The sequence below is a fragment of the Pinus tabuliformis genome, chromosome 1_2 (genome assembly GCF_031772625.1).
Source record: "Pinus tabuliformis cultivar Carrire ecotype Pingquan chromosome 1_2, CPIR1, whole genome shotgun sequence".
NCBI classification, from domain to species: Eukaryota; Viridiplantae; Streptophyta; class Pinopsida; order Pinales; family Pinaceae; genus Pinus; species Pinus tabuliformis.
In genome coordinates this window covers 152523004-152591332 of record NC_142298.1, presented here as the reverse complement: position 1 = coordinate 152591332, position 68329 = coordinate 152523004, and the positions used below count along the sequence as shown (strand labels likewise).

The 68329-nt window shown below is 37.7% G+C and overlaps 2 pseudogenes; one reads left to right on the top strand and one right to left on the bottom strand.

Moving 5' to 3' along the window:
* Window positions 1-25755: 25755 nt before the first annotated feature.
* On the bottom strand, window positions 25756-47666 carry LOC149204966 (uncharacterized; annotated as a pseudogene).
* Window positions 47667-47745: 79 nt separating this feature from the next.
* On the top strand, window positions 47746-62109 carry LOC149204965 (uncharacterized; annotated as a pseudogene).
* The last annotated feature ends 6220 nt before the right edge of the window (window positions 62110-68329 follow it).

Here is a 68329-nt window from a genome sequence, read left to right as displayed (position 1 = left end):
ACAGCAAGAAAGGTTATTGCAGCTGAATGGACTGGATGAGCACCGCATGCAGGCCCTCCTTCACTCAGAAGTGGTTCAACTTCAGAGAAAGGTGTGGCATGACCAACATCTCCATGACAAGCAATTCCAGCCGGGAGATTGGGCTTTGTTGTATGACTCCAGATTCAAAGATTTCAAGGGGAAGTTGAGAACCAGATGGCTAGGACCATATGTAGTGGAGCAGTGCCATGACAATGGATCTGTCCTCATTCGAACCATTGATGAGGAAGCCATTCCCATGCTTGTCAATGGGCACCGATTGAAGATCTACAAAAGACCTCTCTCAAGACAAGAGTTTATCAGCACTATGGAGAAATCTGTTTTGGTCATAGAGAAGGGTTCTGCCTCCACTTTGGGCATACCCTGAAGAGGAAAAACAAAAAAAAAAAAAAAAAAAAAAAACAAAAAAAAGAGAAAAAAAGAGAGAAAAAATAAAGATCCTTGGGTGAAAACCTCTCTGAGGCGCCCAAGGCAGGCAGTAGGGGTGAAAACCTCATTGAGGCGCTCCTATTGTCTTTCAAAAAAAAAAAAAAAAGAAAGTTTAAAAAAGATCCTTGAGTGAAAACCTCTTTGAGGCGCTCAGGGCAGGTAGCAAGGGTGAAAACCTCTTTGGGGCGCCCCTGCTATCTTTTCAAAAAAAAAAAAAAAAAAGAGAGAAAAAAAGAAAAAAACAATAAGCACAATAAAAGTTTTGCATGCAGATGTTCTATGGAGGAGAAGAAGCCTCTCCACTCCAAGCCAGGGGCCTTCATCATGCTATCAAAGGATGTCATCAACACCTCCTCCAAGAATAACAATGTTTTTCAAGGTATGTGTAATTTTTATCATGATTTGGATCTTCTACAGGAAGATACAGTTTTCTACAGGAACAGACAGTCTTCCTACAGGAAGACGCGGATCTTCTACAGGAAAGTGCAAAATTTCTACAGGAAGCTCTGTGTTCTACAGGAAACTTCCTGTAGAAGGTTGCGACGGCCGAAATGTGTTTCAAATGAAGATCTAGCGACTGAGGAGTGGATTGAATGCATGCATGCCACTGATGGCACCCCTGAACATTGCTATTATCTTGCTCCACCATCCTCGTCGCCATGCAACCAAGATCCCTGCAGCAGCACAACAAAGCAATGAGTTCTCGTGAAAAAACATCTGTCAAAGAAAAACCAAGCACCGAGAGCCATACCACATCCACGTTATGCATCAGAAGCGCTGGGATCGTGATCGAGAAGCCAGAACCGCCAGCATGCAGCATGCACCCAAGGAGAAAGGACTGTGACAAGACCCCTCGCGGGGATCCTGTAACAGTTCAACCTGCTCGAGTGAATACCGTCCACAGCACCGCCATCCGAGATAAAACACGGGCGCATGAACGCAAAACCATCCACTCCAGCGTCAGCAACCGGTAGCCATGTGCCTCCGGGTCTGTGTAAGCCGCGTGCAGCAGGTAAATCCATCGTGCACAAACTGGAAATCATGTGCAGCCGTGCGCAGGTAAGTGTTCTAATCCTTCTCTCCATCAAATCGCATGGATATTACTTTGATTTGTTTTGCATGGCATAAAGGTGAATGGTTGAGCGGCCGTAAGGCCAGTTGACTGGCCACATCGGCTAGTGAAGGGATAGTCAGATGATGAGGTGGCAGCCACGACGAAAGACACACGTAGCACGCACGTGAAGATTAGTCCCGTCAACCGTGAAACGAGTTTAACCGAAAAGGGCGGCGGCAGATCTGTGGGAATGAATGCGGCAGCAAGCGAATGTGCAGGCGGATGATGGGTGACGTCACCCAACGGTCCGGCGGGGACAGCTCACCCCCCGCGCCACGAGCTGCGCCGATTCAAAATCTAATCGGCTCGATTAAGCATGTATATCCATCAACCTCACTTCAAAACTCGAGTAGCTCCTCTGATTACCTCTGCATGTTGATACGCCAAGCTCTCGGCTACCTGAACGCTGGTAAGGCACCTCTCGACCGCTGTCCAACTATAGCTCCCCCCGAAGTCTGCGCACTGCTCCTACAGGAACAGTTTCTACAGGAACGCAGTCCTACAGGAAGCAGTATCTACAGGAAAGCAGTCTCTACAGGAAGGTGAAGTCTTCACATAAAAAAAAGGTGGCGGAAAAGAGGTAACCCTGAAACTCCTTCCGCAATTGGTTTTCAAAGGTGGCAAGGTCATTATTCACAGTCTGGTCATAAAAGATATTGGATTGCCGTGCCCATACTATCGCTTCTACAGGATAGAGGTATAATTAGACTGTGGTTTTGTGAATTCATTGCATGCTCTGTCTATAAGACCGAATTCCCTTTGTATTTACCACCTGTGGTCAAAACCACCGTGCTCATCATGCCTGGTGGGTTTATCAGATGAGAGCCCACTGATTCAACCACATTGAGGAGAAATCAGGCAGTGGTAGAGCTCTTTACACAAGCACAGTGGATGTCTTTTTGTGATAAGTTGCAGGGGTACGATGAGGAAGTGGCCGAGGAATTCTTGCAGGCCCTGAGGCCAAAATCCAAGGTGCTGGCCACAGTCAATTTCAGAGGCCTAAGCCTCAAGATAACCCCGCAGTCCATCAGTAGAATCACTGAGCTTCCTATGGGTCTCCCGTGGGATAAAGAAGAACGAAAACAGAGCCAGCAAGCAAAGAAGGAATTCTTTCCACCTGAGGAAGAATTCTCCGAGGATAAGAATGGAGTACGAAGGAACAGTTTGACACCACCTTGGAACGAGGTCAGCTTACAGATTATGAAATATATTACATGTGAGGGGCGCTATAGCATCGTCTACGGGTACCATTTCCGATTGCTGAACGAATTAAGGCACCGAAGTGAGCTTCCTGTAGAAAAGAAATTAAGCATTCCTTATTTCCTGTTGCAATCTTTAATGGAATGTGCTACGAAGCTGAAGGGTGGCGTCCCAGATCAGGTGGCACACCATGGGCTGATCAAGTTGCATCTACAGGGAAACAAACGCAGGCTTCTACAGGAAGCCCAAGAACAACGCCTACAGGAAAGCAAACGAAGGCTTCTACAGGAGGCTCAAAAACAGAGAAGGGATCTTCTACAAAAGACCCACAGAGCGTAAAGAAAGGGTCTTCTACAGGAGGGCCGAAAGTGGACAAAGTAGGGTCTTCTACAGGAAGCCCTAAAATCACTAAGGAACAGACTTCTACAGGAAGTCTGGAAACAAAGACAAAGGCTTCTACAGGAAGCCCGAAAGAAAAAGGAAAAGCTCCTGCAGGAAGCCCAGACGTGCTAAAAGAAAAGGCTCCTACGGGAAGCCCAAGAGCTAAGGAAGATGCTCCTGCAGGGAGCCCAAAACTGGTCAAGGAAGGGTCTTCTGCAGGAAGCCCGAAACCAAAGGAGGAGGGACCCTCTACAAGGAGCTCTGAGAGAGCAAAGCACAAGAAAGAGAAGTCTAGCATCCTCGAAAAGGAGGCAGCAGTGGCACTGGCTGCCCTCAGCACACCTCCAAAACCGAAAGAGAAAAGGGAGAGGGAGACCCCTCTACCACCTGAAGCCAGGAGAAGCAAGAGGATGACCGCGGGCAAGCCACAGCCTCCACCCAGCAGCCAAACCACTTCAGGGGATGTCCCTACTTCACCCAGTGCAAGGACCCCCTCTAAAACATCAGCTACCCCAGAAAAGGGGAGCCCAAAAATAACTTCCTGGACACGAAAGATAGGCCAGTCGCCTTCCGAAGCCCGACTCAAGGAAATAGAAAAGGGAAAGGAAGCATCACCCTCGTCACCACCAGGGGCAGAGAAGGCAGAGCCATCAAAAGCAGAAAAGAAAGAGCCTGTTCCGGTCCCGAGTCCTCGGCCAAGGACAAGGAGCAGGAGCAAGGTTGCTCAAGGATGAGAAAATGGTTCAGCTGGGGGGTGATGATGAGCCCCAATTTTGGTACAATTTGGGCTCATTTTGGCCTATTCTACTTGCTCAAACCATTCATTTTTTATTGCTTATGCATACATTTCTTAGTTTATTCATGTTGTTTGTAGGAAGAAGGGTAGGCACTCTATCTACGTGACTAATGCATTGTGATTCCAGGTTTTGGCATTAAAAGGGAGCAAGAGACAACGAAAAAGGAGATAAGGAGACAATGAGGTGGCACTGCTGGTTTTTAGGAGAGGATGTCCACGGTCTTGGGACATTCCTCGTGATTCCCACCAAGAACTCCGAGCTCCAATCCATCTCCCCTCCGAGCTTAAGAAGCAGCCAGCTGTCCTACAGGAACAGCAGTTATAACTGTTCTACAGGAACAGTAGTTATGACTGTCCTACAGGATCAGCAGTTAAACTTGAAGTTGGACAACCGAGCTCCTAAAATCAAGGATACTTGTTGGATCATCGTTTTTGTATAAGTATAGAGGCCTTAGCCTTGGATAGGTTGTTGAAACTCTCGTATTGCTATTGTAATTTTGGAGCACAGTTCAGTTTTCGTTCCTTTTTGTAAGCCAATTTGGCATGACATCAGATTATGAATAAAGAAGGCAGTTTGTGATCTAGTTCTGAGTTTCTTAAGGAGACTATAGCTCTCAGGTTAGGGCCCAACCTGAGAGCCATAGGTCCCCTCTGCTGTAGTGTTGTTTCCATTTCATTTCAGCACTTTGAGCTTTTCATTTGTACATGCAATTCGAATTACAGGTTGTTAAGTTGGTCTTTTTCATGAGTTAGATAGGAGTTGCTTATGATGAATTTGTTTTCACTTGCTTAGTGTAGCAGAGGATAGATATAATCGATTGGAGCTCCAACAAAAAGGTTGTTAAGGCTCACTGCCGTCTCATCTGGGATTGGAGTGCAGTCCATGACTAGCCACCAAAAATACGCATTTCTTTGTCCCATGATTGCTGCAAACACAGTCACGTTATGTTAGATGCCTCCACATGATTCACACCTGCACCACACTCCTTTACCACAGCTTCATGCACATTCTCCTTCGCGTTTAGATTGCTGTTCATTGAATTTATAAGCACAGATAGTTAGGTTGATGCATTTTCGGTTTGGTGACAGTCATAAGCATTTGTTTCACTTACACTGCTCTCTCTCGTTCCATTACTTCATTCTCCATCTTGATCCCGCATGCACACACATCTTCGACCCCTGCTCCGCTCTGTTATCTCCCAAAGTCTTTCACTCCTCACGTACTTCCATTCTCTAGCCCTTTCATTGACCTAGCCCTCTATCTTCCAACCTACTCCCTACATTCACTCCCTATCCTATCCCTCCACTTCTACAGCCATCACCAGCCTCATTCCTACCTTACACATCTCCCCCTACCATTCCATTACTCCTCCATCACTCCAACCACTCACGGTAGGTCATCCTGTAGCCATTTGTAGACATCCTGTAGAAACCAGAGTATCCTGTAGGATCCCCTGCAGCCATCCTGTAGGAGGCCACTCTCTCGGTTGCTGAGCATCTGAATGCGAGGAACCTCTGTGGATGGATGCTAAGGATCCCTAGGGACCTCTCCTAGCCTCCCCAACCTGTCCCACGCTTTCCTTCCTTCTCCATCCCATCTGCACAACCAAACCCTAGTTAGCACAAGATCACAATCATTCCACACACTTAAAGGAAAAATACAAAAACATATCTTTCATGATGCAAGTAGTTTAGATCCATGCATTTGCACTTATTAGAGGTAACAGCAGCATTGGTAGAAGTTTCATTCACATTTCTTGCATTGTAGAGGTTAGACTAGTTAAATTAGGGTTTCCTAGGTTTACATGCTTTGATTTGCTTTCAGTTCATTTTTGTCAAGTAAAGTAGCTTTCCTTTGAGATTAGCTTTCGTCCATCAATTAGCAAGCTTCTTCTGAGAGCCTATAGAAGTTGGCTTGAGCCCTAGCGGACTTGTGCCAGCTGACCAAGTGACAGCTGCGACAAGAGCTCGTACTTGTGCATATAGCACCGTCGCTTCCAAGTTTGTACGAACTACCGGGTTGATAAAATGAGAGACAGGAAGCCCCAGGAGTTGTAGCATTATTGCTACAATACTGGAGCTCACCAAATGGTTTGTACAAGAAGAACAGGAAGAACAAAGTAGGAAATGGGGAATTTCTTAGCACAAACTTCAAAATTGGTAGAAAGTTGTTAAATATCGTCTTCTGGTTCTTCCTCCTCCTTTGGATAACCTTCATCATCATTGGTGTCAGCGTCCAGGCAATCGTCAATGGGCATGCAGGTGCGCTTATGTCGGATCTTCCAATCCAGGGCTTGGCAGGCCCACGAGTAGTAATTCATGGTTCCGCAAATGGCACAACATTGAAATTCATGATTTCTCACCTCGGGCCTCATGCAACCGACATTTGAGCAGAGGCGTAGTCTGAAGCACTAAGGTCGCGGTCTGAACCACTCCACCATGAACTTGGCTTCTGGATGCGATTCTGGCAGCGCGATGTTGCATCTAAAGTCGCTCAGAAGCGGGCAGGCTCAAAGAGACGAGGATGAGAATGAGGGATTCAGGTTGGTTTTGGTTATGAAATTTTTCACCGACACTGGTCACTGAGCTTGCAGATTTCTCTGCGATTTCCATTACTAAGGCAAGTAAATGGAAGCTAGTTCTCAGGTGTTTGCCTAAACCAAGAACCGGTGGCGTTCTGCGATGTTCTTGGAAATGTCGTATCCATCCTACAGGCAATGGTTGAGCCCTCACAGGGCGTTGATGTGGCCAAGAAAGGTCGCCCAAACGAATGTAGTCTAATTTTAAGATTACAATACTCTTGTCTAACTTCCTTAGGCTGTTAACAGGGGTGTCGTTTACAGGTTTTCTTGCCAATGCTCTGCAATTTTTTCGGGCGTATCAAATTGACGGTCAACGATAATTCTATCATCTAACACATGAGATCAATGACTCACAATGAGACACAATGGCATTGAGGGGATTTCTTCTGAGAGGGAATGCCTTACGACGTAGTTAAACTTTTTCTTATATTTTCACTTTGGAGAGATGTATAATTTATTCCATTCTAAATATGGAGTTGATATATAATATCTAAAAAATATTAATAACAAAATTTATGTGAGTGTGGGTCACAAATCAAATAAAACAACAAACATGTTGAGGAAAAAATTTGAATGTCTTATTCCTTCAATACTTAATATGGAGTTCATGTATAATATTTACAACATATTAATAACAAAAACAATGTAAACTTTGAAACGGGAACCCATACTGTTACCCGTTTTGTAGAGATAGCAAAAAATGACCCGATTTTGAAAAGGGGTGATGTAGAACACACGTGTTTTTTAAAGCTTAGTTTTTGGCACTATAATTTTTTTTATGTACATCGCGTTTTATAATGGTAGTGTTCTTTATGCTGATTTAAAAATGTGGTAATTCTACACTAGGCCCTTTTTTTAAAAGGCTTTTTCATTTATTTATTTTTTTTTCTAATGTATGAAATGTAAATAATTATTTTGTAAATTTAATAATTTTTTAAATGGCCTTTTTCTTCATATTTTCTTGTTTTTATTTTAATTTTATTTTTTTTGTAGTGAGGTTTTTATTGTTTCGCATATTTAAGGAAGAAGGTCGATATTTTGAATTTTCGATATTCTACATATTTATACATCGTTAATTAATTTTTCAATCCACAAGAAATAATTGTTTCTAAAAAACAATATTTTTTAACAATGGACATAAATATAGCTATTTTTAACATAAATATAATTAAAAAAATACACGTTTTGATAATTTTTTGCTACAATTGACATGCAAAAATCACAATTTTTATACGAAAATTTTAACTAAAAATAATTAAATAATAGTTTTTTTTATGAATTTCATGTCAAAAAAATGATAATAATCACTTTTTTTTTCAAAAAATAATGATTAATTTAAAAATTAATGCGAAAATTACATATTACAAATATTGAACGCATAACAACCTTAATTAAGTGTATATTCTTCTCATAAAATGTCAAAGTCAAAACATTGCAAGTATAACTACTTAATAGTTATAAAAAATGAGCTTGATTTCCAAGCATAACTTAAATTTAATCAACAATGTCACGTAATCCAAACTCTTCGTCCTCTAGAGTTTCATCATTGTCTTCTTCCACAATATTTTATGCTTCCTTTTGCTCATTTTCGTCCTCTAATGGATCTTTGATGTTTGTGAATCTCCCAATGTATGTCTTTCCAAACATCCCATGTAATGGTGGTTGAGGTTTCTTTGCCTTTTTTGCCACACGTGATTCACTAAAGTCTCATTTCTTCAACCCAATTTCTTGCATTGCATCTGGAAGAAATTGAAGAGCATTAATTCTTTGCTGAATGAAATTGCACTGTAATGGATCTTTTTCAATTGCAATGCAATTTCTTCTTTTTTGAAGGCAGCAAGCTAGTGTTGTACCTAATTATCAAGCACAAAATAAATAATGAAGTAAATTAGTACAATGACATATTAATTAAAAAAATAACATATTGAAATTCAATTCTATATAATAAAACTTACTTGAGCCAAAAAATAAATCCAGAACCCAATCTCCTTCATTTGAACATATGTCTATAAGATAGTTAGCCAATAATTGTGGTTTTTGATAAATGTTAACTATCTCTCCTTTTGCTTCTTTGTCTTCATATGTTAATTTTCTCACAACAACATCATAAGTTAGTATTTAGCTATGGTTCTTTCCGTCTACCCGATTAAAAATCATAGACATATAGCTATCATCTTTTGCCCAACTATCAATATGAATGAACTCAAAATCATTTATAAATACTTGATTGTCACGGTTAAGAAGAATTAACTTTTTCCTGTAACATGAAATAGTAAAAGTTCAATCAACTTGTACATAAATGAATTTTTCAACATTAATTAAATATACATTTTAAACATTTTACCATATAAGCTGCATTCGTGAATTTGTTTTCCCTTTGAAGCTTGACAATATCATTTCCAATTGTGTGTCTGAATGAAATGTCACAAATCTCCATAATGGTGATGACGTGACTTCTACAAATCTCGCAACCACTTTACTAAGATCTTGATAAGTATAAAGGTCACTATCATAGTCAATGTTTGGAATATTGAAACCATGGGGAATATCTGCAATAACTAGGGCATACTCCCTTTTAGCTATGAGTTTAGCAATGTCTTCACAGTCGCCTTGTAGTACTTGATATTGAACAGTGTCTAGCCCATTCCAAATGAAACGAGTAAGAGTGGATCAAGTTCAACATTCTTAACACGTTGCTTCCTCAGCCTTTCGATCTTTATTTTTTTAATAAAGGTTCTGAAGTTAGTTGGTGCTCCATTATCATCCTTCTTCATCTTTTATAAAATAAATAAATATATGTGTAAGTTATAAATTAAAAATAGTACACAGATGAATAAAAATGAATGTGTAAATCAAGATACCTTTTTAAATGCAAGATAAAAAGCTTTTAATGTTGATGTAGAACTTGAATCTGGATAGTTGCATACAACATTATCCCAACTATCTTCATTCAACAATCTAACCATTTGTTCTTGAATTTTCATGTAAACTTTGTGACTGCATAGATAAAGTAACAAAAAGTCAATATAATGATATGTATAACAAATACTACCAAGAACAACATGTTTTATTTAAAAGAAAATTATAATCTAGAAATAAATAAAAATAATTCAACAAACTTACTTTTGAAATTCCTCAGACATTTCCTCCAATGATAATTCCCCTGACTTCACACGAGATAATATTGTTTTGATAATTTTTTCATCTTTCACTCCTTGCATTGCTCTCCAAGGTGTGATAGTCATATCTTCTAGAAGCTGCTTCAATTCAGGACCTGATTTACTGCCGCCACATATCAATGGCTTAGACTTTTTGACCTTCTGGTTTTTAATGCCAATGTTTTCCCACATGCTAAAAATGTCATCAATCAACTTCCAAACATCTCCAGTTCTAAATGCCAATTGGAAAATGTTATCAACACCTCTGAATATATCACTAGGAAGGTTGCATTTTCCACCTTTTGAATTGGGTTTCTCTTCAATTTGATAGCCTATTTCCATACAACATTCCCTTCGAAAATCTGCAATAACATTTATCCTATCCCCACCACATTTTTCTTGAAATTCACTATGAATAAATCTAACCCTTTGGATGAAAGTCATAGACATCCTATATTCATTATCTGAATTATGATCCCATGCCACTAACTTTGCTTTTGTATCTAATAAACCAACATAAATGATACATTTCATTGTTGCAAAGCGTGGGTTATTGGGACATTCCTCCATCAATTGTCTTTGAGCTTCTACAGAATGGTTCCCCCCAAGCACATAATAATTGTATTCAAAACATTTTGACTTATCAAATGCTTCTTTGTTGGGAACTTGAACTGGATCAACAAGAAGCACATAATTAACCACATGAGCATATGGATTGTACCTCATCAATGTCTTCAAGTTGTGAACATGTAGATGGTGTGGCTTTCTGACTTGATATTGGCATTGTCCTTCACTTGCCTTATAGGTTTGTCTGACATTAAACTAAAATGTACAACCACCATCAATTAAGTTTTTCTTTGTCAAATTCTGTCGAATGGCATTTTGTTTTGTTTTGATAATGCCATCCTCTAAATCAGCTCCTGGTGTAATGATTTCTCTGCTTTCTTTTGAAGTTTCACTAGGTTCTTGGTTGTTGGTAGTGACTACTTCAAAATCTTCAACTTTACTTTTCTTCGTCATAATATTCTCAACAGATTTATTCTTGGGCATTGTTACTTTTGGTCTTTTACGGCTCTTCTCAGTTCCAATGTCATCTTCAGTAACAGCAACATATGCTTCACTGTCAGTTTCAACTTCATCACCCTCAAAAGTAACTTGTCTACCCTTGCTAGATTTATCCACTAGAGGCCTTTTTTCTGATCCTTTAGATGTAGTTTTGTAGCATCATCAATTACTACATTTTGCTTGTTTTCCATATCTTCTTCTGACACTGAGTAAAAACTGCTAACAACTTTCATGATATCATGCTCTATGAAATGAATGCCTCCCAACCTAATTGAAGAACTTTCAACAAAATTCTGCCAAACAAAATACCATATGTCAATAAAAACAAAATTAAAGAAATTTATCGAGACACTTTCAAGAAAACAAAATACAAATATAAATAACAATACTTATAATGTTTTGTTTCATCTCATTTATGATTTGTTTACACAACTTTGTAGATACCTCTCTCATGTCATATAATGAATATGTTGGTCGATATTTAATCCTTTCATGTGACTTGGGAGCTTTTGTAAGTATGTAAACAACTTCAGTGTCCAATACCAAACACATATCTATGACTCTTCCCATCAGCTCAAAAATTCTATTTTCATTCGGTATATCAATATATAGATATATATTCACATGTTGGCTTTATCTTTCTTTCACATACCAGATTCTTGATGGGAATTTCACCTCTTTTGAATTCTTCCAGTCTGAAATCATCTTCTTATCATTCGAAGCACTTGAAAGATTTGTAGCCATGAGCTCAGGTGGAGTTCGTTCATCAATGTTTTTTGAAGATGCACCTTTAAGAGTCTTTGGTCCAGACATATTCACAGAATTCTTCTTTGATGCCATTTTCCTGAAAAGTAGAAACACATAAATCAGTAAATAACGAAAACATATTAACTTAAATCCACAACGAAAATATATCATAAATTTTTAATTTGTATAATCATATAATTGAAATTAAAAAAATATTAACACTAAGAAATGGCAGAAGCCCACCGACACCACCCCATCCATCCGCGGAGTGGCGGGCGATTTCCCCAGCCCTTACCCCCCACGCCCCCCCTTACCCCTCTTCCCCCCCAACCGACCCACGCCACGCCACGCCACCCCACCTCGCAATCGAACGACCATCCAACCCCACCCCTACCCCCACGCCACCCCTCCCCCCTACCCCCACGCCACCCCACCCCCCAACAACTTCCCCCCCATGCCCCAACCCCCTACAGCCTACCCCCCCATGCCACCCCTACCCCCTTTCCCCCCTACCCACCGCCCCCCAACCCCCACGCCACTCCACCCCCTTCCCCTCCACCCCCCAACCCCCTACAGCCTACCCCCACTTCCCCACCCAACCGAGCCACCCCACCCCGTAATCGAACGGCCACCCCAACCCACCCTCACCCCCTTCCACCCATTCCCCCTACCCCCCTCGCCTCCCCCCCCCCCCTCCAACCGAGCCACCCCTCCCCGCAATCGGATGGCCACCCCATCCCACCCTTACCCCCCTTCAACCCCTTCCCCCTACCCCCAACCCCCCCAGCCCTCCCTCCTACCCACCTCCCCCACCCCCCTACACCCCCTTCTCCCCCTCTCCCTCAGCCCTCCCTCCTATCCCCCCCTCCCCTACCCCCTGCCCTTACCCCCTCTCCCCCGGCTCTCCCTACCACCCCACTCTCCCCCTCTCCCTCGGCCCTCCCTCCTACCTCTCTTCCCTATGCCCCCCCTCACCCTTCCCTTCCCCTCCAACCCTCCACCCCTTGGCACCCCTAACCTACCCCTCCTACCCGGCCCCCCTACCCCCCTCGGCACCCCCACTCCACCCCCCCTACCTGGCCCCCACCTGCACCCCCTCCCTTCCCCACTAGCCCCCTTACCCCACCCCACACCCCCCTCGGCCCCCCCACTCCACCCCCCCTACCCGGCCTCCCGTCCCCAGCCCGTTACCCCTTGCCCTGCCTGGGCCGCCGACCCTACCCCCCTACCCAACTCCCATACCACTCTACCCGGCCCCCCCACCTCAACCCCCCTACCTGGCCCCTTCTCGCCCCGCTTCCCTTCCCCATCCCTCCCACCCTACCCCCCTTACCACCCTACCTAGCCCCTACCCGCACCCCTTCCCTTCCCCCTCCCCCCTCGGCCCCCCCACACTACCCCACTACCCAGCCCGCACGCACCCCCCTTCCCTTCCCCCTCCCTCCTCGACCCCCCCACCCTACCCCCTACCCGGGCCCCTTCCCTTCCCCCTCTCCCCTCGGCCCCTACCCGCCCCCCCTCCCTTCCCCCTCCCCCCTCGACCCCCCCGCTCCACCCCGACCCGCCCCTCCTCCCTTCCCCCTCCCCCACCCCCCCCAACCTAACCCCCACACGCCCCTTCTCCCTTCCCCCTCCCCCACACGCCCTCCGCCCCATCGAAGGCCACCCCAGGCAGGCCGGCAGGTCGCCAGGGTGGCACGAGGTGTGGCGTTGCCGCCCACCCCATGCCACCCCGCTGGCCCACCCGGGGTGGTAATCCGATTTCGAGAATCACACTGCCACCCCGGGCGAGCCGTGAGGTGGCGCGGGGTGGGGCACCGCTGGCGGACCGCCGGCGTGGCGTGGGGTGGGGCACAGCCCACCCTGCGCCACCCCGGTGGCCCGCCCAGGGTGGCAGTCTGATTCCCGGAATCGGACTACCACCCCGGGCGGGCTAGCGGACCACCGGGGTGGGGCGAGGTGGGCAGCGGCACCACACCCTGTGCCACCCCGGTGACCTGCCGGCCCGGAATCGGCCTACCACCCCGGGCAGGCCGGCCGGCTGCCGAGGTGGCATAGGGTGGGCCGCGGCACCACACCCCGCGCCACCCCGGCCCGCCTAGGGTGGCCGTCCGATGGGGCGGAGGGTGGGAGGCAGGGGGCAGAGGGCGCGTGGGGGAGGGGGAAGGGAGTGGGGGCGGGTGGGGGAGAGGGAAGGGAGGGGGCGCATGGGGAGGAGTGGGGTGGGAGGGCCGAGCGGGTGGGGTGGGAGGGCCGAGGGGGGAGGGGGAAGGGTCGTGGGGCGGGTGCGGGGGTCGAGTAGGAGGGTAGGGTGGGGAGGAGGAGGGGGAACGGAGGGGGAGCGAGTTGGGGGCGGAACGGAGGCAGGACGTGTGGAAGGGCCTAGGGGGGAGGGGGCCAGGTAGGGGGGTTAGGGGGGTCGAGTTGTGGGGGGGGTGCGGGGGTGGGCAAGGGGGTAGGGCGGTGGGGTGGGGGTGCCGAGGCGGGGAGGGGGAAGGGGTACGGGGGTAGGATGGTGGGCTCGAGGGGGCAAGGGCAAGGGAGAGGGGGCGGCTGGGGACCGGGTAGGGGTGTATGGTGGGGAGGCCGAGGGGGGTAGGGGGGCCGGGTAGGGGTGCGGTGGGGCGTAGGGGCCGAGTAGGGGCGTAGGGGGGACGGGTAGGGGGGTAAGGGTGAGGGGGCCGTTTGGGGTAGGGGGGTAGGCAGGTGGGGTGGGATAGGGGTTGAGGGGTGGGAGGTGGGGGGGGTTAGGGGTTGGAGTGGGATGGGGGAGGTGAGGTCATGGGTGGTAGGGGGCTAGGGAGGGTGGGCCGTGGGGGGTTGGGGGGACAGGTAGGGTGTGGGGGGGGCGTAAGAAGGTGGGGTGGGATGGCGTGCGGTGGGGGTTCAGGGGCGGGAGGTGAGGGGAGAAAGGTGGGGGGAAGGGGGATTGGTTGGCGTGGGGTTGGGGGGCAGCTGTGGGGGGTAGGGGGAGGTAGGGGGAGGACGTGGGGGGCAGGGGGTAGCGAGGAAGGGGTGGGGCGGAAAGGTGAGGGTGGGGTGGTTGAGGGGATAGGGTGGGTGAGTTTGGGTAGTGGGCCGGTAAGGTGTGTGGAGGGAGTGGGTGGCCGACCGATTGCAGGATGGGGGTGCCCCGGGCCCACTATGCTCATGACGTAAATATTGGTTAATTTGGCTGATAAAAAATCTTAAGTTTAAAAAAAAAAATCTATTTCGTTAAACTAATTTAGTATGAGAATTTTCGAGGAAAAAAATTTAATTGACCTTTTAATTGCGAGAATTCTTCGTTGAATATGTTGTTGATACCAATGTAGCTGCTCCACAAATTCGCTCCAAGTCTTTCAACAAACCTCGGAAAACCTTGATGTGATGTGAGAAATATTGATAATGGAATATATAGGTGAAATTACGGAGATGTTTTACCGTACTGTGAATTCGGGATTAATTAGTTTTAATAAATTTTAACATGTTAATTTTTTTATGGCGATGAAGGAAAATATGATAAAGTGAATATTATGGAATTTTTTTATAGCGGGGTGAATGTGGGATTAATTTGTTTCAGAATGTATTATAAAAATTAAAAAAAAAACATTCAATTGTTTAGTAAAGATTATATACTTTGACTATTAAAATAATTTAGGTAGAAGTTGTAGTTTACAATTTTAACTTTAATGATTTATTTCATAAAAAAATTACTTTATATTTTTCATTAAATTGTAAAGTAAAATAATTAAGAGAAATAAATCTCACAAACTTTTAGGAGGGAAATATTTTCACGAATTTTTTGGGAGAAAAATTTTTGGAGGGAAATATCTTTGCGAAATTTTTTTTGGGGGGGGGGGGGGTTTGAGGGAAAATTTCATTCTCTAAGCTATATAATATCTTTAGGAGACTCTCCATTTGTTTCATTCAACATCTTCTATTTGAAAGAGATGGATTTTCCTGATAGTGAAGTTTCGATTTATACAGCATCAACATCTTCATCGCGTAACAACTCTATTCATATGGATGAATATAGCAGGAATTCTTCCACTATGAATAGAAAGTCAATTCTTCCACTTAGTCCTGATCCTAAGGACTATGAGAGTAGCACTAATGAAAGAGGGGATGGAGAATTTCAAATAAATAAAGAGTCACAGATTCCACTTAGTCCGAATTCGAAGGACTATGAAAGTAGTAGTGATGATGAGCTTGATGACAAATTTCAAAAGAATGGAGTCTCATGGTGTCCACTTAGTCCTAATTCTAAGGACTATGAAAGCAACAGTGATGAAGAGCATGATGGTGAAGTTCAAAAGAATGGAGTGTCACGGTGTCCACTTAGTCCTAATTCTAAGGACTATGAGAGCAACAATGTTGAAGAGAATGATGACGAATTTCAAAAGAATGGATTGTCACAGTGTCCACTTAGTCCTAATTCTAAGGGCTATGAGAGCAACAGTGATGAAGAGTGTGATAACGAATTTGAACAGAATGGAGTGTCAAAGTGTCCACTTAGTCCTAATTCTAAGGACTATGAGAGCAGCAATGATGAAGTGCATGATGATGAATTTCAAAAGTATGGAGTGTCACGGTGTTCAATTAGTCCTAATTCTAAGGACTATGAGAGCAGCTTTGATGAAGAGCGGGATGATGAATTTCAAAAGTATGGAGTGCCACGGTGTCCAGTTAGTCCTAATTCTAAGGACTATGAGAGCAGCTTTGATGAAGAGCGGGATGATGAATTTCAAAAGTATGGAGTGCCACGGTGTCCAGTTAGTCCTAATTCTAAGGACTATGACAACAGCAGTGATGAAGAGCAAGATGATGAATTTCAAAAGAATGGAGTGTCACAGTGTCCACTTAGTCCTAATTCTAAGGACTATGAGAGCAACAGTGATGAAGAGCGTGATGATGAATTTCAAAAGAATGGAGTGTCACAATGTCCTCTTAGTCCTAATTCTAAGGACTATGAGAGCAGCAGTGATGAAGGACAGGATGATACACTTAGTCCTACTTCTAATGAGTATAAAGGTAGTAGTGATGAAGGACAGGATGATGCACTTAGTCCTAATTTTATGGACTGTGAGAGCAGCATTGAAAATTCACATGAGGAAGAATATCCAATAAACATCAAGTCAAATTTTCCATTGAATCCGAATTCTAAGGACTATGACAGTAGCACTGAAGAAGGGGAAGATGAAGAATATCCTCCAAGTCAGTATTTGAAAAGCACAGATGATCATAGTGTGGATAACATTCCTCTTAATGATGATGAAAATCTTTATACAAATGATGATCCAATGATGGAGATGTTGCCAAGAAATATTGTATCGAGGAGTAGGAGCAGACCTTTTCATATCAATGCAAGATGTTCTAGTTAAACAAGGGGTAGAGCAAAATATCTTACGAGAAGAAGTTCTATCACCGCACTCATTTCAAGTGAATGTTGCCAAAAATATTACTTGAAACATATGGATTTGAAATTTGCATTGAGAGCAGGAAGAGATATTTGTCAATGAATAAAAGCATGCAAAATTCATATTTAGTTGGGTGCATGCAATCTACATTGTCAGGTTATGATTATCATATTAGGACTTTATTTATCTATAGAAAAGCTTTCAAAATGTTTAATTCGATTGGGAATTTTCGTCTCTCGAGAATTCAAGAAAATTTGGAAAAGGATCCCACATTTTATTCTGAAGTACGTCATAAAAGACAGTTTGGGCCATTATCAAATACTGCAATGTCATGGATGAAAGATTTCTTTTCAAAGCATGGAGAGTGTATGCCAAATAGAGAGACAATACATCTTCCAGATAAATTTTCAAGATGAGAAATCTACAACTTATACAAAGAATATGCAAAAGGTGTTGAGGGACATGGCCGGTTTATTACATATCAATATTTTGTGAAGGTATGGAAAAAAGAATTCAACAATGTCCGTATTCCTAAGAAGACAAGGATGGGGATTTGCAGTACATGTGCTTCTCTTAAATCAAAAAGGGACAAATGTGAAGGGTCAGAAAGAGGTAGGCATTCATAACTTTAACTTTTAAAATTGTATATTCATCAAGTATGAAAACATATTATTTAATGGCTTTCTTTTATGTTGTGTAGATTCAATTGTCAAAGAACTTCAGGAGCATCGTGAACAACAAACAAATTAAAGGAAAAAATTGTACAAACATCGAAAGAAGTGTTATGATAATCCAAATAAATATTTGGGTTTGATAATTGATGGTATGGACCAGAAGACAACATTGTTACCACATTTTGTTCGCACACCCAAAAATTTATAGGAGGAAAATTTTATTCAGTATCACTTGGTCGATTGTATGGTCTTCAATGGGAAAATGTTGCCAAGGTGTACTTCACAGCTCCAAATATTCATAATGACGCAAATCTGACCATAACCATAATTCATGATGTGCTTTCTCATTGATCTGGTAATCTTCCTGAATTTTTGTATCTACAATTGGACAACACTTGCCATGAAAACAAAAATCAGGTTGTTTTTGGATATCTAAACATGCTTGTTGAATTGAGAATTTTTCAGAAGGTAAAGGTTGGTTTCCTTTTTGTTGGACACACTCATGACCATATTGATCAGATGTTCAGTCACATTGAGGAGGAAGGAAGTTGGGAGCTTACCATCATTAATTGAATGTATTAAGAAATCATACATGCTAGAGCCTACTTTTGATGTGTTGGAAGAAACCGTTGACATGCGAAGGTTTATTATGGGATCATATGGTGAGGGGAAATGCATTGAACAACTTAATGACATTAGCTTCCAACATCAATTTCGTATCAAAAAAATTGATGGGAAAACACTAATATGGGGCAAGAAGTATTCAACTACTGCAGAATGGGCACCATCATCAGGGTTGCAATTTTTGAAGTTCATTCCAGATCATCTAATATTTGCATCAAAAATATTGTTATTAAAATCAGTTGGTGAAGTTCATAATGCACGCAAACAAAATAGAGATATAAATTATTCTGATTGCCTAGAAGAAATTAAAAAATGCATTAGATATACATATGAGTACTTTGACATTGCTGATTCAGTTTGGTGCGAGTCATTTTTTAATAATCAAAGTGATATCATTTCAACAACAACAAATGAAGATATACCTTTGAAAAATCCATTTATTTGGCCACAAAATGTGTCGAATGCACATGAGGAAATAAACATTGTCTAACGGCAACAATCTCAAGGTATTATTAATTCTTCACAGGCAGAAGAAAGAGATATGTATATTGGTTCCAGAAGATCTTATGCACAATGTGAAGCCATGGAAGACCTTTACAGGGGTTCAGTACAGGATGTTAAGGAGGGTTGCATGATCGCAGTGCTAGCAGATGGAGATCCCAATGGCTATCCATTCTGGGTTGCTAAAGTTATAAAGGTCTTTATAGAAAATGAAGATGTTACAAGTGTTGAAGTAGATTGGTATGCCACAAATACACACCCATTCAATGGTGTGTATAAGACAGAGATGGTAGTTGACAAAAAAAATGGTGGAAAGAGAAAAATAAAGGGTACAAATATAAATCGTCGCCGCACAGACATATTGAAATTGGAGGATGTTGACATACTTGTTTATGACTTCAATTTAACAAAGAGAGGAACTCTTCGCTTCAAGACGATAGAGATTCTGAAAAGGTTGTTACCAGAAGGAACAGTGTTGAGATGGGAGTCTGCTGAAACTAGCAGAGATCTAGAAGAATTTTGAAACCTGAAATGATGGGCATACATGTGGACTCAGATGGGGCACTAGTTGATGAAAGAGAAGAATATGGAACATCTTCATCAGCATCTAGTCACTCATCTGAAGATGTGAATTCTGATGGTGTGCAAGAAAATATGAGTTTTTTTGAATAATTTTTTAAGATAGTTTATCTAACTGATGTATGCATCGTATCTTGAAATAAAATTTTTGATTTCCATATGGTGTTAAATGAGAAGTTATGAGTCATTTTTATGTTGTTGGATCATTTTACTAGCATTTTTTTTAAATTTTGAAGATTGAACCTAAAAAAAAATCATCGTTCCAGTATAATCACTTTTTTGTTTTCAAGCTGTATTTTGCACGAAATTTTTGTTTTCACTGCCATTTTTAAAACATGTTCAAAATTGTCCCTAAAAATAGAGAGACAATACATCTTCCAGATAAATTTTCAAGATGAGAAATCTACAACTTATACAAAGAATATGCAAAAGGTGTTGAGGGACATGGCCGGTTTATTACATATCAATATTTTGTGAAGGTATGGAAAAAAGAATTCAACAATGTCCGTATTCCTAAGAAGACAAGGATGGGGATTTGCAGTACATGTGCTTCTCTTAAATAAAAAAGGGACAAATGTGAAGGGTCAAAAAGAGGTAGGCATTCATAACTTTAACTTTTAAAATTGTATATTCATCAAGTATGAAAACATATTATTTAATGGCTTTCTTTTATGTTGTGTAGATTCAATTGTCAAAGAACTTCAGGAGCATCGTGAACAACAAACAAATTAAAGGAAAAAATTGTACAAACATCGAAAGAAGTGTTATGATAATCCAAATAAATATTTGGGTTTGATAATTGATGGTATGGACCAGAAGACAACACTGTTACCACATTTTGTTAGCACACCCAAAAATTTATAGGAGGAAAATTTTATTCAGTATCACTTGGTCGATTGTATGGTCTTCAATGGGAAAATGTTGCCAAGGTGTACTTCACAGCTCCAAATATTCATAATGATGCAAATCTGACCATAACCATAATTCATGATGTGCTTTCTCATTGGTCTGGTAATCTTCCTGAATTTTTGTATCTACAATTGGACAACACTTGCCATGAAAACAAAAATCAGGTTGTTTTTGGATATCTAAACATGCTTGTTGAATTGAGAATTTTTCAGAAGGTAAAGGTTGGTTTCCTTTTTGTTGGACACACTCATGACCATATTGATCAGATGTTCAGTCACATTGAGGAGGAAGGAAGTTGGGAGCTTACCATCATTAATTGAATGTATTAAGAAATCATACATGCTAGAGCCTACTTTTGATGTGTTGGAAGAAACTGTTGACATGCGAAGGTTTATTATGGGATCATATGGTGAGGGGAAATTCATTGAACAACTTAATGACATTAGCTTCCAACATCAATTTCGTATCAAAAAAATTGATGGGAAAACACTAATATGGGGCAAGAAGTATTCAACTACTGCAGAATGGGCACCATCATCAGGTTTGCAATTTTTGAAGTTCATTCCAGATCATCTAATATTTGCATCAAAAATATTGTTATTAAAATCAGTTGGTGAAGTTCATAATGCACGCAAACAAAATAGAGATATAAATTATTCTGATTGCCTAGAAGAAATTAAAAAATGTATTAGATATACATATGAGTACTTTGACATTGCTGATTCAGTTTGGTGGGTGTCATTTTTTAATAATCAAAGTGATATCATTTCAACAACAACAAATGAAGATATACCTTTGAAAAATCCATTTATTTGGCCACAAAATGTGTCGAATGCACATGAGGAAATAAACATTGTTGAACGGCAACAATCTCATGGTATTATTAATTCTTCACAGGCAGAAGAAAGAGATATGTATATTGGTTCCAGAAGATCTTGTGCACAACGTGAAGCCATGGAAGACCTTTACAGGGGTTCAGTACAGGATGTTAAGGAGGGTTGCATGATCGCAGTGCTAGCAGATGGAGATCCCAATGGCTATCCATTCTGGGTTGCTAAAGTTATAAAGGTCTTTATAGAAAATGAAGATGTTACAAGTGTTGAAGTAGATTGGTATGCCACAAATACACACCCATTCAATGGTGTGTATAAGACAGAGATGGTAGTTGACAAAAAAAATGGTGGAAAGAGAAAAATAAAGGGTACAAATATAAATCGTCGCCGCACAGACATATTGAAATTGGAGGATGTTGACATACTTGTTTATGACTTCAATTTAACAAAGAGAGGAACTCTTCGCTTCAAGACGATAGAGATTCTGAAAAGGTTGTTACCAGAAGGAACAGTGTTGAGATGGGAGTCTGTTGAAACTAGCAGAGATCTAGAAGAATTTTGAAACCTGAAATGATGGGCATACATGTGGACTCAGATGGGGCACTAGTTGATGAAAGAGAAGAATATGGAACATCTTCATCAGCATCTAGTCACTCATCTGAAGATGTGAATTCTGATGGTGTGCAAGAAAATATGAGTTTTTTTGAATAATTTTTTAAGATAGTTTATCTAACTGATGTATGCATCGTATCTTGAAATAAAATTTTTGATTTCCATATGGTGTTAAATGAGAAGTTATGAGTCATTTTTATGTTGTTGGATCATTTTACTAGCATTTTTTTTTAATTTTGAAGATTGAACCTAAAAAAAATCATCGTTCCAGTATAATCACTTTTTTGTTTTCAAGCTGTATTTTGCACGAAAATTTTGTTTTCACTGCCATTTTTAAAACATGTATCCAATTTATTAATTTGTGTTTGTTAATTTGTTATACATCATTCTCTCATGAAATTATTTGGCTTTCGTTTACATTTTACAATATTATATTTATATATGTTTTAATTTGACTATTAATTAAAATATAAGAGTCCTACTCTTTTTTCTATAAATTGTATTCTTGACTTTTAAAGATGTTGACAAATTTTCTTACATTGCATCTACACATCTCACCTATACTAGGTTGTAGAACGCCTATCGGGGCAATAAATTATAAAATATCCTTGATCGAGGTGAGAAATGAGGGTGACTAGGTGTTTGGGGGCCGAGCTTGCCACCCCACCACCTCACAAAACATTTAAGAGGGAGACCCCTTATTCAAAAGCATGCGAACTCTTAATTAAGTTATGGATATGGCTAATTCTGGATTCATCCTTCTTAAAATTGTTCAAATGTGATTTTTATGGTGCTACTTTGCCCCTCGCCACAAGTGGGATTTTTTGGGCCTTACTATGTCAGGGAGCATATGCATGGAAATATTGTTGATTTTTTTGGGGGTTTTCCTTCTGACCCTTTCAACATGGCACATGTTTTCCCCTAACCATAGAATTGAGAAATTTTGGTTCTATGTTTGTGTTGTTATGGTGCATGGTGTCTGAACATAATCCCCCTATAGAATCGGCACTGAAGTCATCTTTTCGATAAAAACAAGATGGGATAGGATTGACACTAAGGCAACCTTTTCCATTGAAAACAATGGGATAGGGTCCTTTTGGGTGTCTTTTTGAGGTTTGTTGAGTAACTTGCAATGCAAAACCTTTTGATATCAATAGAAATCTATAGAACAAAGTTATGAAAAAAAATGAGATAAGGGTCTTTGCCAGAACTTGGAAAGGAGTTTTAAGTCACCACTAATCTATTTTCTTGTTTTTTTAAATAAAGTTTTAACAATATAAATAGAAATCAGAATGGATTTTCTAATATTTTGGAAATTTAATGAACATAAGAAAGTTACATAGTAAAATTTAATTAAAAAATTTTAAAAATTTAAGAAAATATGTAACTTACAAAATAAAAATGAATTATATTTCATAAACAACTCACATGCAATTTTCTTTTAATTACTTGCTATCAAATGCCAAAAGTTGTTTGGTGAGGCATAGGAATTTCCACCTCAATTTAATCTAATTACTTGTTATCAAATACCAAAAGTTACTTTTGCAGAGGCATAGAAATTTCCACTTTAGTCTGGGGACAGTTCAGTTGGTAATTCGAGACTAGTGAAATCATGGAAGCTTGAGAGATCCAGGTTTGAATCTCCCTGTAGTGACATAGTGACCCAGGCTACAGAGAGGAGGACGGCTAGCTCCCCAGAAAAGAAAAGAAAAAATACCAAAAGTTACCTGTTGAGTCATAGATTTCAAAGAAATTTCCACTGGGATTTGAGCTAATTACTTGTGATAAATACCAAAATTTACCTGTTGAGTCATAGATTTCTTAACTTCGGATCTACCAAGCACCGAAATTTCAAAGAAAACCTCTTGAGTCATAGATTTCTTTGTTAACTCCGGATCTACCAAGCAATATCTTAACTCTGGATGAGTCATAGATTTCTTAACTCTGACTCTGGATCTACCAAGCACCAAGATTTCAAAGAAATTTCCATTGGGATTTGAGCTACTTAACTCCGGATCTACCAAGCAATATCTTAACTCTCGATGAGTCATAGATTTCTTAACTCCAACTCTGGATCTACCAAGCGCCAAGATTTCAAAGAAATTTCCACTGCGATTTGAGCTACTTAACTCCGGATCTACCAAGCAATATCTTAACTCTGGATGAGTCATAGATTTCTTAACTCCTACTCTGGATCTACCAAGCGCCAAAATTTTCAAAGAAATTTCCACTGGGATTTGAGCTACTTAACTCCGGATCTACCCACTGAGTCATAGATTTACTCCGGATCTACCTACTAAGTCATAGATTTCTTTCTTAACTCTGGCTCCGGATATGCCAAGATTTCAAAGAAATTTCCACTGGGATTTGAGCTACTTAACTCCGGATCTACCTACTGAGTCATAGATTTCTTTCTTAACTCCAGATCTACCTCTAAGTTATAGATTTCTTTCTTAACTCTGGATCTACCAAGCAATTTCTTAACTCCGGATGAGTCATAGATTTCTTAACTCCAGCTCTGGACCTTTTCTTTCTTAACTCCAGATCTACCAAGCGCCAAGATTTCAAAGAAATTTCCACTGGGATTTGAGCTACTTAACTCCAGATGTACCTATTGAGTCATAGATTTCTTTCTTAACTCCAGATCTACCTACTAATTCATAGATTTCTTTCTTAACTCAGATTTCTTTCTTAACTCTGGATCTACCTACTAAGTCATAGATTTCTTTCTTAACTCCGGATCTACCAAGCGATTTCTTAACTCCGGATGAGTCATAGATTTCTTAACTCCGGCTCCAGATCTACCAAGCGTCGAAATTTCAAAGAAATTTCCACTGGGATTTGAGCTACTTAACTCCGGATCTACCAAGCCCCGAGATTTCAAAGAAATTTCCACCGGAAATTGAGCTAATTACTTGTAATAAAATACCAAAAGTTACCAGCTAAGTCATAGATTTCTTAACTCCCGATCTACCAAGCGCCCAGATTTCAAAGAAATTTCCACCGGAATTTGAGCTATTTATTTGTGATAAAATACCAAAAGTTACCTGCTGAGTCATAGATTTCTTAACTCGATCTACCAAGCGCCTAAAGGGATCAAATCTCTTTTCACTCGAAAAAAGGTTTGCATATCAAAAGATTTGATCCCTTTAGTCTGATAGGTCTGGAGTTAAGATGGAACTATGCTAGTTTAATCTCTCCCTTTAAATAGGCTATATTCCACATGAATACCATGCGTTCTCAATACCATTGGCCATTTTTACTCTTATTATTATTGTATTTTTTAGGGTTATTTTTATTTTCATTTTTTTAACTTTATGTAATTTAACTTAGTCAAAATATTAAACATTACATTACAACATCTTTACTAACTAAACTGGGTTGAAAGCAATTATATAATTATAGTCCAAAACAAAACAAAACTATATATATGAAAAAAAAAAATTAATCTATAAGAAACAAAAAAAATTTATAAATTTTTAATAATTTAAGTGATATATAAATTGATCTCCTATTATTGTCATTCCACTTTACCAATTTACATTATTTAATTTTTTCATCAAATTTCCTAAATATCCTATAATCTATTTATTTATTTATTTATGATCAAAATTCCCAAATAATCTAGAATAAAATTACAACTCAATACCATCTTATACCCATTTTACATGTATACTGCCGACAAGGATAACAAATGAATTGCATTAATAAAATATACAGTACAAAGGCCCTTTGTATCTGCAAAGGAGTTACATAATCTCTCGTGTCTCCGAAAAAGTTTTTTAAGGAAATAAGCGCAAGGTGTAAAAGGAATCTGGATTGTAGGTTTTTTCATTCATAAAATGGTATTAAATTTATATTTTATATATATATATAGAGGTTGAGTGAGTTTAATGGTAAAGAGTGTGTTTTTCTTAAGAAGTTGTATGTTTAAAAATTAGAGCGACTATTATGTTTTGGTAAATTTAGTAGTTAAATTTTTAGTAAAAATGAACCTTTTGTCTTGTCTTACAAAACAAAAAAATAAAAAATAACATACACTAATTTAGTATCTAACTTAACTGTGACCTTCTTTTATAAAAAAAATAGATAATAATAACGGATTGAAAAGAATAATTTATCTGGTTAATATGAATATTACTGGACATTTTATCACCATATGCCCAACTGCTGATTATACTTCCATCTCGGCGATGACGATAGAAATTTGGCTTCAATTCCAAGTTTGGCCGATGCTCTGCTGCAACTCCTTCGCCTCGGAGCAGTGAATCATACAGCTGTTCTTGCTGCTCCAACGTCTCATACAGGGGTGATTCCTGGTCTTAGGGAGACACACAGTCCCAATTCACAATTGCCACCAGACCAAAAACAAGAAACGAAAGGGATGCATTGATGCGGCCCAATATGACCAGCAAGGGCGCCAATGCTGCACCAGACATGAGCGCCTGCCTGACCATCGAGACAGCAACATTGCGCACTTGGGTAGGAAAGAGCTCCGCACTGTAAATATACATCACATCAAAGGCCAGCGACACCGACCTGAAACCAATGGACTCTGAAATCAGCTGAACCCAACTGCGATACACAGACACCCCTGTTCCAGATGTTGGATTTAGAGACGTCTAATTGCAATAATTAAGTTGGACATACGTGCATCATGATTATGATGTCAATTACTGTCAGCAAGATTACATTCATATGCCAAATAATGTGATTAATTAAGTCATGGCATTAAACGTATTTAAAAATAAGGATTTGGATACAAATACATGTAGATTAATGTTAATCAATTATAATTGTTAATGGACCGATTATAGTTGATTAAAATAAATAGCAATATTAAATTTGAGCTGAATAAGGAAATCAAAATCTGATTGATTGATTGATTTCAATCAATCTGAAATTTCAGACAGACTTGTTTCAGCTAAATTTTAGGCTGCCCTAGGATTGGGGTTTTGCAGTGCTATAAAAGGGCTGAGTCTCCAAGGCTTGCAATCAACTCATAAAGATTGTCTGCTCCATTGAAGACTGGAAGGATTGCAAGCTCTTGGAAGGATTCAAGAGCCAATAACTCAAGTCAAGACCAGGAGCCTTTGAGGATGGAAAGTAAGTTCCGCTGTGCATTAATTTCAATTTCTTACAAAGGAGTAGATCTTGGTTGGCGTTTAAGGTAATTAGGAAAACCCTCTCAAGTTAAATCCATCAATTGGTATCAGAGCCCCCTTCTGTAAGAATCCGTGCTTGATTTTTGGAGATTAACTGTTTTTTGTTTCGTATGGAATAACAGTCTCTTTTTTATTCATCTGGTCTTGAACTTGTTCGTTGGAACGAAACAGTGGATCGAACCCTAGAATAAATTATCCCATTTCTCGTATTGTTGGGAATACATTGACCTTTCTGAATATAATGGTTTTTTCAACAGTAGTGTTTATGAATTTTCTTTATTCTCTGCATTTGAAGATTTTTTTTTGGTGGTTTATGATTCCTGCATATATTGGAAATCTATGGGTTTTAGTGTTTTGTGTCTTTCTTTTGATTTTCACTGTTTTGGGAAGGATTTCTATGCTCGTGTGGTGGCTGTCTTTTTTGTCTTCCTCAGTCGTCAAAGTTTCTTGCATACATGCTACCTTCTGGGAGGAACCTGTGAGCCTTGGGGTTTATTAACCACTGTCAGTCTTCATGGAAGCCTTAACTATTAATCAAAATACACGTGGGCCAAAAATGCAACAGATAAAAATGCTTTGTCGGTTATTTGCAAAGAGCTCCCGTTAACCTATTATCGGTTATATGGATATGCGGATAATTAAAGGTCCAGAAAGCATATGGAAACAGACCCAATCAAATGGCCCGATGCCCAGAAACATTGACAGGGCCGAAAATCTTAAACAGCAGCCTGAAATAACCCCCTTATGAGAGGAAGGCAAACTTCTGAAAATCATAAATACAAATCGATATTAGTAAGGATTTCAAAGTTTATTTTGCAGCCATTATTTTTTAGATTATACGACTTATCAATGGTTTCTTAGTTCTCTTCTTGTAAGAATTCTGAATAAGTTATACGATTTATTCTGTTTGTTTCTTGTATAAATTAAATAAGAATTAAAGAATTCTGAATAAGAATTAAAGAATCCTGTATGTATAAATTGTATATACGATTTATCAGAATGACATATAAAAAAAAAAATAAAAAAAAAAAATTTTACCAGGCGTGAATTGAAAGAAGGATCTATATAAGTGAATTAATGATTGTAATGGCCAGAGCATTGTGGCGTTGATTTATCAAGCAATGTAATCAAAATCAAATCTTTAGAATAGTAAATTTTAACCGTGTAAAAAGAAAAAGGGTTTTCAGTTCAAATCATTTTAAAGATGTTTACTTTAAGGGATTCGATCTCTCATCTCTCATGGACGTGAGGTTAACCATGTTGATGTGTCAATTTCGTTAAGTAAAAAAAAAAAGGAGGTTTTCATTTACAAATCTTTTTTGAAGTTTTTTTTTCTTTATAGGATTAATCTCCTTTTTCACTTAATAACGGGTTAATTTTTTCACTTAACGATTCAATGTTAACTTAACGAAACTTTTGGTTAACCTGGATAATGGGTTAACTTTTGGTTCTTAGTTTTGGTCTGCTATGTATATGGAGTTAACCTTGATCTTCAAAGTTATGGCATAAAAATTTGTATTAACGTTAATTACTGATATAATACCAAATTCGGATTTTATCACAATAATGCTAATTATGGCATAAAAATTTGTATTAACGTTAATTATTGTTATAATACTAAATTTGGATTTGATCACAATGATGCTAATCATGGCAACCATAAATTATTTAATATTCTCTAAATAAATTATTGAAGCATTTCTAAAAGGTAATCATTGTAGAAACTGCTAAAGTTTTACTAAAACCTAATAATTATTTTGATGAATATAGTTGACATATTAAATTTAAAAGAGTTATGAGATACTGTATTCTATATAGGACGAGTGGATTCTATAGGTACGTCCTAGATTAGGTTTTAGACATAATTTTGGAATCTAACTAAAGACGGTGTTTGGTATACATGTGTTGTTTTCGCATGAGTCAAGCATTGATGTTCGCAAACGAACCGCTCTCTGTAAGACGATTGCAAGGATGACTCATGACAAGTTGAAGTAACGTGCTGGCAATGGACGTGGGTGTTAGCTTTCCCAAAGGAGGGTTGGCGCCTGCTAAGTTGTTTGGTGCATAAGGGTTGCCTGAATGTAATGATTGCACCCAAAGGTGTTTCATTACTGAATGGTGTTTTGGCTAAAGTTTTAATTGAGCAAATAGTTTTACACATGCCTTTAGATAGATTTTAGAATTATGATTAAATCGTGATGCATCGTATCTAAATTATTTCCTTGTTCTTGAATTTTTCAGATCCAAACATAATGTTAAGTCTAAGTCAGATTAAGCCCCTCATGGGGAACAATTTCAAACAGTGGGAGGAAAAGCTGAAATTAGTCTTAGGGATCATGCAATTGGACACAGCACTGAGATTTGATCGCCCCAAGCCTAATAAAGAGAGTGAGGTAACTCCTCAAGAGAAGGCTGATATTGCTAGATGGGAGCATTCAGATCGCATGTGCATAATGGTGATGAAGCAAACGATCCATGAGACTTTTCGAGGCATCATACCTGATACAGAGACAGGCGCTATTGAATACCTTAAGGCCCTTGAAGAAAAATTCACAAAGAGTAAAAAGACTGATGTGAGTACACTCTTTGTGAAGTTGGCAACAATAAAATACAAGGGAAAAGAAGGGGTTAGAGAGCATGTTATTGAGATGACAAGACTTCAACGTGCCTTGAAAGGGCATAATTATGACATCTCTGATGAGGTTCTCATTGAGTTCATTTTTCTGTCTCTCCCGTCTAACTTTAGTCAATTCAAGATGACTTATAATTGTCAAAAAGAGACGTGGACATTACCTGAGTTTGAGGCTCGGTTGGTGCAGGAGGAAGAGAGACAGAAAATGACTAAGGGAGAAAGTGCTCATGTAGTAACATCTAATCCTAAGGGTAAAGGCAAGAAGCGCAAGTTTACTGCCAAGGAAAAGGGACCTACCAAGGTAGCTGCAAACAATGCCGCGCAGAAAAGCAAGAAGGAAGATACTTCTGTGAAAGCAGGAGAAAGGAACTGTTTTTTCTGCAAAGCGCCAGGACATACAAAGAAATTCTGCACCAACTATCATGCATGGTTGGCAAAGAAAGGTATGTCTCTTGCTTTGGTTTGTTCTGAAGTTAATTTAAGTTCTGTATCTAGATATACTTGGTGGATAGATTCAGGTGCAACGACTAACATCAGTATGTCGATGCAGGGTTGCCTAAGCCATCGCAAGCCAAGTGAGGCAGAGCGCTACGTTTACGTAGGAAATGGCAATAAAGTAGAAGTGGAAAGCATAGGAAAATTTAGATTATTATGTAAGACAAGATTTTATTTAAGTTTTGATGCTTTAGTGGTTCCATCTTTCAGAAGGAACCTAATTTCTATATCTTATTTGGACAAAAATGGTTATGTATGTTCATTTGGTAATGGAAATTTCAGTTTGTGTCAAGATTCTAAGCTTCTTGCTTCTGGTATCCTGTCTTCTTATGATAATCTTTATTTTCTAGATATAGACACTTCACATTCAGAGGCACTGCATATAGATAATAGAAAACGTAAATTAACTTGCGAGAAATCTGCAACATTATGGCACAAGCGATTAGGACATATCTCTATGAAAAGGATAGAACGTCTTGTGTCTAATGAAATTCTCCAACCTTTAGATTTTACAAACTTAAGTGATTGTGTAAATTGTATAAAGGGAAAACAAACTAATAAACGTAAGTATGATGCAAAAAGGTGTAATGATGTCTTAGAATTGATTCATACGGATATCTGTGGTCCTTTTTCAAAGGCTACAAGAAATGGTGACCGTTACTTTATCACATTCATAGATGATTATTCAAGATATGGTCATATTTACTTAATAAAAGAAAAGGCGGAAGCATTAGACGTGTTCATAAAGTTCAAAACTGAAGTTGAGTTACAACTTAACAAACGTATAAAGTCCATTCGTTCTGATCGTGGTGGTGAATACTACGGTCGTTATGATGGATCAGGAGAACAACGTCAAGGTCCCTTTGCAAAATACTTAGAGGAATGCGGAATTGTGCCTCAGTATACGTTGCCAGGTTCGCCTGCAATGAATGGTGTTGCTGAGCGACGAAATCGCACCCTTAAAGACATGGTGAGAAGTATGATTGCTCGTACAACTCTACCTGAGAATTTGTGGGGAGAATCCTTAAAGACTGCAGCATACATACTTAATAGAGTGCCTACTAAAGCAGCTAACAAGACCCCTTACGAGTTATGGGTTGGGCGCAAGCCTAGCTTGAATCATTTGAGAGTTTGGGGATGTCCATGTGAAGCTAGGCCTTATAAACCAAGCAAAAAGAAACTGGACGAAAGAACCGTTAGTTGTTACTTTATAGGCTATTCTGAACGATCTAGGGGGTTCAAATTCTATAATCCAACAGAACATACAGTTTTCGAGTCAGGAAGTGCAAAATTTTTTGAGGATAATGAGTTAGTGGGGGGAGATATGACAAAAGATAGTATTTTTGAAGAAGAAGAGACAAATGCGAATGAGACTATGGACCAAAGTCCTAGTTTTGTTCAAATTCCGATTGCGTTTAGAAATACATCTTTTGACAATGTGCAAACTTCATCATCCCAAACAACTCAGTTAGAAACTCAACATGGAATAGAGAACACAAATGGACCTGAACCCAACCCAAACCCTCACATTGACATGACAAATGTTGATGGCCTAGGGCCTGTGGGAGAGTCAGAAGTTGGTAATGATGTTCTTCCTCCTGTTGAAGATCAAGTTGTAAATGAACCTCAAGAAAATCTAGAGCCTGTGCCAATTAGGAGATCTACTAGAGAGAAAAGATCTACACAATCAAAGGATTATGCATATCTTCAAGAACATGAGTTTGACATTGGCATGTTTGAAAATGATCCTGTTAATATCAAACAAGCTGTGGAAAGCTCTAACTCTCAAATGTGGATTAATGCCATGAATGAAGAGATGAAATCTATGTATGACAATGACGTTTGGGATATCGTTCCATTGCCTAAAGACAAGAAACCCGTTGGTTGCAAATGGATATTTAAGACTAAGCGGGATTCTAAAGGCAATGTTGAAAAATACAAGGCACGTCTTGTTGCGAAAGGTTTCACACAGAAAGAAGGCATTGATTATAAAGAGACTTTCTCTCCAGTTTCATCGAAAGACTCTTTAAGGATTATATTGGCGCTTGTAGCACATTATGATTTAGAACTTCATCAGATGGATGTAAAGACGGCGTTTCTCAATGGTGACATTGATGAAACGATCTATATGAAGCAGCGAGAAAACTTTGTATCAGGTGATGCAGGGTCTATGGTTTGCAGACTTAAGAAATCTATCTATGGGCTAAAACAAGCATCTCGACAATGGTATTATAAGTTTCACCAAGTTATTAGCTCATTTGGTTTTGAGTCTAACATAGTAGATGAATGTATATACCTTAAGTTCTGTGGGAGTAAATTTATTTTCATGGTTTTATATGTAGATGACATATTGCTTGCCAGTAACGATAAAGACATGTTGCATCAAACTAAGAATTTTTTATTTAAGAACTTTGAAATGAAAGATCTTGGTGATGCATCATTTGTTCTAGGGATTGAAATACTTAGAGATAGATCTCAAGGTATTCTGAGGTTATCCCAGAGGAAATATATCGATAAGATTCTAACAAGATTTGGCATGCAAAACAGCAAACCAGGAGATACTCCTATATCAAAAGGAGATAAGTTTAGTCTGAAACAATGTCCCCAAACTGACTTAGATAAAAACCTCATGAAAGATATTCCCTATGCCTCAGCCGTGGGTAGCATCATGTATGCACAAGTATGCACGCGTCCGGATATTGCGTTCATTACCGGAATGCTAGGGAGATATTTGAGTAACCCAGGTATGGAACACTGGAAGGCAGCCAAGCGAGTGTTGAGATACCTAAAGAGAACAAGGGACTATATGCTCACGTATCGGAGATCGGAACAGCTCGAGGTCATTGGATACACCGATTCTGATTTTGGAGGATGTGTCGACAGCATGAAATCAACATCAGGATACATCTTCATGATGGCAAGTGGTGCTGTGTCATGGAAGAGCGCTAAACAGTCATTGGTAGCCTCCTCCACTATGGCAGCTGAATTTGTTGCATGTTTTGAAGCATCTAATCATGGCGTATGGCTGAAGAACTTCGTCACAAGTCTGAAAATTGTGGATTCTATTCAGAAACCACTCAAATTATTATGTGACAACAATTCAGCAGTGTTATACGCATCCAACAACCGAAGTTCGTCAAAGTCGAAGTACATTGACATTAAGTTTTTGGTTGTAAAAGAGAGAGTGCAAAATAATGAATTATGTATAAAACACATAGGTACAGACTCCATGATTGCGAATCCTCTTACTAAAGGATTACCACCCAAGAAGTTTCACCAACATGTTGCTTGTATGGGTGTAATATCTGTTTAGGATAATTAGAAAAATGTGGGAGTCTGAATATGTTTTAAGTTCTGTTTTTTGATGTTCTATGTAATGCAATTGTAAACAATTTTGACGATATATACAAGTTGCATTCAGTTTCAATTTCATTATTTCTTTCTTTAAAGTTTAAGTTTTTGGCCTCATACAGTAAAGTAAAGGTGACTCAATTAGAAATAGGCACGTCTAATCACACTTGCGTGTAATTTCTAAACTATATGTCCAAATCAGATTCATGTCATTCAGTTATGTTGGCAGCGTGATTTATGTCAGTTTAGTTGCGAATAAATGTGACAAATGCCGCTTAAGTCCTTTGTTAGCATAATTGATGGACGGAATTGTTTAAGAAATACGATAAGTAAAGACAGAAAAGTTGCATGCAATAAAGTTAAGGACATATAATCAAAAGGTTGCACTTGTCCATGTGGGAGATTGTTGGATTTAGAGACGTCTAATTGCAATAATTAAGTTGGACATACGTGCATCATGATTATGATGTCAATTACTGTCAGCAAGATTACATTCATATGCCAAATAATGTGATTAATTAAGTCATGGCATTAAACGTATTTAAAAATAAGGATTTGGATACAAATACATGTAGATTAATGTTAATCAATTATAATTGTTAATGGACCGATTATAGTTGATTAAAATAAATAGCAATATTAAATTTGAGCTGAATAAGGAAATCAAAATCTGATTGATTGATTGATTTCAATCAATCTGAAATTTCAGACAGACTTGTTTCAGCTAAATTTTAGGCTGCCCTAGGATTGGGGTTTTGCAGTGCTATAAAAGGGCTGAGTCTCCAAGGCTTGCAATCAACTCATAAAGATTGTCTGCTCCATTGAAGACTGGAAGGATTGCAAGCTCTTGGAAGGATTCAAGAGCCAATAACTCAAGTCAAGACCAGGAACCTTTGAGGATGGAAAGTAAGTTCCGCTGTGCATTAATTTCAATTTCTTACAAAGGAGTAGATCTTGGTTGGCGTTTAAGGTAATTAGGAAAACCCTCTCAAGTTAAATCCATCACCAGACTGGTGGAACAGCGTGCAGATTACGCAAGAAAGTCCAGCGAGAACACAAAACGATGACACCAGAATTCTGCGATCCATACAAGCCAACAGCAAAGATCCACCAAAAACACCCGGGATCTCCATTAAGGCATTGAAAGCCACTGTAAAATATAAATCAAAATTCAGATTCTCCACATTTAGCTGGATCCCATAGTAAGCCAGTCCAATTCCTACCCCTACTGTCATTACTAGAATCATCCTCCAGCGAGCCCAACGAGAAAACTGGAGGCTCTTGCCTGTGCTACTTTCTTGCGATTTCATATCCCTGGCTATCACAATATGGTCCGGGACTCTGTTCCCATTCAATTTGCCCATATCTGACAAAATCTCCATGGACTCCTCTGTTCTTCCTCTAATTGCCAGCCATCTTGGGGAATCTGAAATCAATGGCAGGATTCCAATGCAGTAGACCAGGGGAAGTGCAGAAATCAATACATATGTCTGCCTCTAGGAAGATTGGGTGACATATGCCATGGCGGAGAGGGCCAGGAATCCTGCTGTGAAGAAAAAGAATCCGTATAGCCGCTCCATCTCCGGCCAACTGATTCTGTTGATAATACCAGACAACAGGTTCCGATGCCTGAGCGGGAAAATCCATTTGCAAAACGCAGCAGGGCGTATATCCAGAAGTTTGGAGAAAGGGCGGTGAGAAATCCTGTGGTGGCTGCTAACAGGCATGCCAGGGTCAAAAAAAAAATTCTGCCTAACCACGAATCTGTCAAGCGACCCAGAAAAGCTGACTCTGCATGTTGGTTTCCAGACAAGGTTAGTTATTGATCATATAGAAATCGTTTCAGCTTTTGAGAAGAAACAAACCATCCTTATCTGCTTACAACATCAACATCCATATCAGATTAGTTGTGAAGCTAGATTGTTTTGTTGGTGGATAGGAACCTATTTATATTTTTTAAAGATTGGAATTTTTAATTTTTGTGAAATCTTGAAAATTTAGTTAAATAATCAAACCAATTTAACTTTTTTATATATTTATAAGATGTAAATTAGTTGATTTGTGTAGGATGTTTTTTTATATATTTATTTAATGTAGATTAATTAATTTGTGTGGGGTTTACTTTCTATTAGGTCACAGATTCAAATTTTATAGAGAGAGTTAGTTTGTGTAGAATTTAGTCTCCACTAAGTCACAGATTCAAATTTTATTGGGAGAGATTGAGAAATGGAAGCCACTTTAAAAGAATTAAAATCCCAAAAAACTAAATTATCAACTAAAATTGACATCTTACAAGTATAAAACAACAATACTTTATAAAAAACAACCATACTTTATAAGTAGCAATACTTTTTTCATTCTATGTTTTAATTATGAAACAACAAATGCAAACTCTATTTTTTTTTATGTAAAATTCTCTTATTCACAACCTTCCTTGATTAAGTTGAGTTTATAAAAATTTAGATTCCATGTCCAAGAATGAAAACAATTACAGGGAGAAGACAATTAGGGAGAAAAAGACTAAATAAAAATAAGATTGCAAGTTGCTTCTCTGTTTTCAATGGATATAAGAATAAATTTCTGGATTCCCTTCCTTTATATATTATAAAGGAAACCTGTAGTTTTGCAATTTTAACTACTATTTATTGATTGAAACCATCACTAAATTAAGGAATTGGAAAAAAATGAAAATGGTATAGGAATAAATTATATATTATTACCTTTATTTATATATTATAAAGATTTTGGAAAAAATATGAATTACTATTTTATTGATGGAAACAATCAATAAATTAAATAAGGAATTTTTAATTTCTAAAAAAAAATTAAGATTTGAATTTTTAATTTCTATCAAATCCTCAAATCTAGTTAAATTTTTTTAATCATACTAATTTAACTTTATATATATATATATATATAAAAGATGTAAATTAGTTGATTTGTGTAGGGTGTCTTTTTGTATAGGGTGTTTTTGTATAGGGTGTTTTTTTATATTTATTTGATGTAGATTAGTTGGTTTGTGTGGGGTTTACTCTCTATTAGGTCACAGATTCAAACCTTATAGAGAGAGTTAGTTTGTGTAGAATTTATTCTCCACTAAGTCACAGATTCAAACCTTATTGGGAGGGGTTGAGGAATAGAAGCCACTTTAAAAGAATTAAATTTCCCAAAAAACCAAATTATCAACTAAAATTGACATCATTGTTGTACAAAACAACAATACTTTATAAAAAAATAACAATACTTTATAAGTAACAATACTTTTTTCATCCTAAATTTTAGTCATGAAACAACAAATGCAAACTCTATTTTATATGTAAAATTCTCATATTCACAACCTTTGTGATTAAGTTGAGGTTTATAAAAATTTAGATTCCATTTCCAAGAATGAAAACAATTACAGGGAGAAGACAATTGGAGAGAAAAAGACTAAATAAAAATAAGATTGCAAGTTGCTTCTCTGCTTTCAATGGATATAGGAATAAATTTCTGGATTACCTTCCTTTATATATTATAAAGGAAACATTTAGTTTTGCAATATGAACTATTACTTTTTTGATTGAAACTATCACTCAATTAAGTAAGGAATTGGGAAAAAATGAAAATGGTATAAGAATACATTTCTTGATTGCCTTTATTTATATACTATAAATATTTTGTAAAAAATATGAATTACTATTTTATTTAGGGAAATAATCAATAAATTAAATAAGGAATTAGGAAAAAAAATGAAAATGGAAATAATTAATTAAAAAAAAATGAAAATGGATATAAAAAATTAAAAAAAAAAAAAAGGAAAATAGGTATAAGAATAAATTCCTGATTGCTTTTATTTATATACTGTAAAAGCAACATTTAATTGCTTTTATTTATATAATATTAAAACAACATCTAATTTTGCATAAAATATTAACCAACTACTTTTTGATTGAACCATGTAAAATATTAACCAACTACTTTTTGATTGAACCATGCAAATTATTATGTCACTTGAATTTTTTTAACAACCATCTACAATTTCTAGTCATTATGGCTTTGCTTTTCAAATATTTCAATGGAATATTTGTAATTTATTTTGAAATGATATTGTTGTATAATTGCAATTTGGTTTAATACTTAATTTTATAATATTTCTTGCAATGGAATATTTGTGATTTATTTTGAAATGATATTAGTGTATAATTGGCACTTTGCTTTAACAATTAATTTTATAATATTTCTTTGCAATAGAATATTTGTGATTTATTTTGAAATGATATTATTGTATAATTGGCAATTTGGTTTAACAACTAATTTTATAATATTTCGTGGCATGGATTTGATACCATTGTGCATTGTGTTCTTGTTCCTGGATTTTTCAGATTTATGTTTTTTAAAATTTTCCTTGCATATAACACATTTTTCTTTCAATAGCTAGAAATGGTACCCACAATTTGGATGGCCAACCTGTATAATAGATACTAATTGGATTCCAAAATGTATTCACCTTTCGAATTTAGAACTATGCTCGACTTAGTATTTGAATTTAGAACTATGATTGATTTAGTATTTCTTCAAATTGTAGTAAAAGAGAATAAAGATAAGAAATAATAATTTTTTAATAAAATTATTATGTTTAACAAAGATATAATAAAATTAATATTTCATTAATAATGATAAAAAAAAATTAATATTTCATTAATAATGATAAAAAATCAGAAATGAAAAAATATAAAATTAAAACTAAATATAATATAAAACTAAATATAAGAAATATTTGTGTTTTCAAAAAATTTGAACAAAAAACTTACATAATAAATCTATCAATAAAACAAATACAATTATATTACAGATATTTTAAAACACCATAAAAATTAAATAAATATATGGTAGTTTTGGATACCAAAAAATTATTAAAACTATAAATATAAAATTACACCACTACATATAAACTCATAAATCTTATAATTTAATATATAAATAAAATTTCAAGAGATTATGTATCCTACAAAATTAAAATTTAACCTACATTCCTTGATAGGACAAAAATTAAAAAATTCAATTTTTTAAAAACATATAAATGTAAATGGCTCAATAGATAAAAATTAAAAAATTCAATTCAATCAAACTAGACAAATTGAAAAAATTAACTCTATGGATGATCAGGCGATCTCACACATATTGAATCAACAGATTTTGGATATAGATACAACAGCGTACAATGTTCAAGTACACCATATTAAACATTGATTGATGGCGATCCCGAGACGGTTGTGTGGCAAGACTTACGTGGCCACTGGGCCGTCCTTGGTCCTTCCTGCGCTGGCACACACCGAGGTTTGGTGAGGGTTTATGGCGCCTTCAATGCGCATCCGGCCCGAGGTTGGTCTTGTTTTGTGTGAGCACGACGTCTATGGTATGGCTCGACCTGGGCTCATTTGCGTTGTTGTTCGTTTGAGTTATGCTTCTATTCCTTTGTGGCTCATCTAGTTCGGCTCTAGAAGAAGATGGGTCTCTGTTGCCCGCTATCCTCTTGGTTCTTCTCTGGTTCCGGTCCTCTATCGTTTGCTAGTTATATGAATGTTTTTCGTTGGACCTGGTGGCTATTGTACACCTGGTTTTCCATGGAGGTCTCAAGTTTGGTTTGTCATTCTGGGTATGCCTTATTTCGACTATCTGCGAACGATTCTTTTACAACTTGCAGGTGATATTTTCTAACTAGGTTTTGGTCGCATTTCATAGGCCCTCCACCTGTTACTTTCATTGATGGCTTGGCTACTTATTTGACAGGTAAAAACCCCGTTCCGATTCCACTGTTTTGCCTTCCTGTAGTTTTTATTAACGGCCTTTCTCCTGGTGAGCAGGTTGTGGTATCATGGCACTTCAATCTTTGGTTGTGCTCAGGTTGGGGTTTCAACTCGTGGCTCGGTTGTGGAGTCCGACCTCCCCTTCAGGTATTCGCCGAGGGTCAAGTTCCTTATTTTTTCTCTGGTGTTGTTGTGTGTTATATAGCTATGCTTCCTCTCTGACAATCTTCTTGTCATTGTGTAGGTATCCCTCTCCTCTTTGTTGTGGCTACAAGGGGTTGGCTCTCGAGGATGACACGTCGTGGTCTCATCCTTGAAGATTTAGGTCTGATGTGCTTAAATCGGGTAGGGTCCTTCCTTGACTGCGCTCTACGGTTGCATTTTGGTTTTGGGCTATAGTTGTTTAACCCTTGGGGTTTCAGTTTGTTGGTCTGTCGATACTTGGTTGCCTCCTGTGCAACGAGCCCATCCTGTCAATTTTGTTTTTTGTTCTGGGAATGTGTTTCAGCCTTCTATTGTTGGTTGTCGTGTCTGTTGTTTCGTCTGTGTACTGGTTTGGTCTATTTGCATTATGGAAACCCTCCTCGGCCTATCTCGTTTGTATGAAGGATTGTTGGTTATTTTTTGAGGGCTCTGCGTCTTGAGGTCTATGTGGAATCTGGAAGTTTTGTCCTGTACTTCCGTGGACCTGATGATATATATATATATATATATATATATATATATATATACTGTAAATTTCTAATTTAAATCAAATAGTATGTATTTGGTAATGTACCTAGATGGTTTGGCTCTGTCGTATTTGATCCTTTCAGTCTCGGTGCACAGTTTGAATGTTAATCACACAATTTGTTGTTTAATTGCTATGCACAGTAATTTATACTTGTTGCTTCTGAAACTGTGAATACTTATAAGCTTTCTTTAAATTCATAAAGAAAATAATAATAATAATAATAATTGTTCAGAGTTATGCTTTTTTTCCTTTTTTTCATCTAGATGGCAGCAACCCCACTTTTGATTTTGGGTTGCCTATTTATGCTTGCTGGCAACCTCATACTATTGAGGAACCACCCTTAGTTACATTATAATTATTTTCCAGTTTCATTCAGTTTCATTTCTAACTTATTTTAAACAAATCCTATTCTAACTACTGTTCAGTTTATAAATAAAAACATTGGCTGTAACAACCTTCATTTAAAAATAAAAATAAAACTAACTAAAAGTGAACTTAATCAAAACAGCTTGTCCAACTGTCGCCTCCCTAGTCGGATGCTCCTGCATCAGGCTCCCAAGGTGAATGAATCTCATGGCTCCTGTCCATGAGCTCTTCAATCGAGTACCCGATGCTTTGAATCTGGCCTGCATCCAACCAAGAACTGTCCTCAATTGGATGGTCCTTCCATTTGACTAGGTACTATAAGTACTCTTTCTGTCAAGTCCACCTGGCCACCTGAGTATCCAAGATTTGTTCGATCTCTAGAGGTTTGGCTAGAGGCATCTGTTTGACCCATGACTCAGTCTCTCCCTGGGTGTCTCGTGTGTTCTATCGAACTGTCCTCCACATTAGCAGTAATGTAAGGGTACAGGTCTGCCACATTGAAGATGGGCGAGATCCCTATACCCGGGGGTAGTTGCAGTTCATATGCATTTGCAGAGAACTTTCACAGTATCCTACGAGGTCCTATTCTTTTCAGTTTCAATTTGTTACATTTGCCTTTAGGGAAACCTTTCTTTGCGTAGATGTGCCAGTACCAGGTCCCCTACATTGAATTATACTTCTCGCCGTTTTAAATCTGCCTTATGTTTATACCTTTGGCTATTGTCCTGTAATTTGGATTTCACTTGTTCATGAAGTTCGTTGATCACCTTCGCGAAGTCTTCACCATCAGCACTCCTTCGTTCCAACCGACCCAAATCCCATAACTCGTGCACACCACGGGGGTGCATCCCGTATAGGATCTGGAAAGGACTTCTGCCCATACTCCTGTTGGGTGAATCATTATAAGCGAACTATGCTTGTGCAAGTACGCGATCCCATTGTTGTGAATTTTCACCAACCAGACTACGTAACAGATTCCCCAGACTTTGGTTCACCACCTCAGTCTGCCCATCAGTCTGTGGGTGATAAGCTGAGCTGAAGTTTAGTTTGGTATCTAGCTTTTTCCACAAAGTCCGCCAAAAATGACCTATGAACTTCACGTCCTGATCTGAAACAATAGACTTCAGCAAGCCATGTAATCTGACAATCTTTGTGAAGAACAAGTGTGCTACATGTGTGGCATCGTTGGTCTTCCTACAGGGAATGAAATGCACCATCTTGGTGAAGCGATCCACCACCACCATGATTGAATCGAACCCCTTCTGTGTTCTTGGCAAACCTAAGACAAAGTCTAAACTGACTGAGTCCCATGGTCTATCCAGAATAGGCAGGGGTGTATATAATCCTGTATTTTGACTATGTCCCTTCGCAAGCTGACACATCTTACACCTAGCCACAAATCTTTGTACGTCTCTACGCATTTTTGGCCAATAATAGAAGTGGCTCACTTGATCCAAAGTCTTATCAATGCCAAAATGTCTGGCTAAACCCCCACTATGTTTTTCCTAGATTAAGTTTTCCCTCATCGAACATTCTGGAATACACAACTGTCCTCCCCTGAACAACAATCCTTCTTGTATGTTATAGTCTAGCCATGAACTGTTGTCTCTCAACAACGGATTCTGGCAAGCTTCATATGCTTCCTTAAAGTCTGCATCTGTTTCATATAGATCCTTAAGATGCTCAAATCCTAACACTTGCACTCTGCTTTCCTATAAAATCAAATTTCTCTTGCTTAACGCATCTGCCACTTTGTTGGCTTGACCGCTGATGTGTTTCAATACAAATGTAAAACTCTGGAGGTACTCCACCCACTTCGCATGTTTATGGTTCAGCTTGTGCTGTTGCATAACATACTGCAATGCAGAATTGTCTGAAAACAAAACAAATTCATTCGCCATCAAGTAATGTCTCCAATGTTTCAGTGCTTGGACCACTGCATAAAATTCCTTGTCATAAGACGTATACTTCTGCCTACTCTCATTCAACTTCTCGCTGAAATAGGCCACTGGCTTGTCCTCTTGGCTAAGTACTGCTCCAATGGTTGTCCCACTGGCATCGCAACGAACTTGAAAAATTTTGTTGAAATCTGGCAACCTCAAAATTGGTCTTTCGGTGATCTTCTTTTTCAGCAGCTGAAAACTCTTTTCCGCTGACTCCGTCCAATGAAAAGGTTGATTTGCCTTTTTAACGGTATCCACCATGGGTGCACAAATCCCACTAAAATCTTTTATAAATTTTCGATAAAAACTCGCCAACCCATGAAAACTCCGCACTTCAAACAAACTCCTGGGGGATGGCCAGCTAACTATGGTTGCAACCTTTTCCGGATCCATCTTTAATTCGTTTTCCAAAATCACAAATCCTAAATAAATCAATTCTTTCTTTAAAAAAGTACACTTCTTCAAATTTAACAGCAATTTGTTTTGTTGCAACTTTTCCAGGACATACCTGACATGTCGGAAATGTTCTTCCTCTGTCTTACTAAAAATAAGGATATCATCTAGATATACAATCACGAACTTTCCAATTTATTCCTTCAGCATCTCGTTCATCAAGCGCATGAATGTGTTGGGTGCGTTGCTCAGTCCAAATGGCATGACCAACCATTCATACAGGCCTTCATTGGTCTTGAAAGTTGTCTTCCATTCGTCCCCTTCACGAATCCGAATCTGGTGATATCTGCTTTTCAAATCAATCTTCGAAAAATATGCCGCTCCACTCAAACAGTCCATCATGTTGTCCATCTGTGGTAAAGGAAACCTGTACCTAATAGTGATCTTGTTAATTGCTTGAGAATCAGTACACATCCGCCATTCACCTCCTTTCTTGGGAGCTAAAACAGTTGGGACCACACAAGGACTTAAACTCTCCCGAATCAACCCTTTATCCAACAACTCTTGTACCTGCTTCCTGATCTCTTCATTGTCCTTTGGACTCATCCAGTAAGCAGCTTTGTTTGGTAAACTAGCCCCTGGAATGAAATCAATATGGTGACTGATACTCCTTTTTGGTGGCAATTTATTTGGTAGATCATCCACCACAATGTTACTAAAATCCTGTAGCATATCCTATATCTCCTCAAGTAAGTCAGTAATCTCAATATGGATTAGAACCGCTCTTGGCCTTCGCACAATTGCATATTTTACCTCATCATCTCCAATCTGCTGTAGAAACTCTTTTCCTCCTAATAGTAATGCTTTTGTTCCACCGTTTTCTGCCGTATCCTCCTCTTTCATGGGTACTAGCGTATGCTTTATCCCATCCTTAGCAAACTTGTAACAGTTTGTCTTCCCATCATGGACAACTTTCCTATCATATTGCCATGGTCTGCCCTGCAGTATATGGCACACATCCATCGGCATGATATCACAAGTTACTTTATCCTTATACCTACCAATGTGAAACTCCACTTCGCATTGCTCATCAACCAGCAGTTGGTGTCCTTTTTGTAACCAAGACACCCTGTATGGCGTTGGGTGCTTCAATCTTTTTAAACCCAATTTTTCTACCATTTCAGTGGCTACCAGGTTGTCAGTGCTCCCGCTGTCAATAGTCAATTTGCAGCATTTCCCATGTGCTTTACACACAATTTGGAACAGTGTTTTCCATTGTGTCTGGTCAGCTAACTCTTTAGCCAGTTTCAACAATACCTTGTTTAACACTAAGGCTTCTCCCGTTTCAGGCATGTTCTCCACTTCTTGTGGCAGTGCCTCTGCTTCTTCCGGTTGAGCAACATATGTTCCTCTTTGCCCTACTTGATCACTTTTAGGACATTCAAAAGACCTGTGTCCCCACTTGTGACACATGTAACACTGATAGGCATTTCCTATGCCTCTTGCCATTACCTCTTCCTTGTTGGTAAGGCCTTTCTCCTCTAGTGTTACCTTCTTTTTCAGTTGGTCCTGCAGTTTTTGAACTGCTGCCCTCTTCATTTTTGTTGATAATTCTACCTCTACCAAAAGATTGTCCTCTTCCTCTGCCAGATCAACATCCTCGTCTCGCATTCTGCTTTCTAGCGATCTTTTCTTCTGCCTTCAAAGCATTTTGATAGGCTTCCTCTATGGACTTGGGGGAAAGAATATTAATCTCATCTAGTATCTCCATCCGTAAGCCATTCACAAACCTTGCTGTCATTTCCGGGGTATCTTCAACATAACCCGCTTGCAGGTTTACTCTATAGAATTCTTTCGTATACTCCTTCACAGTCATTGCTCTTTACTTCAAGTTCTGCACCTGCCTTTACAGAGCAATCTGATAATCTTTGGGTAGAAACTTACTCTTCATATTGGCAATCATCCTATTCCACTTTTTGATCAATGGTTTATTTGACCTTCTCCTTTCTGCCTACACACTGTCCCACCACAGTGCTGCATGTCCCTTCAGTTTGGTGGCTGCAAACCTAACCTTTTTATCTTCACTGATTTCTTCACACTCAAAATATTTATCCAACTCACTAATCCAATCCAACAATACCTCCGTAGATAAACTGCCATCATAATTCGAAAGCTCTGGCTTTGGCTTGCTACTTTCCAACAAAATTGATCTCAATAATTTTATCTCTGGTCCCTCTTCGTCTGACCCATCCGTCGTGGCTGCAACTTCTTCTTCACTGTCATCACCACCTTCTGGATCCCTACGCCTCCCTGCTTCCACTGCTGCCAATCGGGCACTTAGGATCCTGATTTCTTCTTGCAACCCTTCATTGGCTACTCTCCTGGTAGCTCTACGTTGACTTCTTCTTCCTACTTCCATTTTTTCTTTTGAGAAAAGAACTTGCTCTGATACCAAAATTTGATGGCAATCCCGAGACGGTTGCGTGGCAAGACTTACGTGGCAACTGGCCCGTCCTTGGTCCTTCTCGCGCTAGCACACACTGAGGTTTGGTGAGGGTTTATGGCGCCTTCAATGCGCATCCAGCCCGAGGTTGGTCTCGTTTTGTGTGAGCACGACATCTATGGTATGGTTTGACCTAGGCACATTTGCGTTTTTGTTCATTTGAGTTATGCTTCCGTTCCTCTATGGCTCGTCTGGTTCGGCTCTGGAAGAAGATGGGTCTCTGTTGCCTGCTATCCTCTTGGTTCTTCTCTGGTTCCGGTCCTCTATCGTTTGCTAGTTATATGAATGTTTTTCGTTGGACCTGGTGGCTGTTGTACACCTGGTTTTCCGTGGAGGTCTCAGGTTTGGTTTGTCATTCTAGGTATGCCTTATTTCGACTGTCTGTGAATGATTCTTTTACAACTTGCAGGTGATGTTTTCTAACTGGGTTTTGGTCGCATTTCACAGGCCCTCCGCCTGTTACTCTCGTCGATGGCTTGGCTGCTTATTTGACAGGTAAAAACCCTGTTCCGATTCCACTGTTTCGCCTTCCTGTAGTTTTTATTAACAGCCTTGCTCTTGGTGAGTAGGCTGTGGTATCATGGCACTTCAGTCGTTGGTTGCGCTCAGGTTTGGGTTTCAACTCGTGGCTCGGTTGTGGAGTCCGGCCTCCCCTTCAGGTATTCATCGTGGGTCAAGTTCCTTGTTTTTTCTCTGGTGTTGTTGTGTGCTATATAGCTATGCTTCCTCTCTGACAATCTTCTTGTCACTGTGCAGGTATCCCTCTCCTCTTTGTTGTGGTTGCAAGGGGCTAGCTCTCGGGGATGAAACGTTGTGGTCTCGTCCTTGAAGATTTGGGTCCGATGTGCTTAAATCGAGTAGGGTCCTTCCTTGACTGCGCTCTGTGGTTGCATTTTGGTTTCAGGCTATAGTTGTTTAACCCTTGGGGTTTCAGTTTGTTGGTTTGTCGATACTTGGTTGCCTCTTGTGCAACGAGCCCATCCTGTCGATTTTGTTTTCTGTTCTGGGAATGTGTTTCGGCCTTCTGTTGTTGGTTGTCGTGTCTGTTGTTTCGTTTGTGTACTGCTTTGGTCTATCTGGGTTGTGGAAACCCTCCTCGGCCTATCTCGTTTGTATGAAGGACTGTTGGTTATTTTTTGAGGGCTCTGTGTCTTGAGGCCTGTGTGGAATCTGGAAGTTTTGTCCTGTACTTCTGTGGACCTGATGATATATATATATATATATATATATATATATTGTAAATTTCTAATTTAAATCAAATAGTATGTATTTGATATTGTACCTAGATGGTTTGGCTCTGTCGTATTTGATATTTTTAGTCTCGGTGCGCAGTTTGAATGTTAATCACACAATTTGTTGTTTAATTGCTATGCACGGTAATTTATACTTGTTGCTTCTGAAACAATGAATACCTGTAAGCTTTCTTTAATTCAATATATATATATAAATAATATATATATATATTGTTTAGAGTTATGCTTTCTTTCCTTTTTTCATCTAGATGGCAGCAACCCCACTTTTGATTCTGGGTTGCCTATTTATGCTTGTTGGCAGCCTCATACTGTTGAGGAACCACCCTTAGCTACATTATAGTTATTTTCCAGTTTCATTCAGTTTCATTTCTAACTTATTTTAAACAAATCCTATTCTAACTACTGTTTAGTTTATAAATAAAAACATTCGCAGTAACAGCCTTCATTTAAAAATAAAAATAAAACTAACTAAAAGTGAACTTAATCAAAACAGCTTGTCCAGCTGTGGCCTCCCTAGTCAGATGCTCCTGCATCACTGATCAAGGCAGTCATAGCTTTGTGATTAAACGAAGATATTTTGGGTATATACCACAGGCTGCATGCTTGTTTTGCAGCCAAAGCCCTGCATACATGCCTGGTGGCCATCCTTATGTAGCCAGTAAGTAAGATTTCTCTTTCAGAAAAGTGAATGTGAAAAAGGGCGGTGAAGGTCCAATGCTGGTTACATTCACTCCATAGTCAGTTGAAACCAAGTGCAAGATTGATAAGATTGTCTACTAAAAACTAATCAAATTAGCAATAGGAATTTGATTCTGTCAATAAAATAAAATAGAAAAATTCCTATGAAGAACATAGATAATTTGATTCATCAAATAAAATTCTACATTTTACCCAGAAAAGATCCTATGAAAAGCAGCAGGAAATCCAATTCCATTCATTCAATAAATTTCTACATTACCTAGAAAAGATCATATGAACATGGATGCAGGAAGTCCTGCTTTGAATTTATCTCCACAAACCAGACCCCACTCTGCAATAATGGAAGTATTGTCTCCTCCTACCCATTCCCACAAGCTTTTATCCATCTCACAGATAGAACTCTGCTTAGTGCAGGAATTCATGTTTGCATGCAAAACTTGGGATTGATGAGCAACACAACGCCAGGCAGGCTGCTTATCTGCGAAAATGGTAACCAAGGTGTGCTGGGCATCAAAAAGCCAAGCAAGGGAAACCGGAAAAGCATGGTTAAGCTGTGCATACCCAAAGCCACCAACATATTCATCTATTATATCCTCTAATGACACCTCTACTTTCTCTTCCTTTCCCTTTTCCTCATGCAGAGACAGGAATTCCTGATCACTGTCTATATTACTAGACCCCATGGAAAAGACTTCAAAGCTTCAATTAACTGTATCTGGTAAGGACATCGCTATTCCTAGCCTGTACTTATATATGTCTGTCATGCAAGAGGGGTACTGAATTCATGGTTGATATCAACCCACAAATCTGTGCTGCTTTTTTGACAGACACCAAGGTGGGAGACACGTATGTTTTGTTCACCGCCTAATAAACATTAATTTCAACAACATCAATAAATGGTGCAATGTCAATGAAGGAACTGTGATTCCAGTAATCTTTTCAACGATTTTTTTTAAATCCAGATGTTGAAAGTATGGCATTATCATCCAGCATTAATGCATATATTTGCTATGGTGACTCATAACTCGTATCACTGAACCTGCTATTCTCATTTGCTTGTGGCCCATCAGGTACGTCCCCTTCCCGTCACCAATCATAAATCTGTAGAGTGCAGACCAGTTCCAATCATGGAATGAAGCATCCTTTTTATTCTCATCCCATTTGATGATCAGTCACGGCCAAGCCTATATGATGATCTTTATATTTATATATATATATATAAACCTGTTTACTTATATGATAAAGTATAATACAAAAGTTGAAAATCAATGTTTAGGAAAATTATCCCAGAGTCCAAGCATTTTCATTTATGCTTTTTCATAAATATTCATCCCATTTGATGATCAGTCACGGCCAAGCCTATATGATGATCTTTATATTTATATATATATATATATATAAACCTGTTTACTTATATGATAAAGTATAATACAAAAGTTGAAAAGCAATGTTTAGGAAAATTATCCCAAGTCCAAGCATTTTCATTTATGCTTTTTCATAAATATTCATCTATGTTTTTTTCATAGATACTATTATATTTTATTGTGCTTGAGATACGATCTTTAGATTAAGTTCTTTATGAAAAACATTTTTAATAATGAAAATCAGTGTTATTTTTATTTTTATTTTTTATTTTTCCACCTTCAACAAAAACAAATGTTAATTAACTAAATTATATGGTATTTTGACTTAATGTTACATATTATTACATATTTTCGTATTCATGGGTACCCAATCTATGGTAGACCAATCCTTCTTTTAAAAAAGTTTTCAAATAAAAGATATTTTGTGGAAGTTTTCAAATAAAAGATATTTTGTGGAAGAGTTGGATAATCCTTTGTGTTTCATGATTTTCTTGTGGAGGGTAGCATGGAGAAGGATTGACCAGCTCTTTTTCAAGCAATGTTTTTACATAATTAGGATTGCAAGGAAGGATCGGCCAACCCTTCTTCCATAATAGCATTTTCATGTAGGGGAAGCACATGAAAGAGTCAAGAGACACTTCTTCATGGATGGCATTCATGTGACTCAAGGATATATTCTAAGGGTCATGTATCCTTCCCACAAGCAAAGTTTTGGCATGAGGATTTGAAGGAAGTTTCCACTGGGCTTTCCTTTGGCATAGTGTTGTCATGGAAATGAGTATGAAGAAGCATCGGTCAACCCTTCCTATTTACATGTGTGTACATTAAAGTTGAATCCATCAGTTTGAATCCCTTGGAATTGATTATGCAACTATAAAAACTATTCTCCTCTCCCTTCTCATACTAATAAAAGGTAGATTATCTTCACATCACATCAACAAAAAGAGAAATATGTAACTTCCTCCTTTTAAGAGCACATACCCAAAGTCAAATTAAAGTCCATGCTAGAGTGCTATGCATAATTTTGACATGGCATTATTATCCCCGAATAGGTAACTACCTTAGAGGCACCCTCACTAGGTGATCTGTAAACTGCTATGGATATTCCATTAGATAGTTCATCACAACAAATCTAATAAAGAAGTTTACTGAACTCCAAAACCTATACCACGAGGGTTAATTTTTCCTTATATTTCATTGAATTATTAAGTAAAGCTTTTTAATATGCATGTAAAATATAATTATGCAGAAAATAGAGAGAAAATAGAAGAATCACTCACAAAGCCACGATAACATGAGACATAACATGGGAAACCCTTTTGGGCCCAACTAGAAGATGATGTTGCTCTACCCTCTCTTTCTTCGAATGGAAATGGATGCAAGTACAAAGGAGTGAGATTTGCAACTCATAGGCTGCTATAGAATGCAAACCCTCTCTATTTGCTCTCTCTCTCTCTCTATTTATTCTTAGCTACTCTTTTCATCTATGGAACAAAATGCACTTGAATAGAATGGAACCATTTTTGTCCTAGTGGGATTATAACACAATCTGATCAATATAAACTACTAACTTAATAGTTTTAGATTAATTTTGTGTGTTCATTATTAATCAACATAAATTAATTAGTATGATTTTGGGACTAAATTAAAAAAAAAAAAAAAAAATCATACAATGTGCATGTTCATCTAATATAAAAACGCAAAGTTACATATGTTAATTACAATACTAACTATAAATAATTTCAACCACAAATTATATTATATAAAATGTCAAATATTACAATATGAGTTTCCAATTTAATATTGGTTGGACTACAATTTACACATGAAATGTTGTTTCATCATTTCAAAACATTATCATTGTGTTGTCAAGGCATTGCAAGTGAATTCATCAACTCTAAAGACTTGACCATCATTCTCTATGTGTGTGTCTTATGAGGGATATATATTGGCTCTATGGGTATCACTAGACCTATTATCTTCTCTCTCTCTCTTTTCATTTGTTATTGTTCTCTTATTTCATCAATTCTTGCTTCTTACCATCAATATTGAGTTCTGAGTTCATTTTCTGGTAAAAAAAAAAAAAAACATTGCAGAGTGTAAAACATGAAAGATGATTAACACTAGAATATAAACTAAAGTAGAGTATAAAATATTTATACAACATATACCTCAACATCAGCAATGTCAAAGCCATTTTTCCCCATAAAAGCAAGAAACTTGAACAAGTTTTCTTCAGTTGGGCAATAGTGGTCATTATGTGGCCAGATAACCTGTATAAACAAAGAAAATAAAACATCACCATATAAAAGAAAATCTTAGTAACTTAATATTCAACCTTCAAGGAAATCTTAAGATACAATCATGTTAACTAAGTTACATGCTAAAAATCTCAAGTTGTAGATAACTTGCGAAACAAAATAATATGAGATGTGATGTATAATCCTTGTTGCTTTATTTGCAACAAGATTTCATTCTCTAATACATGAACTTGGTCAAGTATATAAACAATATGTACTCAAATAACACCATGAAAGTAAACTTTCTCTAAATATTTTAACACAAAATAACTAAAACAACTTCAATCAATATTGTGTAATACTAATTTCATCTTCAAGCTTTGGTTGTTGTTTAAATGGACATGATACCAAGTATTTTCAATTTCATAGATAAAACGAAAAACAAAATCAAAAGAAATGTTCAAAATACAATCAAACAATACAGACACGATTTCATGGAATGGACATTGCAATTATAAAAAAAAATTACTTGTCCATTGATGTCTTGTTTGGCATTCCTAAAACATTTGTTTGCCCAAAATAACCAATGAGGTGAAAGAATCACAACATTAAAAACCATAGGAATCCCTACTAGAAACATTTCCAAAGTCGATGGCTCGGGTGCCTAAAATATCTCCAATAGCAAATGAATCATATCCAAGCCATGCTCTGCATTGTCTCCCCATCATTTTTCCAATCACATTTCTTGGAACTTTCCCACACCAAAGTCAAATAACAATCAAATGAGGGCATTGACATTTGTTTTTATCTTTTATATCTTTAAACTTTGAATATGAAAATATTTTAACACAAAACAACTATAATACTAATATTATCTTTAAGTTTTGGATGTTGTTTAAATGGATATGATACCAAGTATTTTCAATTTTATAGTTAAAAGACAAAACAAAATCAAAGTAAAAGTTTAAAATACAATCAAACAATAAAGAGAGGATATCATGGAATGGGCAGTGAAATTATAAAAAGTATGTTTACCTGTCCACCAGTGTTTGGAATTCCTAAAATTTCTTTCCCAAAATAACCACGAGGTGAAAAAATCACAAAATTGAAAAACATAGGAATCCTTCCTAAAAACATTTCCAAAGTTGATGGATCAGGTACCTGAAGGATCTCCAACAACAAATGAATCATATCCAAGACATTCTCTACATTGTCTCCCCATCCTTTTTCCAATCCCATTTCTTGTAATCTGCCCACACCAGAGTCCAGTAACATTCAAAACGAAATATTTTATATTTTTGTAGAAAAAAATGGAGACTTGTCAAGCATGCTAAATGCATGGTATAAATACTCATAAATACTTGTAGAAAATAATATTCAAATATTTTATATTTTTGTTAAAAAAATGGAGATTTTTCAAGCAAGCTAACTGCATGGTACAAAAATTGTTTCCACAAATATATCCATAAATACAGTGGATCTTACTCATAAATATTTGCAGAATATTTTTCAAGCAAGAAACATGTACGACTTTGGAGTACTAGTTGTGTGAGTCATTTAGATGGACCGAGTATTCCATATCTCGACATTAGTTGTTTCATTAACATCTTTTTTTATATGTTGCATTAACATCTTTTGTTATGATTATGAGAATTCTTCGACTTAAATCACATGATAGTACATTTGTCAATGTGTTTCGAACCAACAAGTGTGGTTCATCGATGAACCACACTTGTTGGTTCGAAACGCGTTGACAAATGTACTATCATGTGATTTAAGTCGAAGAATTCTCATAATCTTGTCATGGATCACAGAAGCCTCAATTCAATCTTTTGTTATATCTAAAATAATTGCTTTTATAAAACCTATTTCACTTATGAAATTACCACACAAACATCTCGGTACATCAAAAATACAAGAGGAAATGGATATATATAAAGCTAACAACAATAACCCAAAGAATTAATTTGTGATTAAATCACATTTGTTTTGTAAGACAATTGCTTACAACTCTTACAAAATATAATTCTTGTTAAAGAATCACAGAACTGCCACCACACAAACATAAATGAAAAGACCAAAAACAAAAAAAAAAATATGGATGAGTTTGAAAGCTAAATAGACCAGGTACAACATGTGTGGCAGGTTTTCACGGTCCTAGAGGAAATAAGATAGCCTATTCTACAACCATAATGTTAAATTTGGCAACTAGGGCCAAACTTCACCTTGGAAAGTGCATATGAGGCAGTTGATATTTTTATTAGATTCCTCTCTTCGAGAAGTGTAGGATTGATCTAAAGATCATCCCATTCTGACATGTACAAATGGAGTTATGAATTTATTTTGATTATGAACAAAGTGTCAAGGTTGGAAAGCCATCAAATTAGCACCCACAAGCCCTCAATGTTGCATATAAAAACAAGGAGTCTCCTCCCCATTTTGGCATTTCACACATTCATTCTTCTCTCTCCTGCATTGTTTGGGTATGGAAATTCTGAGGCTTCTCTCTCTTCACACGTGCGAAGAAGGGACTATTCTTCTGTTGTCCATGCGTTAACTAGCGTTGACCGAAAGTTTCACGAAGTTGTTTTGACTAACGTTGACCATCTTTGACTGCGGCTTTGTGTGGGGTATTTTTGTTTGGGTAGGCCGCAATTCTGGTCACGAAATCTGAGGTTGTTTGACCACTGTTTGACTAGCATTGATTATGGAAGGGCTTGCTGCTACGTTGACCAAGTTTGACTAGATATTTTCGGACTATTTTTGGGCTAATTTGACTTGTTGTTGAAAGCTGAGTTGACCAAGTTTGACCCAATTGTTTTGGAGGTCAAAATCTACCCTGTTGACCAGCGTTGACTTTCTGGTTATGGCTTTCTGTTTCTGTTGTTTGACTTATCAGATTTCACTGTGAATGGGCAAGTCAATATTGTAGATTGTACTCTCTCTCTCTACTGAAATTTTGAAGAATATAAGAATTGATCAAGGGTTTCCCCACATTGGGGTTTGTCCCTGGTTGGTCCCATATCTTGAGTCCTCTTGTCTTGGCTAGTCTTCTACTGTTATTGTTTATGTTCTATCTGCATTTTACTATCATGTTGATGTGATTGCTAAACGGGTTATTGATATTGGGCTGATAAGAAAATTGAAGTAAAATTTCTCTTAAGCATAGAACATACCATTGTTACTAAAATTAACATGGTATCGGAGCTGAGGTGAACACAAAGCCCAAGCAAGAGTGAGAAGAGAAATCACTAAGATGAGCAATCACAAATCAAGGAAAAGATTCAATGTCCTCCACATCCTACTTCAAGTCTGATGAAAAGCTTCATGATAAGTCTGATTATCATGAATGGAAGAGCTGATGGAAGTGATAAAAAGTTCAAGATCAGATTTGTTTCTCGAGGCTTCCCTCAAAAGGAAGGTGTATATTATCATGAGATATTTGCACCAGTTTCCTGCTACACCACCATTCGTTCGATCATTTCCCTTGCTGCCTCGCAAGGATGGAATCTACACCAAATGGATGTCAACACTGCCTTCTTGCATGGTTCACTTAAGGAGGAAGTCTATGCAGAACAACCTAAGGGGTTCAAAGTTCAAGATCGTTAGACACATGTATGCAGGTTGAAGAAATCCCTCTATGGGTTGAAGCAAGCACCCTAGGCTTGGTATGAGAGGATCGATAACTATCTAATGAAGCTGGGATTTACAAGAAGTGAAGTTGATCTGAACCTTTACTTTAAGGTTGAGAATGATAAACCTCCCATCTTGGTACTCTATGTGGACGATCTCTTTCTAACAAGTGCAGACCCTCTTATTCATTAATGTAGGAGGGAGTTGACTTCCAAATTTGAAATGAAGGACCTAGGACTAATGCATTATTTCCTAGGGTTGGAGGTCTGGCAAAAGCCAAGTGAGATTTTCCTTTCTCAAGGAAAATATATTGTGAAACTACTTGGAAGATTTTGGATGGTGGAATCCAATTCCGTGACTACTCCAATGAAACTTAACTTCAAGAAGTTATGTGGAATTGTTGTTGGGCTCGACTTGGGAAATCCTTCTAAGTATTGCCAACTCATGGGGGACCTGATGTTCTTGGTGAACTCCCATTCGAACATATGTTTGCAGTGAATACATTGAGTCATCTTATGGTCAAGCCTCATCACATACATTGGATTGTTGCCAAGAATATCTTGAGATATCTCTGGGGCACAATCACTTATGAACTGAGATACACTGCAAGAAATGTGAGGCTCCATGATTACTCTGATACAGACTGGGTTGGCAGTGTGGTGGATCGTAAAAGCACATCTGGATGTTTTTTCTCTCTAGGTTTTGCTTCAATATCATGGATGAGCAAGAAGTAGAAGTCGGTTTCCTTAAGCATTGTTGAGGCTGAATACATTGTTGCTAGTATGGCCTCCTATGAAGCTGTTTGGTTGAGGAAGCTCTTTAGTGAGTTCTTTGGAAATGTGTTGGATACCATCGTGATATTCTACGACAACCAGAGTGGGATTCATCTTTCAGAGAATCCCATGTTTCATGACTGCTCCAAGCAAATTGATATCAGGTACCACTTCATCTGGGATATGGTACAATGGCAAGAAATGAGGCTCCAACACATTGGGACTGATGATGTCACTGATATTCTTACGAAGCCCCTAAGGAAGATCAAATTCTTAACCTTCCGTGAACGACTTGGAGTCGTGGAGAGACCCTCTTATGAGGGTCCCGTATGAGATGGATGTTGAGCTCTGGGAGCTCGAGGGTGCTTGGGGTACTTCTTGGAGTGATGAACAACCATAGGGTGAGTGGTTCACCTTCCCCTAATGGTGCACACTATACAGGGTGAGTGGTTCACCTCCCCCTGTGATACCCCATGTGGAGATATGCATAGGATGAGTGGTTCACCTTCTCCTATGGCATATGAGCAAGATGAGTGTTTCTCCTTCTCCTATCAACACATCCTACTCATGCAGTTCGGGACTCATGGGAAGTACCTCTCATTCGGCCAATGAGTAGGGAAATGAGGATAGGGACCATAGATGCATCATGTACTACCATAATCCCTATGTTAGGATGTTGATATTGATATGGGATCAATGGAAACTAACTTCGAGTCAGTTAAGAGTGGTATGACAAACTCTCTATTATTGGAGATTGGCTTCAGGTCAGTGGAGAATGGTATGATACATTATCAATCATTTCTTCTTTCTTCATGGTTCAACAGAGCAGAGTAGAGAAAACACTGTGATGGTATATATTGTTGGGCAGTTTGATAGGTGAAGTTCCCCCTAGTTGAGAGGGAGTGTTAAATTTGGCAACTAGTGCCAAACTTCACCTTGGATAGCTCATATGAGGCATCTGATATTTTTATTGGATTCCTCTCTCCAAGAGGTGTAGGATTGATCTAAAGATCATCCCATTCTGACATGTACATATGGAGTTATGAATTTATTTTGATTATGGACAAATTGTCAAGGTCAGCCAGCCATCAAATTAGCACCCTCAAGCCCTCAACGTTGCATATAAATACAAGAAGCCTCCTCCTCATTTTGGCATCTCACACATTCATTCTTCTCTCTCCTTCATTGTTTGGTACAGATCTTTTGAGGCTTCTCTCTCTCCACAAATGTGAAGAAGGAACTATTCTTTTGGTGTCCTTGCGTTGACCAGCGTTGACCGAAAGCTGCAAGAAGTTGTTTCGACTGGCGTTGACCATATTTGACTACAGTTTTGTCTGGGGTATTTCTGTTTGGGCAGGCCACAGTTATGGGCACGAAATCTGAGGTTGTTTGACCACTGTTTGACCAACATTGACTGTGGAAGGGCTTGCTACTGCGTTGACTTTTTTTACCATATTTGACTAAATATTTTTGGACTATTTTTTGGTTGATTTGACTTATTGTTGGAGGCCTAGTTGACCAAGTTTGACTGAGCTGTTTTGGAGGTCAAAATATTCCCTGTTGACCAACGTTGAGTTGTTGGTTAAGGCTTTTTTTTTTTTGTTTAATTGATCATATTTCACTGTGATTGGGAAAGTGAATATTGTAGATTGTACTCTCTCTCTCTTTGCTGAACTTTTGAAGAATTATAAGAAGAATTGATCAAGGGTTTCCCCACATTGGGGTTTGTCCCTGGGGTGCCATATATTGTGTCCTCTTGTCTTGGCGAGTCTTTTACTATTATTGTTTATGTTCTATCTGCATTTTACTATCATGTTGATGTGATTTCTAAACTAGATATCGATATTGGGCTAATAAGAAAATTGAAGTAAAACTTCTCTTAAGCATAGAACATACCATTGTTACTAAAATTAATAGTCTATCTGTTAGAAATTTTGGAAATTTTTCTGAGGCCTATTTTTCGGTCTCATTTGCCCAAAATCTGAGAAGGATTTGTTGGAATTACAACTTTAAGTTGTGAAATTTCCACAATCCAAGTGCCCGAGGGGGTTTTTAGGGTGATAAATCCATATATGTAGTCAAAAACCTAGTTTAAACAACACAAATCAAGATTTGACCAACATTTTTTTCGCTAGATTCCGGCCAAAAACTCCAAAACGTCTAATAGGCAACACCTAATACACATGGGGTCTTCGAAATATTTTGAATAATATTGTCATAAAAGAAACAATTGACCAACCAAATCAAGAAAAGTATATATGAAAGACTCTCCTTTCCATAATCAAACAACATTCTCTCTCTTTTCAAATGAATCTGATTCTTTCAAGTGAGAAATGAATGAGGAGGCAGATCATTAGGCTATGTTAGCTTCTGAACTTTAGCCCTAGAACATTATTAAAAGGTGAGGTGATGGAATTTAGATTGATCCCCTAAATTCAAAATAAAGTGGATATTAATGTGCACAACAATCAATATGAAGTACTCAATGCAAACAAGCCAGCCAAACACCTTGGGAATGGCAATTTAAGGAGCTCCATTCACCAAACCTTGGAACATTATTTAAAGGTAGGGTGATGGACTTTAGACTGATCCCCTAAATTCAAAATAAAGTGGATACTAATGTGCACAACAATCAATATGAAGTATTATATGTAGACAAGCCAGCCAAACACCTTGGAAATGGTAGATCAAGGAGCTTCATTTAAGGATTGTTTGCAATGGAAAAATTTAGGTTGGGTTATGGTTCTATGTTCATTGGTTTGTGGTCTCTATAGGTGTTTCATTATTCATTGTTTTGTATCACTTATATCTTTGAGTTCCTTCTAGAGGCAACCTCCTTTCTCTCCTTATTCCTTCCCCTCAAGCTGTTCCTTTTGCACCCAAAATAGATGTGTTCAAAGATGGAAGGTGGAGGTTCAAACAAGCTTCAACGCATCACAAATTGGAGGAATCTAAGTGGGAAGTGTCATTAGCTCAAGGAAACTGCCCCTCTCAAATGTTTGCAACTTCTTCCTTACATTCCAATTCCAGAAACATGGCAAGGCATGTCCTCAAACTCTGGAATTTTTCCAGAAAATTTTGTTAGTGGTTTGGCAGTTTACAATTTCTCTAATTTTTGGAAGGGATCAAAGTTTGTTTCAGTCAGTCACCTTATGCCAAGCTATTAATTTTCCCTGTAGCTAGATTCAGTTTGAATGGTCGAAGGCTACAAGGCTTGTCTCCTATTTTAATAGCATTAATGCCTACTACTCATACTGGAAAACTCTTGTTCATAACAAGTCCCCAGACACTCTTTTGCACACAAGCTTACAAGAATTAGCGTTAGAGTTTCTATGGAAAACATTGATCTGAAAGATATTTGGAGAGTCTTACACTGTCACAAAGAGATCAATCAAGCCAATTGCAGTACTTTTGATGGCGGTTTCCTAAAATTTCTAATTTGGAACAAGCATGAACCACACACAATGCCAATGTAATGAGCATAAAAATTTCCCATAAATAGAGATTGGCTACAAACAAGTGATTCCATAATTCATATTTGTCTTGACAGGGAAAAAAACCAAACAAGTTATTTTTCTAAGGAGTATCTTCCAAGGATTGAACCAAATTTCATAATTGATATTTGTCTTGACAGGGATTTGCAAACTTTACTCTGTGTTGTCCCTCCTTCCCTGTGTTGGGAGAAATCCAATTTTCCCTACACATCCCACAACCCAGGTTGCTTTTACAAGAAGGATCTCTATAGATAGATCATTTCATCAAGAGCCAAATCTGAAATTATAGCCACCTCAGAGATTGAAGAACTACATAAAAATGACATTAATATACTAGTCATTGTCTCTAAAACTAAGCTTCATTAAAAACTCTTAGTAAGGTACATACTACAAATCTCAGTCATTATTTTGTTGTGTCCATCACTTTCAGCAGCAATTGCTTGCAGCGACCCAAATGGTACACCTACCAACCCATCACCCTGGCGTTCCATCAATATTGTTGCTGATCTAAAATATTGTGGGACTTGCAAACCAGTGACTAATGGCACATGCACATCTATGATGAAGAGGAATGAATATTTTGAGGATTAAAATGACTAACCTATGAAGGCATGGAAACAGACGATGATAAGCCTTGTCCTTGAGAAGAACCACTACTTCTCTTAGGTGCTTGTGTGAATGGAATATGATGTGATCCCCAAGGCATACTTGGTAGCAGATGTAGCATCAAAGAAGCAATACCCCCAGGTCCATTTGGATTTTGGTTCATTGGAACCCAATTTATAGATTCATGGTTAGTTTCTCTGTTCTCTGAGCCTACAACAAACCAAGTATTAATAGCAATACCCATCATCATGTTTCTTGAACTAGCTTCTTCTTGCTGAGAAGATGAATGATCCCTTGCACCAACATTGGAGTTGGAAGCATTGCCATGTCTAGGTATAGAAGAACTTTCATTCCATCCAACTGAATGTAAACTCCTTTGTATACCAAACAACATATGAAACATACTAGGTTGTTGTTATCATTCCAACAAATATTATAGAGTAAGCATTGTTATTCTAGGGTCATAGTTAGTCAAAGTTATTGATGTTTTCTTTACATTATTTTTTCATAGTTGTCACAAAGGAAATTGTCAATATACTACCTTGAGGAAGGGCCAAAAGTGGTAGTTCCTAGAGAAGCCCCTTGGATTGTTTCGTCATTTATCAACAGTGTGCAAAATCCGTTTTCTAGATGTTACTCAATGACCGTTATGTTTGCTAGCAACTAGAACCATAAGAAGCTTTTACTCAAAAAAATATTGATAGAAGAATCTATTCTTACAAAATCTTTATTGTTGGCTTATCTTAAATCTGATTTCTCTGCTACTCTCTTACTTTGCAAGTACTCTATTTTGGCATTGGAGGATAAAAATCAATGTTCTAATGCATATAATAAATATGAATAAACTCGGACACTGAATAAAATAAATATTTCTTAAACTGAATATTTATTATATTTATGAAATAGTTCTCAGGAGTTTAAGAAATAGTTCACAGTTTGGTAAGCTTCAAAGGTTCAGTATCATTCAAAATATGTCCAGCCAGATGAACTCAAAATGTAGTTAGTGGAAAAACAAATGCTTTTATGTGAAAAGTTGAATGAGGTAAAAATGGCCCTTGTACATGAGAGTGTTATTAATTCTCAGCATCTTGCAACTGATGAAGAGCTTCAAAGTTCCAAAGAATTTCTCAATGCATTGGAAGTTTTGAAATCAAATAAGGAACTATTCCTGAAATTTCTTCACGAACCAAATTCATTGCTTAAAAATCATCCTCAATATAAAAAATATACTTCAGAAACTCAAGAAAAACAATTACCAAAAATGAAGTCGTCAAATCCAATGAAAAGTATTGGGGCATTGAAGGAAAAGGAGAACAATCAAAAGAATTCCAAAGGAGAGAAGAAACTGAAAAACACCTTCAGAGTAGAAGGGGAAGAAGTTTTTTATAGAAAGCGAAGTTGAGCAATATTCTTACCACCTGAGAAGTCAATGCCAGACTGTTATGTGCAAGGAAAAAAGAACAATTTTCCTGCATTAAGTTCATATGGTAGAAATAACATTTGCTTTGTACCAACAAGAATAGTTGTCTCAAAGCCTACTCCAGAAAGGTGTCAAAAATTTTAGTCCCAGTCCATCACCATGCTACTCCCCAGATATCAAATTGGATTCAGTGATCCAGAAGAAGTGAGGGATAACACTCAATATTTTCATCAAGAAGTGAGTCACAAGGTTAAAATGGGTTTTTTGGAGAAGAGAAAAAATGAGTCAAGGATTAATAAAGAAGTTGTCTTGCATGAAATTCCTGATGTTCCTAAGCATCCAAGGAAAATCACCTGACAGATTACAAGTAAAGGCAATGAAAATGTGACGAGAGATATGAAAAATGATTCAGCTAGTTTGGTTTAAGTTCCAACTCTGATGGGTTTTTCTGAAGAAAAAATTTTTCACCAAATAGGTTGATAGATACTTCTCCATATGTCTGCATTAATACTTCCCTAGAATCTTCCACCTCTAGTACCAAATCTTCATGGGATTACAAAACCAAGTTAGGCTCATCCTTGTCATCTTCCCCTTGCAAACCTTCTGATTCACCTAAATATGGAAACAAAGCAGTTGCGAAGACAATTTCAAAAAGTTCGAGAGCTGCTCAAGGGCATGAAGGGAAGCAACACAACAGACAAACTCAAGATTCCTTAGGGAAACTCCTTGCTTTTCTGGATGAAAATAAACAAGTGTATCAGTAAAAAAGATACCAACAAAATAATAGAGCTAACGTGAGTGATGAGGAATGTTATGAATTCTTTTCTGATATGCATGAACCAAGTAGCAAGATTAAAAGGCCTAGTAGAAGGGACATGAATGCAGAGTGGGATGGATATAATTAGACAACAAAAATATGGATAATAAAATAGATATGTCACCCAATAGCCTGTTGAGATCCCAATCTCTTCCAGTATCTGCCACAAGTTTTGAGAGGGGTAGTGTTGGGAAGAATGGTAATGCTTCTTGTGATAACAGGGAAACTGAAAATGGAATTGACTGTGACAAACAAGGTGACACCCTACCTATGGAATAAATAAAATATGGGAGAAAAATATCTAGGCTTAAAGCTAAAGTTTTAAATTTGAAAGGTAGATTTTTGCTGAGAAAGTGGAGGTCAAGCAACAAGAAAATGGATTCTTTGTGTACCTTGCAATCAAACAATTATCTTGAAATTCACTTGGATAAGGGATATGATTTAGTGCATAAAGATCATTTTGAATCAAGAATTCTCAAGGAGAGATTATCTAGTCTCTTAGTTGTATCACAGTAGAAAACTCCTCCACAATCAAGATATGTTCCAAACATGGCAACTAAACAATTGCAGAGCACATGCAACATACATAAAGTCTCACCTGTAGATGAGAAAGGATTTGAAGAATGTGTTCTTGAAACATCATTTTTGGTCCCTACAACAATATAGAATGAAACATTGTCTGGTATTGGTGTTGACTGCATGATAGGTGTAAGAATCATTCCATTGTTATGTTTGACTCTACACATTGCTTATGCATTTTATGATTTCCACTTGAACTATCAAGCTTATTTTCTTGAATGATCTAACTGGTATATGTATTCTAGGAAATTTTACCTAGAGAGTTGTTGGGTGTTCCATCTTGTTGTGCAATAGATGAAGTTCCTGGAAATGAATTAAATGAATCCTGCGACTCAAAAAAAACCAAAACAAAAGGTGGACGTCCAAGTCCAGTATCAGATATGGACTTTCCTATCAAAGAAGAAACTCCTAGCCATAGGGGTTTCAAAGAAATAAGTTCAAATATGCAAGTTCGGTGGCTGAGGATGTTGCTCTTCACAATCAGGGGTTGAGATTTAGGGGTCCAATTAGTTTAGATCACATGTTCATCTGCTATTTTTTCGATGTGGGCATAATTTTTTTTGAATTGACACAATATTTTTTATTTGCATGTTTTTTTTAGAATTGCATTTATGCCTTGAACTTCTCAAGTTTCATGGCCCTAGAAAACCAAGTCATGCATCTAGAGATGTTTTATTGCAGCAAAGATTAGAGTTGGAGGACCTCAATACTGAAAAAACTAACATTGATGATGAAAAGAAATGTAACTTACAATCTGGTACTAAAGGTTGACCTTTGTTAGGATTTCTAGTTTCTATAAATTAGAATGTAGATATAGGATTTGTGCTATTAAATGAGATTTCACATCCAAGAGAGAGATGCATTGATTTGTTGTACCTCACAAATTACTCGTGGCTAGTGGTTTCTTTGGGAATGTTGACATGATTTTTGCACAATTATACTCTTCAACTCATCCATTGGACCCCTCTCTATATGAGAAAATAGAAGAATGTTACAACGATGACATGTAATTTCAAAAAAATGAACTTGATACTAAACTAAGCCACTTATGTTCCATCTATGACAGTGGAATTCATGAGAAAAAAAAAAAAAAAAAAAAGTATATATATATATATATATATATATAATAAAAATAAAATAAAATAAAAATAAAAATAAAAAATGTCTCCTTTTTTGCTGCATAAATGAAGTGTTGTTGGAAATGCTAGCTCCATTCATTAATGCCCGTCCATGGGTGAGACAATAAAAAAAGGAGTGTTTGTCACATGCCTGTTGGTAAGCAGCTGCTGGAAGAGACATGGAGGAAAATTTCCTATTATCTTTACCTACAATCAGAATTTTAGTGTACATTTGAGAATCTTGTAGCAAAGGATCTCAATAGAATTGACATGGCCAGAAATGCAGGATGATATTGAAACAGTGGCCATTGAAGTTGATAGTTTAATATTTAATGAGTTGATTGAAGAGGTGGTTTATGATCTGGTCTGTCAAGAATGAGCATCTCATATGTACAACTTGTAACATAATATTTGTTTCCATTTTATGTTGTAGTCATAGTGTTTATTTGTGGAGGCCTCAGCATTGGGCCATTGTAACATATGCCTCATTTTAGGGTGTGAATTTGATTTTATTTTTACCTCATCTGACTTCAAGTTCAAACATAGCTCCACCCTTATTACACTTATTAGGTGTCCATGCATGTTACGGCATGTTCTAAATCCCTGAAACTAAGTGTAGAATAAGAAAGATAATAAAGATAAGATTAGGGCATGTTCCAAATCCCCGAAACTTATATATTATGATAGGAAAGATGATTTTAGCATGGAAAATACTTATGTTCCCACCTAGGCTCTGAAAGGTAAATACTAAATATAGATTACAACAAGTAGCTATCTTCCCAACAAGTCCTTTGACAACTAAGTAGATTCAATAATATCATATCAAGACTAACAAATGTACAGAGCTCTAGAAGTATTATAAACTTGGAATACCTTTTGCATAATCAATAAATGGTAAATACAGTTGTAATAGGACAACACAACTATGTAGAAAATATTAAACATCGCTTCGTACTTTCAATTCTTTATAGATAAAGAAAGTGAAAAATAAAGAGGATCGATTTTCATGCCCAAACCAACCACAAGTTTGAAAGTACAGCAACACTTTATCTCCTATATCTCACTTGGCCAATCAATCCAAGTTCATCCAAAAATTAGGTTATGAACTTTAGATGGAGGTAGCACCAAATCTAGAACCTCTCTAGATTTCTTTAGCACCACACATCCTGAAAAACCCATGCCTACACAAATTAGCAAGTTATATCACCATAAAAATCACAGGTTGCAAATAAACACCAATTGTCCAAGCAAATTCAGATAAGCTATTCATTGCCTCTAAAGTGTAATGCAAAAATTATCCGTTAAATGGCCTCTTGGAGTGCTGCATAGCCCTTTGGAGGTTATCTCCAATCTAAAGCAATATTATGATTCCGTTTTTAAATGAATGTCATTATAGTTAACATTGCAGAGAGAAACTCAACTTATGATTAGATTTTTCCCTTCTAGAACAAAATAGTTAGCTTGAAAATACAGCTCGTGCATTTTTTATAACTAAAAGAGATTGAAAATGTCATTTTTCATGAGAATATCACCTTTTTAATACCGCAGTGAAACAAATAAATGTTGGTTTGAGTTTGTCATTGGTCAAACAAGTCCTCTTATATGATTTGCAAATGACAAGAGATATTCTAGAATGATGGAACTTGAGATCAAGAGAAGTACATAGAGCATTTCATGTAACTGACTATGCCTTGAATAATATAATCAAACTCAAGCTTGTATACATGAAAATTATCCTTCTATATGGTTATGCTATCCTTCATACAATTCACGCCATACTCAAGAAAAGCTATAAAGTCATTTGCAAATAAATAGGCTTAGTGGACTTCATAACTCTATCATGTATTTCCAAGACTTTTAGAACGTTTTACAAAAAAATACCGTTTTTGAATTTCATCTAAGCAACAACCTCAAGGACAATTTCGTAGCTAAATACAAAAAAGGAAAATAAAGCTAGAACCAAGGTATTGTATTTATTAATAACCAAAAATAAAGAAAAATACCACTTCCAATTGTAGATTGGGTCTAGCCCAAGTGGTTGCATGGTAGAAGGTTATACTTCCCACCTAGGTTCTCTTCTCCTAAGTGACACAACAAAGCTTCAAGCTTTTATAGAATATGGCTTACCCTAGGCATCATCCTCAAAATGGGGGGAAGTAGCCAATGGATTTTCCCAAGAAATGCATTACAGAATAAAAATTAAAAATTAAAATTAAACAAAAGAAATACCACTGCTAGTCAACAGAAACAACCAATTTACAAACATGCATGATACATATACATATATATATATATATATATATATATATATATATATATATATATATATATATATATATATATATATATATATATATATATATATCTGAAAGGACGATTATCTAATCAGAAAAGAGAGAAAAATATTTCTGAGAAGTGACCTTCCAGGTGGATAAATACCACAAAGTTGCCAAGAAACTTTGTTTTTACTTTTGAGGACAGAATGTATGAAAAATGTATGTTTTTTGCATAGGCTAGGCCCATTGGAGGATGGTGGCTAGCCTATTTAACCAGAAGAAAATTTGTATCTCTTGAATTAACAAATTCTAGGAAGCAATGAGATTTGGAAAAAAAAGAGAATTGTATACTACATCAAGAGATACCTAATCATCCAGACCAACCTAGAAGTCTTTTCTAGATAACTAACCCCTTTGAGAACAAATAAAGCCCCAAACACCTACTCTGTGATAAATGGTATCCCTCCATGATTGACCATTTCATAAGTTTCCCCGAGAATATGGTTAAAACATTTCCAAGTCCTCTAGTATGCAGGATAGACATAAGTTTCCCATGATACTAACAGAACAATAACATTTGAACCATGTGAACCTAGTGACAAACTCGATTTACAATAAGATGTCATATTGAATAAAATATTTTTTCATTATCTTCACTATTCAAACACATGTCAAATACAAGCTAGGCTTTTTGAGAAATCGTGCCTTGATTTCCTTCTGAGCACACAATAACTTTTAGGATTTCATGACTTCCTTCGTGAGTGTTTTTTATGTTGCTGCATCAAAAGAAAATGCTAGATTGACCACAACTTTGAATACTTAAATGAGTTCTAGAACATATGAATTCAAAACTGATTCAATAGGCTGCATTATGCCAGTTTTCATTAAGAACATTGCCAAAGAAGTATTTGATGCCAATGATGAAAGAGTTGAGCAAGAAATCATTTGAAATAATCTCTAAATGATAAAATTTTGTTGAGTTTTCTTGGAAACCACATATATAACATTATACCTATTTTACTTCAAGTTTGCACATAATAATAAAAAATTCCATCATTGAAAATTTGGAAACCTCTCTGTAGCCTTAACACTTCAGAACAAGGAGATAACTTCGTACGCTAGTTGAATTTTCCATTAGAGCATCGATTTCAACTAGTTCCCTCCAAAAATACCGCAATGCCATATGCAATTTGCTCCTTTCAGTAAATAACCCTTCCAATGTTATATATGACCTAGACATTAAAATTGATGATAGAAAAGTAGAATTAATCTAAAAATATCTCTAACTTTATGCAATTTTGGCACACATCTTTGAATGGGAAGAAAGAAAAATTGAACATCAAACCCATACAAGTAGAAATATAGAGAGAAAGGGGAGGTAGAGGAGGGAATCAATACTAACCAACAAGAAGTGTGCCCTTGCTATTGGATATATGGGACCCAATTAGTGTTCTAGTTTCAATAGAAATGGAAGCAGGTGTGCAAGTGACAAGTCTTCCAAACTATCATAACCAATGTAGGAGCCATCCGGCATGCTTGCGCTTGCTCACCAAATGCTCGATAATGGTGCATTCTCCTTTCAATTTACTTGATAATGAATTTTCCTTGTTCATCATCTCTGAGTTCTTATACAACTACAAATAGCCCAATGGACCAGATAACCTTTCATAAAAGACAAAAGAAATCAAATGGAATGCAGTCAAATAAAAACTCTGTTTCTAGTCTATTTAGTGGCAATCCTTCCACCATAGTTCTTGCAGAAGGAGAAAATTGGTGCTAGACTAAGTCACATGACACGAGGACACGAGACACAAAGGAAACGTAAATATGATTATTTGACATGAGACACAGCGACCCTAGAAACAGGACACGAGGTACACAATTTGTCTATATATATATATATATATATAATACTGAAATATAGTTCCTGATCCATATTAAGTTACTGAAATATAGTATTAGTTTATTAATTTACTACATCAATGATGTTCATTGCTCACAGTTCAATGTTCATTCTTGAATCTTCATGTTATTAACTTATTAAACAGATTGAGAACCAAATCAAGGATCTCAACAGGGGCATTTTGCGTATTGCACATGTGACATCAAACTGATATTTTCTTTCTCAGTAGTTCTAGCTCTCTTGTTGACTAGTATATGAATCTGACTTACTCAAGTTGCACATCCTGGAAAATGTGGGCAATTGCAAGATAGACTCAACTAGGTAGAGCCCTATATATTTAAGTCAACTCTCTGTAGCCATTGAAATTTGCAATTAAAACAATACAATGGCTATATATGCATGCTTTCTTCATTGGTCAAACTTGGAGATATGCAGGGAGTCGAAAAATGTTTTCAAGAGTGGGAATTCAATGGCCTAAGTTATGATATCAAAGTGCCCAATGTACTAGTTGATGCATATATCACAAATGGAATGATTGAAAAGGCAGCCCGCAAAGTCTTTCTTGAACATGTTTTAGAAAAAGGAGGAAAACCAAATTTCAAAACATGGGAAATGTTTGTGGATGGATATTTAGAGAACAAGCAAATGAATCGAGCTATAGAGACCATGAAGAAAGATATTTCAAAAGTTAAAAATCATGAATGGCAGTCGGCATCTAAAAAGGCACTTGAATACATTGAAACAAATTATATGGGCATATGGAATACAAGAAAATGTTGACCTAGCCCCCATGCGCTCCAAAACAAGAAATTTAAGCCCCAAACCATGAGCTCCAAACCATGAACGCTATTATCCAGGACCCAGGTCGATGTGAAGTTGACAGTTGGGAATCACTGAAGGAACTTCCAATGCAACACAACAGCGAATCCAGTGAACAAACAATGACCAAGTTCCAACACAACAGCGACTCCAACGAGTTTCAATGACGAAAAATGACCAAAAAAACCAAAAATATGAACCATGTGCGACTTTATGAGTGACTATTCATGGGACACATGTCCTACAAGGAAAAACGTTAGGGCACGTTTTCGCCACATCGAAAAATGCGTGTCTTGGTTGGAGGACACAATAAAAACTGTTTTGGA